The sequence below is a fragment of the Thunnus thynnus genome, chromosome 16 (assembly GCF_963924715.1).
Source record: "Thunnus thynnus chromosome 16, fThuThy2.1, whole genome shotgun sequence".
NCBI lineage: Eukaryota > Metazoa > Chordata > Actinopteri > Scombriformes > Scombridae > Thunnus > Thunnus thynnus.
Window position 1 is genome coordinate 15,140,817 of NC_089532.1, and position 50,873 is coordinate 15,191,689.

General features: G+C 38.7%; 5 protein-coding genes across 6 annotated transcripts; 2 read left to right on the forward strand and 3 right to left on the reverse strand.

Annotated features, from left to right (window-relative positions):
• The first annotated feature begins 15,292 nt into the window (after positions 1-15,292).
• LOC137200234 (cannabinoid receptor type 1B-like) lies at positions 15,293-19,564 on the forward strand. Its single transcript, XM_067614885.1, has 2 exons — positions 15,293-15,991; positions 16,729-19,564. Exon 2 carries the CDS (start codon positions 16,805-16,807, stop codon positions 18,227-18,229), a length of 1,425 nt encoding a protein of 474 aa, XP_067470986.1. The 5' UTR covers positions 15,293-15,991; positions 16,729-16,804; the 3' UTR covers positions 18,230-19,564.
• A 452-nt stretch (positions 19,565-20,016) lies between these two features.
• On the forward strand, positions 20,017-22,865 carry LOC137199896 (akirin-2-like). The gene is made up of 6 exons (XM_067614500.1): positions 20,017-20,209; positions 20,549-20,728; positions 20,900-21,043; positions 21,126-21,275; positions 21,984-22,055; positions 22,215-22,865. Exons 2-6 carry the CDS (start codon positions 20,551-20,553, stop codon positions 22,223-22,225), a joined length of 555 nt encoding a protein of 184 aa, XP_067470601.1. The 5' UTR covers positions 20,017-20,209; positions 20,549-20,550; the 3' UTR covers positions 22,226-22,865.
• Positions 22,866-23,329: 464 nt separating this feature from the next.
• Positions 23,330-30,036, reverse strand: orc3 (origin recognition complex, subunit 3). The gene is made up of 20 exons (XM_067614597.1): positions 29,838-30,036; positions 29,677-29,731; positions 29,473-29,570; positions 28,671-28,809; positions 28,428-28,532; positions 28,156-28,319; positions 27,928-28,061; positions 27,008-27,167; positions 26,618-26,731; positions 26,353-26,486; positions 26,073-26,136; positions 25,831-25,947; positions 25,632-25,711; positions 25,129-25,262; positions 24,906-25,000; positions 24,713-24,810; positions 24,476-24,617; positions 24,215-24,331; positions 23,868-23,947; positions 23,330-23,577 (listed from the first exon to the last, which is right to left on the reverse strand). Exons 1-20 carry the CDS (start codon positions 29,859-29,861, stop codon positions 23,472-23,474), a joined length of 2,160 nt encoding a protein of 719 aa, XP_067470698.1. The 5' UTR covers positions 29,862-30,036; the 3' UTR covers positions 23,330-23,471.
• Positions 30,037-32,586: 2,550 nt separating this feature from the next.
• On the reverse strand, positions 32,587-44,498 carry znf292a (zinc finger protein 292a). Its single transcript, XM_067613541.1, has 8 exons — positions 44,301-44,498; positions 42,094-42,248; positions 41,092-41,170; positions 40,661-40,796; positions 40,287-40,489; positions 39,783-39,919; positions 39,295-39,436; positions 32,587-39,181 (listed from the first exon to the last, which is right to left on the reverse strand). Exons 1-8 carry the CDS (start codon positions 44,448-44,450, stop codon positions 33,020-33,022), a joined length of 7,164 nt encoding a protein of 2,387 aa, XP_067469642.1. The 5' UTR covers positions 44,451-44,498; the 3' UTR covers positions 32,587-33,019.
• A 609-nt stretch (positions 44,499-45,107) lies between these two features.
• On the reverse strand, positions 45,108-46,918 carry cga (glycoprotein hormones, alpha polypeptide). 2 transcript variants are annotated; one of them, XM_067613553.1, is made up of 4 exons: positions 46,831-46,918; positions 46,620-46,731; positions 46,143-46,327; positions 45,108-45,596 (listed from the first exon to the last, which is right to left on the reverse strand). In XM_067613553.1, the coding sequence occupies exons 1-4, from the start codon at positions 46,855-46,857 to the stop codon at positions 45,522-45,524; spliced, it is 399 nt and encodes a 132-aa protein (XP_067469654.1). In that variant the 5' UTR covers positions 46,858-46,918; the 3' UTR covers positions 45,108-45,521. The 2 variants fall into 2 exon arrangements, with proteins under 2 accessions (XP_067469654.1, XP_067469653.1); XM_067613552.1 differs by lacking the exon at positions 46,831-46,918 and having other exon boundaries at positions 46,620-46,774.
• Between the last annotated feature and the right edge of the window lie 3,955 nt (positions 46,919-50,873).

Here is a 50,873-nt window from a genome sequence, read left to right on the forward strand (position 1 = left end):
GATACAGGCAGATAAAGAAGAGCTTGCACACTGAGCAGCTTTTTAACAGGTGTAGACAAAACTAAAAGTATAATTTATCATCCTTTTTTTTATTGTAAAATATATCAGTGTTACACTTGCTCACAATATGAGCAACAAAAAAAAATCCAGCCTTTATATAGACTAATATCAGTAACAGAAATAATGAGATTGCCTGTGTTTGTTTACAGAGTAACAAGTCTAGCAGCCTACAGCTATGCCAGCGGCTCTGTGAGGCTGTATAGGCTCTTAGTGCTGGTGTTTTAAACTAAATGCTAAAGTCAGCTTGCTAAGACCAAATATTTGGACACTATGAACCAAATGGGTAATGTTAATGTTAAGTCTTCTGTCTTTGGTTGTGTATGAGTGTTTTTATGTGTGCACGTGTCTTCAATGATTGTTGAAAGTACTGGCTGACCACCTAGACCATTTATGTTATTATTTCGAAAAGTTTACAGATAATATAAGATTTTTCTTTCCCCTGTTCCTTTTGAATCATGTGTATTTTGCTGTTGTTACAAATTGTAGCTTATACTTTGTGTAAAAAAAATTGTGGTGGATGTGTACTGTACACTGAAGAATGAGAATAAGAATGCTAACATGTTGATGTTACTGAGGGAGACATGAATATTTGCAAGACATTTCATGACAATCCATCCAATAGCTGTCAAGACTCAAAACCAAAATACACGATCTGAACCTCATGGTGGCGCAGGAGAAAAAGGATGTTGATAGGTTTCACTAGATGAGTACACATCTTGACTTGTTGGTGGCACTAGAGGAAAATTTAAGGGACCACGACATACATTAGGATTCCTCATCTGCACACCATGAATGCCTCTTTTAAATTTCATGACAATCCATGAAATAGTTTTTGAGATATTTCAGCCTGGACCAATCGGCAACTGAACTACCACAGCTTGAGGTTAAAACCAATTCGGAAGTGTTTTAAAGTGCAATGCCACCAACTGCCGCTAGATGTTGGCTCCAAAAATCCCTGACTCCATTAGACTCCCCTTCAAAGAGTTCTTCTCCCTATAAAAACTAAGTCAATTATTTTTTTTCAACAAATCACTATGGTCCTCTAATAATTGTGCTGCTGGTCATTTTGGAAATTTTTGCTCCATTAATAAGATTTGAAGACTTGTAGCTTTGATGTCTGCCATGTGGGTGTTGATTGACAGCTGTGATTGACAGTTGGCTCAGTGGCTGCTCTCACCCCGGGACTCACATTGAGTCGGACTATTGGTGCAATATTTCAATAGGTTTAATGTCACTTTATTACAATACCTGCCCTGTTAGCACAATTTAGCTACACTAATGGTAGCCCCTAATGTGCACTGCTCAATGTTCCCAGTAAGTTAGTGTTCACTTCGGTCTGAGGTAGCGGGGCGTGTTTCCAGAGTGTGAAAGGAAACACCCTGCACTCCTCATTTGGAAGGTCCTGGCTCCAAACGTCAAAGATGTCGCTGACTATAAACAGTAACTCTGGGCTTCAAAATGGCTCCAATGCAAAGCAATGGGTGACTTCACAACTCGCTATGTCCCTCTTTATATACAGTCTATTCTGGACTGAAGTGGTGGACAGACTGACTGGCTGACTACAGTGCTTGCGAAACTAAAAGTGCAAAAAAAACAAAACAATAATAACAACAACAACAAAAAGGACACTTGGGAAATAATAAAAAAGGTTAACCAGACCATGTAAATAAGAAAATATGAAATTCAGTGTCTTCGGTGCGTTCATTTTTCTACCTAAACCTAAATTCACATACGATACGTATACATTTAAAAAACAATGCACTCCCTCTCTATGCCCGAGTGCTCTCTGTGTCTCTCCATCTCTTCACATTCTTGAGACATCTAACATGTCAGGGAGAAAGCTTGAGTGTTAATTGGAAGCTCTCCCACGGGAACTCGTAGGCGTTGTCCTTGTCCTCTGTGTTTATCGGCTAATGTGATTGCCACGGCTCTCTTGGATTCATAGCTACTCCTGAATAATGATCATACTTAATATTCCTTTCAGACTCTTGTGACCTGTTGTGCATGAATAATGTTTAAGCATTCAAAAATTGCACCCCAGCTGACACAACTGGATTTATTGTACTACAAGAGACACAGTGGTGTGTGTGTGTTGTGATGGTTGTTTTGTCCCCTGGCTACATGAAACCAGTTTTGATGCATGCCCTCTTGCAGCGTTTTAGTCTTTTCAAGAAATCATCTCACATATGAAATAGTGTAGGTTCAAAGGAATAGTTTGACATTATTACTAAATATTATTTGCATGCTGAGATGAGAAGATTGATACCACTTTTAAGTATGTATGGTAAATATGAAGCTATCCAGCAGCCAGGGCTGGATTAACCAGCTGAGGGGCCTCTGGGCAAAAATGAGCTGCTGGGCCCCTATTAACCTCTCTTTCTTTGCCCTCTCTGTGCAGTATGAATTATACAGGTTTTGTGCCAATTTAATTAAACACAAATTAATTAAGGAGTATGCACCTTGTAAACAAAAAATCATCTGAAATAACTGAGGTCTTTGACACCGTGGCCTTCTTCAAAACAGGCCAGACAACCACAATCAACAAAGAATTATTAAAAGCAATTACAAGACTCATTAAAAACATCAGATAATAAAGCTATAAAGGTTATACAGGTAATGCTAACTGATCCGTGAACCTGGAGGTTTTGGGGCCATGTGCTAGAGTTCTGCACAGGCCTAAAACAAAGACCCAAACCTGGCCTGTACCCGTACCTTTCAGACCCAACCTGATAGAATCCGCCTGGTCCCACAGAATTTGAGACTCGAACCCAAACCCAAACCGTGGCAAAATTTTTGTTAATATTAATATTCTTGTGAGGAATTCACAAATCATTTGGTATTTTAAGAGGGTCCCCTTTTGTAAGTTTTTGCTTTATTTCAGCCATCACTGACCGCTAGCTTGCTAGGCTAATGTTAATGCATTCACTGCACTCTGTTTATCTTCCCGCTGGGCACGGCATGTCAACTTGCAGCACATGACACGCATCGTCTCAGATGATTGGCAGAGAGTCAGTGAGAAGAGAGAGATAATTTTCTTATTAAATTACATTTGAAAATACTAAAAACCAAGCCTGAAGCTTTATGCAAAAAACTGAATTCTACCCTGGGGCAGTCGCCCACTTTGCCCAGTTTTAACCCAGCCTTGCTAGCAGCTGGTTAGCTTAGCTCAGCACAAACTGGAAACAGGGAAACAGCAAACAGGTCACAAGATCCAGATCCAGATTAAACAACCAAGATACTGTATAGAGTGTTAATTAATGAGCTTTAGAACTAACAGTTTCCCTTTGTTTCCAGTCTTTGTGCTAAGCTAAGCTAGCCAACGACGGGATGTAGCTTTATATTTACCGTATAGACATGAGAGTTATATTGATCTTCTCATTTACTGAAACTGAAGAAGAAAGCGGATAAGCGTTTTACCCAAAATGTCAAACTATTCCTGTAAATGAGTCAGTGATGGCTGATCCTGATAATGATATCATGCAGGGCTGATATCTGAGACTTAACTCACTGTAAGAAGATCCTCTCTGACATTAACAATACATGTCATGGGCATCTTGATCTGGATCTTCTGCTGCCTCAGTGGTGTGACTGGGGGATTGTTAAAAAGAAATTAAATTAATTTCGCTCCACAAATCTTCGGTTAAGCTTTGCTCATGTCTGTCTACTATGCTGCCTGCAGGCCCAGAGGTCACATTTTCAAGGCTGAGAAGTGAAAGTCTTTCCATGCATGAATTACACACTTACTTAAGACAGATAATGTTCGCACATGAAATTGCTTTTGTCTAATTAGATTTTGTAGAAGATACTGTCACAGGCTAATCCTTCTCATAAAATTTTCCATTTTTTTTATCTTATTTTTTGATGGCATTAAACACACTCTGGCCTGTTTGAGTGAGATGGTGTTTCAGCAGAGAAATGAATCTAATTATTATTGCACAGCCTGTTGTTTACTCAGACAATATGATTCAACACTGTTTATCAGATAGAACAATGTTAGCATGCACTCTACACCACTGGTATTGATATTCAATAAGTAACTGTAAATAAATGCCCTCACATACATACAACTGAATATCTAGATGATATATAGTATATATAATAATAATAATGGTTTTAAATGTTAAATAATGCTGTTTCAAAGTGCTATAGATTACATGTGGCACTTTAATTAAGATACACGTTACTGTAGCTGTAATTTACACAAAGACTCACTCAACAGCCATTTGATTACTATCATACCACTCACACTTTAATAATCAGACAGTCATCATACAGGATGTGAAGACACCACAGGATGCCGTTCGCAGCCTGATTAAAATGGGAAGCAGCAGTGTCATATGCAGAGCCTATTGCAAAAGTGTTTCCTGTTTTCGGGTAATCAGTGATTACTCCCAAAAAAATAGCTTAATAACAGCTTGATTAAAAAAAGAAAAGACAAAAGCTTTGTATCTATTTTTCACCAACAGATGTGTGGTTGTGATGTTGAGCTTGGCTCGTTTATCTTCCCGTGACAAGATCATAGAAATGTGTGCAGAACATTCTTTTGTTATGTCCTCTCTGCTAGTCTATTTTCTTCATCTCTGTTTTGTTCTGTAAGTACTTTTCCTTTATTGAACATGAAAGTGTGCAAGGTCAGAAAAGAACTGCAGAGAGGAAGGATCCAGCATGCATCCTACCCATCTTTTATTGTTGTGATGCATATGTTTTGTGTTAATGTGTGTAGGCAGTAACTGGAAAGCTTTTGTATTCTTTATTTTCTTAAATGGACATTAAATACAAATCTTGCATGTCACTGGTCTACTATTACTGTGGCATCGATTGGTCTATCCATCCGTTTGTCCAGTACTGTGGTTCACAGCACTGTACCTGTACAGCTGCTAGTCAGGTTCTCAGGAAAAATATTAATTTTAAGTATCATAAGTATATATAAGTCTCATATGTCATGAAACTTATTATAAGTATTATTAATCAGAGGATGATCCCTCTCCCTTTCAGGTTAAATATCACCCCTGACCAAAGTTTTGGTCATTACCAGTTGCTCTATTTTCTTTTTTTTTCATAATTTTATTGGCTTTCTACAAGGGCCACCATGAGATTTCAAAATCATTTTTTCAAATCATAATTTTTCATTTATAGACAGTAAATATAAATGTAAATCTAATGCCATAGCAGCAGAACCTAAAGATGGCAAGATCAGTTAGTCAGTTGATCATTATTTATTGATTCCAGGAGATGATTCCTAATAATGTTGACCCAGTGTCTTCTCTTCTACCAACTCTAACAAGTCAAAGTTTTCACTTGTACACAAGTATCATAATTTCAACATCGAGTGGGCAGATTGCCACAAAATATACTGATCACGTTCGTCACACCAGGACTTCCTATTAGCTTTCTTCTAGCAGCACTTTCAGTCAAAATATCAACTTTGCATACAGTATGTCACAATATAAATGGCAGATGACCATTTATTAAGCATATTCATGCTCCCAAGAGGATGAGCCCTTCAGATTTTAACAATCCTAGTGTCTTTTCTTCTAGCACCACCAACTTTAGGATAAACATCACATTCAAAGTATCTCTGGTAAGGCTTGTAGAAAAGCAAAATCATGTTCGTCCCACCGTGCAGAAAGAACAGCCTTGTGAGGCGTGTTATTCAGAAAATTGCCTGCATTTTAACATTTTTAGGATGCTTTAGGATGTTTTTAAACCACGTTGCTTATTTTCTCTTTTTTGCTTTAAGCTTCAAGGGAGAGAAAACAGTCATACTATCAAACTCCAGCTTTCATTCAATCCTTACATCTAACCTCCTGCTTCTACATTTCCAACTCCCCCCGTATTTATCTCTTCTCAACACCACCCCTGATCTGTTGGGGTCTTTGTGTGCGTGCAGCAGCGACAATGCCTTTTATTTTCAGACTGGAAGAAAGGTGCCATCCTTTTTCGTCATTCTGTTGGCATAGGTTTGTATTTTGCTGCCAAAAAAAACATACATAAAGCAAACAAACAAACAATCAAATAGAAGCATTGTTTTATGTTAGCAGAGGTAGAATGCAAAGTCACATTTCCCACTTACACCAGAAAGTAAATTAATACATAAATAATAACATCAGGTTTTTCTTAAGTTGTAAGAGGTATATGGCCTTTGATCCTATTCAAAATTGGACGATAAGGGAACTTTCAGATTAAACTATTTTGCTTTTGATATTTCAAGAAAATTGAAGACATACTATACATTATTGTAAAGAAGAGTGTTAATGTTCACTTTCTAGAGCAAAAGCAGTTTGGTCAGTAACGACACCTGAAAGATGAGATGAAAAATAAATCACTGCTAATACATTTAACAGCATGCATTACGACTTCACATGAATTCCATTTTCTGATGATTAAAGCCTAAAACCTGTTGGCTATAATAACGTAATATTAGATGGTCCACCCCAAACTCCCAGAGCTCATACATCAAAGAAATAATTGACACACCTTCTCTGACGCCACAGACACTAACTCTCTTAAACATTAACACACACACACACACACTTGGCAAACCAATCTGAGATTGTCATCATGATGCTCAGAAAGCCTCGCATTCAGTGAATCTGAATTTGAGAATAATCTGAAAACAAATATGTAATATGCTGATTTCTTTGTGGGAACAGGTGCTGTTGCGTGACACACCATTAATCAATCAAAACTCAACAATGAACTCCTGACTCTGGTGGTCATGACCTTTGGCCTCATCCATGAACATGTATTTGAGAATGACTGATGAGGGTTGAACCTTTGTGAACCCCAAACTGGGTTAAACTGATGAGCCAAAACTGATATAACATGTGTCCTAACATTGCTGAAAGAGCCATAAGCAAACCTGTGAACCTGCAGATCGTACATGACTACACTGCATTTAAAGATTTATTCGTCACTACACCTTGTACGGTGAAATACTTTTACCATCTCCATTCAGCATTGTGCAAATAATAATAAAATACAAGAACTTTTCTGAAGAGGGAACAATATAAAGAGCAAATGTAGAAAAAATTGAAAAACTAGGAGCAAAAGTGAAGTTAAACAATGTAAGTGGATAAAAAAGTGGATATGGAACAAGGTTATGAAAGATGGAGCTGTATGGTATGGTTTTGCAGAACAAAATGGGAATATTGACACTGTAAAGGATAAAAAAATATATAGAGGTAAGATTAAACGTAAGATAATGTAGCAACATGTAGATGTTTGCATATCTGACCACCAGTTTGATGAAGAAAAAGAAAAAAAAATCATATTCATTCTGAATCAGTAGTTAATATTGGCAGTTTCATATTTCTATGAGATGCATGTGTCTGAAAGGTCCTTTTTCTATGTAATTGGATTCCAGATATTTTATTGACATATAAATTGATGTATGAACTGACTGTAAATTCAGTCAGTCATTAACTGAATGTCAGTGAAGTGTTCACTATTCACTAATGAACTCAAAAATGACTTTATCATTTGTTAATGGTGAGCAACAGACAGAAATTTATGACACATGAATTAATTCATGCACCATGCATCAGATATGCATTACCTAAACATAGGCCTACATTATAGGCCTACCCTTGTTATAAAGTGTCCCCATGTAAGGTTTAGGCCTTCATGGTAGTGATGCAATAGTGCAACAGAAGTGAAATATTAAATATTGTTCTTCATTACAAAAAATGTTATCTACAAAATATGTATTTGTGTTGTAATTTTTGACAAAAAGCAATTGTAAATGTCATCTGAAATGGAGAAAAATACAAATATTAACCATTTTTCAAAGACGTTCACACTGGAACAGGATGATTATCTATCTGAGCAAATGTTTCAAGCAGTGAGTCAGCACGCAATCAAATACAAACATAATAATTAAGTCACTCACTTTTATTCAGCCCTAAAAAATACTGTGTAAAGGATTTAAACTCTGGAGTGGCAGAGATATAAACACATGCAAACAAATAATGCAAGAAAAATGGAGGGGAACCAGCTTATGAAAATAAACACAGACCAAAAGCTGTTCCATTATAGATGATTCACATGGTGTCATAATGATGTGAAATGATTTCATCTGTGAATCTGAGGCGTTTGCATGAAGCTTAAGGAAGGTAGGAGAAGGTGTGTGTACAACAGACCAACTGGCACACACAATCAATAAGCAAAGAAAAAGCAATCTGACATGAAGGATCACAACAATCTTGACATGGGAGAACAAGCATAAAGCCCAACCAAACTCAAGACATTCATCCACAGTTTTTCAAATGCGCTATGATCAAACTGATTACTTCTTTTGTGCTGTCTCAGAGTCTCTGCAGAGTTAAACACGCAAACACACACACACACACACACACACACAAACACACAAAACCATGCCAGTGTAAAACAGGTGACCTTGTGCAGTTGTGATGCAGCAGAGTCTCCATGGTGATGTGCCTGAAATGCTAACAAAGACACAGTGCAGCCTTTATATTTCTCCCTAGCTTGTAACTCAGAAATGAAATTGATAATTGTTCTTGTCTAGACACAAAACGAATAGCTTTCTGCACGGCACCTAGTGTTATTACCTGAGAGTTGGATAAGAAATAAATATATACAGCAATGCAAGCAGAGCAGTGGAAAACAAATCTGTCAAAGGAAGGAAAATGGAAGTTTTAAAGTAGCTTGAAAAATATGAATTCCATTGGAATTGCATCTGTGAGGCGTCTCATACAAGTGACAAGATGGAACCACAGATTAATATTAAAAAGGTTCAAATGTAAAACATGATTTCTCAGACATGTACTAAAGTTATTTCTTCACTTTTTGATTGTGTACTGATGTACTGTAACATAGCGCTGTCTCTCTCAGTAATATTCACAGATTATTGAAGTTTAGTCCACATACTGTATGTGTCAGTCTAAAGTCAATTAGGCCACAAGCTGTGAAGTGATGAGAAGTGGGGGGTTGTAGGTGTAAGGAATCGTCTCCGTTCGCCAAGTTCAACATGATAGCTGGCGGCAGGCTGCCAGCAGAGTTGTTTATGCTCTGTAAGCCATCGATCTATTTTCCAGCCCAGGCGGCTGTGATTACTTTTGGAGGGGGAGATATGAGCCCCACCTGAAAAGGATTATAATCAAATCTGTCTTTGTGTGCTATTATTTGCTTTACTGATGTACACAGATATATTTTGGTTAGTATCAACTCATGTCCAAGTTTTGACCCTGCAAGTCGTCCAGGATGTGTGGAAAATGAAAAATGCCTTCAGACATCACAATGAGCAATCATAAAACCAGCACTCTGTGTGGGTCAGCCAGACCCTCAAGGGTCCCACTGCAATAAATCAAGACATAATAAAGTATTCACATGAATATGGATTTTGAATTGAGAGAAAACCCTCCTCCTTTGTTTACTTGTGAAAATTGATTTACAAAAATTGCGTGATGCTTTATTTTTAGTGATAATTTCCTGGAAAGAACTACTTGTATGCAACTTGCAATAAATTTTAGGTGAAATAGAGAATGTTCAACTGGTATACTTTCAATTAAATGCTGAGCTAGCATAGCATAGAGTCTTTTACTCAGTACATAGCAGGTCAGCTTAACATTCAAAAATGTCAGATTTGTAATCAGCATTCATATAAAGTTTTGTGCTTAAGTGGAAAAGTTCTTCCTCTATTAGCAAAAAAAGGACTGTAAAATTAAGTATTACCCCAAATATTGTAATGTACACATTGGACTACGATTTATGTTTTACAGACGTTTATTCTAGTTTAAAGACCACAAGCTCACATAATTTACACACCACAAAACAAATCACCAGTAAGAATCCCTGCAGTTGTGTTTTTTCTGTGATAGTGAACCAGATACTCGATTTAACTCCGAGGATACGACTCACTGTTTGACACCACCAGCTTGATTTTGGAACGTTACCTTTGGCCTCACAGCGGTTAAAATGTCATCCGCCACTAATGTTCATTTTTGACCCTAACCTTTTTCTAAAGTGGGTCTTGGCATATAGTATATATGATATTATCTTCATGACCTGATACTTTATTCAACCTCCTGTGGCTTGCTGTAAGTGTGTATTGCCATCCTGGAGGAACGAGCTTGCATGAAATATTCATAGATCATTGGATTTAAGGATCTTTTCACAATTGATTGCACACAAAAAAATCGAAAATGCATATATTTATGGGGGGATTTCAAGGGAAAATAACATTTTTGTGGAGATAAAAGAAACTTTTATTAGCATCAGATGGTTTTTTTTTTTCTCTTCCATGAGTCAATCTTGGTTTTGTTCTCACCCCACGCTGATGACTTCACACACAACCCACATGACCAACATACAATACTAATGCTTCATGTGCAATTGATGACAAAACACTTGCCAACCTCCATCAAGAAAGACCAACTAAGTCAGGCTGCCACAAGCTGCTCATTACTGCTCACCACAATAGACTGATGGGCTGGACAGTCTGTTCTGCACTTGAATTATTATTTTGTTCCCCAATATGCAAACAAATACACTCGCACCAGGTGTATTTTGCACCGTCTTTATGTTTATCTTTAACAAGACAATGTAGCATTTAAATTCCTCATTGCACTGAAAGCAGCCAAAGAAATTTAAATAAATAAATGATTATAAAAGTTTCACCTCTCCACTAACCAAGAAACACATGAAACCAAAGTAATTTTAAACTCTTTGTTCTTTAATGTCAGCTAATTTGTGGCGGAGTCTCTTCATCTTGTGATAAAGCTGAAACATCCCTGTGATGAAAGAACTCTCGCAGGATGTGAGAGCACTCTGAAATTGTTTGCTGGATGCATTTGCCAGTAATGGGTGAATAAACATGATGGAGTGAGCGGAATGAAAATTGATACTGCGGTGGGTAGGAAATGTATTCATGGATGTGTGAGGTAGGAATCAAGCTCATGCTGTGATGCACATTACAAGCAACAGTGGTGGAAAGTCTCTACATACATTTACTCAAGTACTGTAATCATTTTTTGTATTTGATCATTATTATTTAAGTTCATTGTTGAAGAGCTGCTACTTTTTCTCCAACAATCCAAATCCAAATATTGAAATTGTGTCATTATTTAATACATCATGTTTATTTAACAGCTGTTTTTAGCTATTTTGCAGTTTTTAAAATAAGATACCTTGTTCGAATAGCCTTTGCAACTCACAGAAATATGTATCTTTATTTTGTACAGTAAATCTTTATCTGTAATCAATTTGATTGTTTCATGATTGTTGGATAATTATATCTTAGACTTTTACAAAGTGACCACTCTCTAAACTTCCTCATTCAGTATTTTGTGAGTACTTTACTGTGTTTCTTCATTTTAATGAGGCAACACACTGACTAATTAAAGGATATGGCTGTTGATTTTCTATATTTTTCTTATTGTCAATAAATCTCATGTGCAGAGCCAAACCAACAATGTACTCATCCTACTATTAAGTATTGTGTGTGTATCCAAAGCCTGATATAACTTATTCCTCTTTCCTAAAAACTCTTTAAAACACGTAAGTGAGCCACACCGCTTCACTGGGTGACATGTTCCTTTTTAGGTCACATTAATTTGTTAAGAAACAGCTCCAAAGACTAATAACAGCAATCACGTTTTCAGTCTCAGGAGAGTAGTTCTTTGTATGGCAGATACCTCATGTGCTACATGTCACAACCTCTTGACTTTGTACTACATTATAAATTTCTCAAAGAACTTTAGTACAATATCAAGAGGTTTTGATATGTAGCACAACAAGCTAGTGAAACACTGGGAAGAGCATGCACAGTGGCATTTGCAGTACAAAGAACTACTCTCCTGAGACTGAGAACATGATTGCTGTTTTTAGTCTTTGGAGTTGTTTCTAAACAAACTATCGTGACCATAATCTTTGTGGTGAAGGAACTAAAGCCTCAAAAAGTTCCTTTATAAAATTGTAAATTCTGTAATTTTCAAAGGGTTTTTAGACATATTCCACCACAAATGTTTCAGCATGACAAACACTGAGTGTTTGCATAAAAGTAAGACTTTAAAAATAAACGTGTATTTAATAGAAAATCAGTACTGGAAAAACGAGGAGGTGGATATTTAAAAATAAATTCAATTTCACATCTCCTCTTCATCATGACAGAAACGGGCCATGTGATTACAGGTAAAGTGACTGTTGGTGTTATGGCAGTCAAGTGCATTTGGGTTTCTCGTCAGTCTCTGAAGCTCTGCGGCTGGGTGTGGGGCAAATGAATTATTCTTTGGCTGTGAATCAGCCAGTGACATAGCAAGACGAGTTTGGATTAAGCTCTTGCTTCTCTGGCTGTGCAGGGAGTGAAGTTTCATGAACATCTCCTGAGTGTATCCTCAGTCAGGAAGGTGACACATGCATACAGATCTCATCTAATGCCGCAGGGCTACTACTGTAGGTATTCTTCATCACTGATTCGCTCTTCATCCTCAAAACCATGAGGGATAACGCAGTGAAACAGTTCAACAGAGCTGTGATTTGAAGCTCTGCATTGCTGCCTGAGTAATTCATCTGTGCCTGTAGCGTTCATTTGCATGGTGCTTGCACAAAGTGAGCATTCACTGAACCACCTGCTAAGTCTTTGTGATTACCACTGTGTTCTGACGAGACAGAAAAAAGAAATCTTTATATGACTAAATGGTGCATGAAGGAGATTCTACCCACTGACCATTATGCTGTTAGTATGTCTGTTTTGTAGCAAGAAAATCCACCGTTTCTGCAACGGAAATTCATGCAACTGAACATATTGCTTTAAATGTTTAGCACAAATAAAAGTGCAAGAATTCCTATTTATTTCTTTTTTATCATATTTTTTACTGTTTTTAGTTGACACATCTGATCTTTTTTTTATACACAGAGAAAATTCAGTCACAGAAGGTATCAAGACACAACTTTTCATCCTTTCTGCTGTGCTGTTGCTCCCTGCGAGGAAGATCTTGTCCCTGCAGAAAATCTGATAAACGAGACAAACATGGCAGGGAACTTCCGCAGCGGATTTCACTTTTACTTGCCCCTGTTTATTTCCCTGATGTAGTTTCCTATGTGTGGAGCTGTGTGATCAATTAAAAATCTTTGAAAAATGGAACAACAAACACCTTTGATTTGCCTAATGAAGCCAGATTGATACACGTAGTTGCTTGATGAAGTGAATAATGAGAAGGCAGATGGGTGATAGGTAATGATGCATATGACTCTTCTGTGGATGATATGGAGAATCTGTTGGTGAATAAAATAATAATGAATACATTTCATAAACATTTGGGCTTTTTGTTCTTGAACAAAATGAACTCATTCTGTGGTGCCACCTCGGCTACAATATTAAGTGTCTCCAGCTGGGGATTAACAGAATATAGAAGTGGCAAATTAGGAAACAGTTAAGAGCTGTCAGTGTTCAGTCACAGCCTCCTCCCCTTCTCTATTTATGCATCTTTTCCTCCTCACTCGCCCTCTCTCCACCCCTCCCCACACTCTCCCATCTTCCAGCCGCTCCACACAAACACATCAGAGACAGACCGCCTGCTTTAGAGTCTTGTCTGCTAACACGCTGTGTGTGTAACCATTATATTTCAAGCCCAAAAATGCCTCTGGCTTTCTGATTTTTCACCAAATAAGTAAACTTGTCCCTCAGAATGATCTTGTGGATGCGCAACAGCGTGAAAAAATATGATAGAAATATAATTTAATTCACATGGCTTTGCATGTAAGTGCTTGGATGTGTATGTGAAGCCGATTTTGGAGGACTTGAGCCTGTGTGGACTGAAAGTAATGATTTCATAATGTAGGCAACCACTCAAATAACAATTGACTGTAAATGGGGGAGGATCAATATTAAATGAGATGCATTATGGTGCTTTTCAAGAGGAATCCTGCTAAAATCAATCACTCTAATCACTTGCCATATTCACCATCGAAGAAGATGGATGTGAAACAATAGCAGCTTCCTCCCATAACTGCGCCGCCCACGTGGTGGAAGTAGATTTAGAAAAATGGAACTTCTACAAGTCGCTGTTGCACACAGGCCTTTTGTCATCACAGACAGCTTTGTCTTTAAAATATCTCCCTCCCTCCCTCATGACACTGAAATAATGACGATAATTATTATGATGGATGTTGATTGCAATATTCTGCCACCCCCCCATCCCCCCAGCCCACCAACCCCCATCCCACCCACCCCCTGATTTGAAAGACCATAAATGCCACTTTTAGCCCCAAAACCACGTTAAAACTTTATCCTGATGGAAAAGAAGACACCAGTAAGCAATGAAACAGAAGTCATTTAGCATATATCAGAATTAATTGCAGATGAATTCCACAATCGCCAGTCATTAATAAGATGTTTCACTCACACTGTCTGTGTAAACTATCCTCATGAAAAGGACATATTGGATATACTGTTCTGCCACAAGTGATCAATGGCTGCTTGAATCTGCTTCGAGCACAGCATAACAAGTGTTCAGTAATTACTTGGATGACTCCTCAGCCTCTTCTGTTCTGCCAAAACTGGAGGCTGTGGCATCATGTGCAGTGCCTTTCATTGTTTTCCCATGATGTTGCATCGCCAAATGTCATGTATTTTCCACAACAAGATACATGTAATTTGGGAGATAGCTCTGCTGGGAGTGCATAGTGGAAATAATTACGCAGCTGCGCAGGACAGGAAAAGGACTCTTAATAGTGTGCGTATGTGACCCCAGTTGCAGTTCATAAATAGATAACTAGTGCAGACTATTCAGAATGGACTTGGTAGCACATAAAATTATACCATCTCCCTTTATGGTGTCTTTTTTCTTTAATTGTCAGCATGAGATTACTGTGACAAATATTCCAAGTGGGTTTCATTGTTTCTCATCTCCTGCATATTTGTATGATATTGATAATCTGAATTTATTGTAAGATTATCAATGTAATTGTTTTCATTTCACCCTTATGTTCTATTTGGGATCATGGAGACGCTATACAGAACAGCTCATCACCTTGATATTTAATGAGTTTTCCTAATTTTATAAAAATTTCTTATGGACATGATTTTGAATCACTGCAGAAAATGATATTTTAATATAGGCCTATTGTTTGGGGTCTCAGAGTCTCAAAACATGACTAAATACAATATATTTTCATATGCTCTCAATCTGTGATTGGTATTGACAGTAATTTTTACACAACAAATAATTTACATTTTTCTTATTGGAGTTTTATAACACAGACCTCTCTGCGGTCTAACTGACCCAAAACATTAATAATGTCACTGTGTAGGATAACATACAGTTCATTTATTTATCTCTTAATGACTTTTTTGGCAAACAAAATGTATATATAGTATATGTGTTCATGCATAACCCATATAACATACAAAACATGCAATATCTCCTTATTTAGTGCAAAAACAATGCTTACTGTCATTTCTGTGTTTTGTGTCAAAGGGATGTGTTACCACTTCAATAATTTATATATTGGGTTTAATGAGGTCGGGAAAAAAGAGCAAACAAAGAGGAAGTACAGCTAATCTCAAATAAACATACGGGTTAAGGCTGGTTTTCACATCTTGCCTGCAGCAGCTGTTTTGTTCCTCAATAAATAGGTGTGGATGCTGCGCGCAACACCTCAGACCACGTGACCGAGCGCACAAAGCAGAGCCATATAACCGCCCGCTCCCACAAACACACACACTCCACCCGCTGCCTGTCTTTACTGTATTTGATATTGACAGTATCTGGGAAGCCAACACGGGATAATTCCCCCGACAAAACACCAAAACAACTATTGTGATTTCACTCTAGCCTCCAGTTTTTTTCCCCCCCTTTTTTTGAGAGTTGCTGTAACTGTTGATTGATGAGGAGAGTGACGACAGACTGGTTTACTCCCAGTTTAGTATTTTGCGTCATGGAGCGGGGTTGTTTGTGCTGAGAAAATCAAGGTACGTTTTTGCTTTTATTTTATTTTTCCAATATATTTTATTTTATCTTCGTAATATTTGTATTTCTATTTTAATTTTTGTGTTTTATGAATTTATTTATTCGTAGCTGATTTGCGTATAATGGTCCAAACAGCGCCTAAAGCTTTGATTCAAACAGGCTTGCCTACAGAGACATCATGAAAGATTATAGTCTCTCAAACTTAAACGTCAAGTCATGTTTTCTCTACAAAAAAAATATCGTATTCCAAAACCTTCATGTAAACTTAACTGTTAATAATTAATGTCATCATTACTGGCATTAAAATGGAAATGGTTCATTGGACAGATATGTGCACTCTTTGTCTTTTTTTCCTCCCTTGATACCTCATTAATCCAATGATTATTGAAAAAAAAAACAGCTTAATGCTTAATGACCTCCTTTAATTAATAAGAAAGCCTGGCTGTCCTACATACTTAATGCAATGATTTCCCCTGAGGCAGGACAGGTTTGTCATCAACTGTTCAGTTTCCCACTATTGTCTGGGATGCATCTGCTATGGAGTCAGCTGGCTGATGCACAAATTCCCCAAATATCTCCCGGCAAAACATTCACATTGATAAATATAGATGTTGAGATATTAATCTTTTCTCTGGTTACTTCATGCATTCAGATATTCATTTAACTATTTATATTTGTTCATTTTTGAGTAACGTATCGCATTTTTTGTGGAAAAAAAAATGTTTTTTTTTTCTTTTAGATGTCCTTGTGCATGGATCTTATGCTGTTACACCACACACCTCTCCTCTGAGTGTCTCTGCAGCCACTACCCAGCCATGAGGTTGCACAGTATAGCAGGCACCACAATGAGCACGCTAACAACAGGTGTCCAGTATCTCGGCTCCAACGACGCCAGTTATGATGACCCCTCCGTTGACTCAAGCCTTATCAAGAACGGGTTCCACTTTGAAAAACCTTACTCTGGCTCCATTAGTAACTCATTCCCTGGACTCATTCCTGGAAATAAGGAGGTCATTTACAGTGGCCTTGCTCCCATTTTCCCCACTAACATATCAGACTTTCTGCTGGGTAATGGGACTTCTGTGGAGAACCGAGGGGCGGCACAGTGCGGGGAGGACCTTGTGGACAACATGGAGTGTTTTATGATTCTGACTCCTGGTCAGCAGCTCGCAGTTGCTATCTTGGCACTCACTCTGGGGACATTCACAGTGCTGGAGAACCTCATGGTGTTGTGTGTGATCCTGCACTCACAGACACTCCGATCTCGGCCTTCCTACCACTTCATAGGCAGCCTGGCTGTGGCTGATCTGATAGGCAGCATCATTTTTGTCTACAGCTTCCTGGACTTCCACGTGCTCCACAGGAAGGACAGCCCCAATATTTTCCTCTTCAAGCTGGCTGGGGTCATCGCCTCCTTCACTGCCTCTGTGGGCAGTCTGTTCCTCACTGCGATTGACCGCTACATCTCCATCCACAGGCCTATGGCATACAGACGCATTGTCACAAAGACCAAAGCGGTCATCGCCTTCAGTATGATGTGGACCATCTCCATTGTTATCTCATTGCTGCCACTGCTGGGCTGGAACTGCAAGCGTCTCAACTCTGTCTGCTCGGACATTTTCCCTCTAATCGACCAGAAGTACCTGATGTTCTGGATCGGGATGACGAGTATTTTGGTCCTGTTCATTATCTATGCCTACATATTCATTCTCTGGAAGTCCCACCACCACGCTGTCCGCATGCTGAGCCGCACTTCCCAGAGGAGTGTGATTGTCTACACAGCAGAGGGCACCAAAGTTCAGACAGTGAGGCCTGAGCAGGCCCGGATGGACCTGCGTCTGGCCAAGACCCTAGTTCTGATCCTGGTGGCCCTCATCATCTGCTGGGGCCCGCTTTTAGCCATCATGGTTTACGACCTCTTTGGGAAGGTGAATGACTTCATCAAGACTGTGTTTGCCTTTTGCAGCATGCTTTGCCTGCTCAACTCCACCGTGAACCCTGTGATCTACGCCATGAGGAGCAAGGACCTGCGCAGGGCCTTCCTCAACATCTGCCACATGTGCCGGGGAGCGACGCAGTCGCTGGACAGCAGCGGTGAGAGTGACTGGAATAGCAGGAGTGTGAGAGGCACACCAGGCGCGGCGGGGAAAGATGGAGCCGGCTGTGGAAAGACGAGAGTAAAAGTTGCCCAGGTTACAGTTTCTGGAGTGACTGAGACTTCTACACCAGACCCCGTCTAAAAGACAGGCTGCCCTGCTCTGGTACAACTGTGAAGTAAATATTTTGTAGAATAGTCCTGACCCTCGTAGTGCACTGCTCTGTGACTGTGAAATGTGCCAAAAGATAACTTAGATACAGACAACACAAACAATTTTAGTTGTTTTAAAGCTGAAATCTGTAATATTGATATATTATTATACCCCTCTGTATGGTGAAGTGTGATGAAACTCTAAAAACTGTGAATTTTATGGGTTTACTCTTGTTGCACATGTCTGATTCACAGTGCCAATTTTGGCAAATTTCTTAACAAATATAATAATATACACTATGTCATCTTTGCTGTTGTTTGAATAAGCAGAAAGTTACAGATTTCAGCTTTAATGTGGAAAAAAGGTGGCATTCTCTGTTTTTTCTCACATTACATCATAGCAATATTGTGGCAGTAATGCAAGTGAAACTGTGTCTACTTTCATGCAAAATGTCCGTCCTGAGTGACAGCGCACTGCTTGTAAGTAGCATCTCATCAGTGATTTGAAATCACCTATTGATGATTTTGTAAGACCATGATATTGTGAAGTTTGGCATTTCAATGTTATTGAACTTGAATTTATTTATTGTATATTTTTAACATGTATTTTGCAAAACAAAATGGTGAGTCATATGTTGAATTTTGAATGTCTTTTCAATCACATCAAGACTTCTGTAGTTTGTAGTAACCTGGGAATGTTACATGTGCTTATAAAACAGTTACAGCGTTTTGTGAGAAGCTACACTGCCAGATTCCTGTGAAGCTTCCATTCTGCCATGTTGTCCCATAACAGTGTGTGTAAGCAGTGACATGAGTTCAATAAATTTATGAAATTTGTCTATTTTTATCATAAACTTGTCAACATACCTGGTGATCTTTTTTTCAATAAAACTATGAAATGTCAGCAATCCAGTGCATCTGCAGTTATGGCTTATTTACTGAACTTGATATACACATATACATATATACACATTTATCATGGGACCCTTAGCGGGTCAATAAACCACTGATCTAGATCGAAGGAAAGTTTTACTGCGTTTTTTGTGTAATACTGCCCTCCTGTGGAGACAAAAAACACTGTCTCTATTTCACGTGGCTTGATCACCAATAATTCAGAATCAGAGACAGGTTTCTTCACCAAGTAGCAAGTACAAGGAATTCAATGTGGTCCAAATGTAAAAAAAAAAAAAAAAATTAAAATAAAAAAACATGAACATTAAACAACAAACATAAACACAAACATAACAGTGTAAAAAAGTGACAGTAATTTACATTTCTGTGTAGTGGGGTGGACTATGTGCATGCATATTGATATGATAAAAACTGCGTGTGCAAAAAAAGCAGAATATAAACAGAAGTATAAATACCAATGTAGATATAAATATAATTTGAGTGTAAATAAATTATGTGGATATATACTGTATGTACTGTACAATATCTATATACATCTACACAGTGCAGGACAGATAAAGGCACAGTATACACAACATGAATTAGAATGAAAAATAATAACAATAAAAATAATAATTAAAATAACAATAATAATAATACATTTAATTTGCACCGCACTTTTCATTCATAGTAAAACTCAGTGCTACAGTATTAACATAAACAATACAACATAAATGGAGTTGTAGCTCATCAAATACTATAATTAGGTTTTAGTGTAACCAAATTTAATTAAAAACGCGAATTTAGAGCGCTTTAGTGACGTTGTGGACCTTTCATCTACAGCCTTTCACTACATAACCCAACATGCACTGCAGTGCGTTTCACACGTGACGTCAGGAGCCGGAGAAGCCGACAGCTTCATATCAAAAACAAGCAGCTAAGTTGCGTTAGCTAGCTCCCCTATCTAACGGCAGACAGTTGGCCCACAGCTGGCTGATCGGCACCTCAACTTTTGGGAAGCAACTTTTACAACAACTGAAGTTGTTAAACGCAGTTTGACAGGCCAACGTCTCCCCCAAAGGTAAGACAGCTTTATTCAAATGTACACAAGAGCGTATTGTCCTACCAGTGGTAGCCAAAGCTAACGTTAGCTTTGTTTTCTTTTTGATTATTGGCTAGCCAGCACAGCTAACGTTAGCTTTGCTAGCAAATATTTAAAGCCTCAGCTGCGCAATATGCTTAGCATGTTTTCCTTAGCGAAGGAAACTGGTTTTAGCAGAGCAATTCACGCTAGAATGAGCGAGCTGTGTTAAAGAATAGCCACAGTTAGCGGTTATGAAAAATAACTGATGTTATCGCCTCATTATTGTCTTGTTTCGGCATTTTACACCCCCCACCCCCTCTCTTTAACAAACTGAAGTCATGGCGTGTGGAGCCACCCTGAAGAGGACCATGGATTTCGATCCGCTGATGAGTCCTACTTCCCCCAAAAGACGGAGATGCATCCCCGTGTCCCCATCGTCCTCATCCTCATCCCCCAGGAAGTACCTCAGCATGGAGCCCTCGCCATTTGGGGAATCGTCGTCGAGACTCAGTGCAGGTAATGTTACTAATGTTGGCCTGCTTGGTGACCAGCCAGCGACTTGAGAGGCATTAGCAACATGTTGAGCCACGCTTAAACGATGCTTTCAGATTAGAAAGTTTCTCCCTAAACGTGACAGCTGTTATTTCTTGAATGACTGACTTTATTTTCTGTCTTTTGTCCCTCCAGAACAAATCCTCAACAGCATCAAGCAGGAGTACAAACGCATTCAAAAGAGGAAGCATCTAGATGGAGGCTACCAACAGTCAGAGTGCTGCTATTCTCCAGAGTCCCCATCCCAGTCGTCTACTATGAATGTTTCCAACATGCCAGGTTGGTGAAGGAAAATAAGCACATTTATCAGAAATACCACATATATAAAGATCCTGACAACATTTCTGTTTGATTTACACAGGGGCGTCTTCTGGAGGCGTTTCTCCAACTAGGAAAGAACAGCCATTATTCACCCTCAGACAAGTTGGAATGATCTGTGAACGCCTGCTGAAAGAAAGGGAAGAGAAGGTGCGGGAGGAATATGAGGAGACCATGACTTCAAAATTGGCAGGTTGGTTGCAGGAGATGCCATGACTCACAAAACATATCTGATGCGTCAAGGAAGTCAACCAGGTCCAATCACATAGTCGGTTAATAAATTAAGCATGTTTTAGTGTCTCACACATTAGTTCAGGGTGTAAATAATGATTATGATGAAGAAAATTAGTAACAGGAGCACTTCTGCTATGACCTATACAAACTGGTGCTGTTGAAGGTTTTATATTTGAAGTCAGAAATGATTGCTATACTAAATTCATGATTTACTGTATAGAAAATATGAGGTTATGAAAGGCCAGATTAAAGTATTACCATTTAATAAAACTTATTAAATGGTAATACTAGCTGTCCAAAACCAAAAGCTATTAAACAAAATTTTCTCTAATGTGCACATTTGTGTTGCTGTGACAAGCAAATAACTTTTCATCTATCAGAATTGCCTTGTTTAAAAACCTAGTTGATTAATTGAGCAGCTACTTCAGCACTAATAGGCATTAATGCAATTCTGTTATGTGGTAGTGAATGAAGTCAGCAGGAGAAATGGTTGTTCCAAGATTGGCTTTGTGTTTTGCTTCACAAAGCCAGATTTGAATATGGAAACATTAATAGACAATAGTGGTTTGAAGAGGACACCCTGGGAAAATGAAAAGAGTAATTTAAATAATGCATACAGTCTGAAAGGCTTTAGCAGTGCTAATTTTTTATATCCTCTACATTTCAGAACAATATGACACCTTTGTGAAGTTCACACACGATCAGCTAATGCGACGATTCGGGGAGCAACCTGCAAGCTGTGAGTTTTTCTTCGGTTTTATCTTTAAATTCTCTCCACATTCCTGCCTCGCTGGCATACTGTATGCGAGAAAGTCCTGGATCTCGCTTTGAGCTCCGCCTTTGAAGTTTAAAGTTACAAGTCTGGTTTGTGAATTTATTTCATCTTCTTCTCCTCCAGATGTTTCCTGAGTGTGGCACCGAATCTTTGCAAGACGGCCTTCTCTTGCTGCAAGCTATCATGTGTTATCTCAAGAACGAGAAATAAAAATGCTCATCATTGTAAGAGATTCAGTTTAGCTAGTTTAAATGAAACTTTTCTTACTGTGCCATATTTCTGTCTTTGGGCAAAGGTTTATATGAAGCTGTTGTCAGTTGTTACCACTCTGTTGTAAGCAACTAGGTGCTTCCTAATGTAAATGAATGGACCCTATCTCTACCAGTGGCCTATGTTCCTCCTGCTGTACGTGTATCTACAGTTATCTCACTTTTGTAACGATTCCCAGCATTCCAGGCTTTGTCGCTCGTTTCTGTTTGTTACATGTAAATATAATACAGCAGCGTAGACTTTTACATGAGGTTTGCTGGTCAATCTGAAAGGAAGTGGAAGACACGAGTTGAACAGAGAGAATATGTTTGCAGTTTGTCCTCTTCTGTTCACTGCTTTTTCAATTGAGCATTAAGTGGGCTAATTTGATTTTTTTTTTTTTTTTTTTTTTTCTCCTCTCCCTACCAGTGTTTTATTTATTTTGATTTTGTTTTGTTTTGCTGGTATCACTTTGAAACCAATGTACTTATTGGAAAAACAATAAAAAATCTTTTAAGAGTTCAACTTTTTTTAATGCATGATAGATGTTTCTATATTACTGGTATGTTTGAGGGAATTTCTTTTTAAAATGTTGCCAATTACACCAAGACAGTCTAATCTTTTTAAAAGATTGGACTGTCTTGGTGTAATTGGCATTGTATGATATTACATTGTATGATTGTTGTTTACATTTAAAATTGCCACCTATTCAGGAGGCTTTTCCTAAAAATGGAACATGATTACCTTAAATCCAACTTAAACTATAATCAAAGAGACTAAAAGATGTATCGGCTCATCTTTAAATGAACTGTATAGTAGGTATCTGTGTTTGAGTTGTGCTTTCAGTATAGTAACATGCTAGCTTAGTGATGCGTTTATAACACACCAACACATTTGTTTGGAACAGTCATTGTACTATATTATAAACAAAGGTACGATATTCTTCTATATACACAAGTATGACTAAAAACAAATATGCACAACACTGATTATCAGATACTAACCACATAACTTTTATTAGAGTGAAAAGAAAATACAAAACATAAATCTAAGTCACAAAGTTGACAGGTGTTGAAATGAAAGGCGACAGTATCCACAGATGTACAAAGTTATTTATTTTTGACAGTTCGGTCAGCAGCCTCCCCAAGTGAGTCGAGCCACGTGGTCCGTCTTCTGCTTGGTGGACTTGATGAAGCCCAGAAATTCCAGCTCTGACACAGCCCGGATGAAACGTGCACTGGAGAACGGCTAAGGAACACTGTTTCTTTAACTCTGATTAAAACAAAAACTATTTGCTTGTTGCCAGAGAAAACACATGGAATATAGTTTCTGCTCTCAAAGGTAATCACAGTCACTGTCTTAATGTTACAGTTACTTCCAGACGTCCTTTCAATCAGATTAAGATCTTCTGACTTTATTGTAATTCTGATCTACAGTTATCTGGAAATGACCTGCACAGATAAACCTCAAATATGTACTAACATGAGATAAGAACCACGCTCATAGATAAAAGTTATGGAAGGATACTGTTTGACCTCATCCACTTTCCCATATTGGTCAGAATCTGGACTGTTGCCCTCAGCTGCAGAAACCACGATGGAATAGGCCTGTAAAATAAATTATCATTCATGTCAGTATCCAGTCCATTCTGGGCCAATATTTAATCCACAGATCAATAACGTGACACATTGATCCAAGAAATCAATAGACTCTAAACAAACGCACTTCAAATCAATAAAGTTTTTAAGCCAAAGTTGAAAGATGTTATTGTTACGAGTTTAAAAAAAAAAGGAACGCTATGTAAACATCATCCTGTTGACCTGATTAAAATACAGGAAATGAGCCTTGTATCAAATGACTCATTGTAAACTCACTTCAAGCCAGTCGTAGAGGTTGATCAGCCTGCCACACTCCAGATGGAGTTTGTATGTGATGCAAATATCAGGAGCAGCACTGGAGACGGTCCCATCTTCAGTCTTTAAGCTGTCGTTCTGAAAGAAAAGTGATTCACACGTTGTTATTCGTTTCAATGAACATATCTCACACACATTTCTTAAGATAACAGCATTTATAAAACTCAGTTTACTCTCCGTTCCTCCTCTTGCTACACGCTTGATAAGTTGACGCAGATGTACCTGAAGGAAATAGTAGGGATTGCTGAGTGCGGCCTGAATGGAGGTGCGAGGTGTAGCGTTGAGGTGGCGTCTCACAGAGGCAGAGGAACTGTAATAGCACACTTCGTTCAGCGTCTGAGACTCGGGGGGAGAGAGGTGACTCCTGGGTGGGATGGAAAAGTACATTTTTATGTTATTACTTTGTATTAAATTGCTGTATCACACTTTAAATGACAAGCAGAAGGAAATCTGTCTCACGTCACTAAGCTGTCGATGAACTCGATGGCTTCGTTTCGTAGAATCTCAAACGGACTCAGTTTCTTGGCTCTCCGAGACTCGTTCATCTCCAGCAGGGTCTAGAATCAGGAGGATAATCAGACAGTTTATGTGTTTGAGTATTACAACACATCGGTGAAGTGGAGAATCTCTTAGATGTACTGGAGAGAGCTACCTTCTGCAGCTGAAACAGATCGGTTTTCTTTTGAAGGTCTTTCACTGGAGAGGTGATAATGTCTTCAGCACTGGGGGCGACTTCAGTGGCGGATGCTGTTAGACAAAAGACAAGAATTACTAGCAGAGATGGTAGAGGACACTATTCCCAGGGTCAGCATAAAAAGGAGGAAAAAGTAAGAATTTATGTATAAACAAAGAATGCTCAACTTTTCACTACTTACTGTCCAACTGCTTCAATTTGGTGAGCAGGTCTTCCAGCTGGACATGAGCGCTCTTCATCCTCTTTGACTTGACAGGCTGCAGGATCTCTGCACACCTCTGGAGCAAAGTGATCAGCTCGTCTTTAGCCAGCATCCTGCAGAAGAGGTTTACAACTGAGAGGTAGAATAGAAGCTCAAGTGTCTAACATCAAACTGAGTTGTTGTTGGACTAATTTCTGATTTGTCCAGGAGGATCCCTGCATGGTAAAAACCCAGTGTCAATTTTTTATTGTATATTAATGTATATTTTGGCCACCAGGATGTGCAATGATCCCCAAATAGCCCTCAATGTGTCACCATCTGGTGGCAAAATGTGTGAATAATGTTAGCTGAGGCACATACACAGTTGAGACGTTTAAACAGTTGGCTTTGATTTAAGTGGCAACAATTTTACTAATTTAGTACATTTTAATACTGATTATGTCATCCATGTGTTGGCATAGAGGTTAATCATCCAGGCTTACTTCAGAAGCTTCAAGGCCGACAGATAATCCTCATTCTCCCATACGTTATTCTCCAGACATATTAAATGGAGCTCCCTGATCTGCAACACACAGATAAGTCAGATTTACATCAAAGCAATAAAAGAAAGTGTGACTAACAACCACAAGAGCTCATTTCCCACATTTTTTATTGTTCAGACAAAAACCAGCTAGTTCTTGCCTGTTTTCCCAGGGGGTACCGAGGTAATGATGAGGTCAGAGTGTGGAGACACCTCAGGACCGGATAATAGTTCTTGTGGTATTTGCGAAGGTCTTTTATCAGCCTCTGACACACCTCCTGAAAACAGACAAAACAGAGAATGAAATCTTTTGCTCAAAAAGCTCAAATATTAGATTCTGTCTAGATATGTGCCCTTTTAGTGGCCGGTGCCTCAGGTGTAGAGATAAAACAAAAGAATGTACCTTTAAATGAGTGTCATTCTTCAACAGGTTCACCTGTTCTTGAGATTCTTGCTTCTCTACATACCTGGGGGAAAGAAAGACACAGGTTAAAAAGACTTGGTTTTACATTTGAAAAAAAAGAAAAGCTGCTAAAATCTAAAACTAAAAGTTACCTGTGTGTTTACTAGCAGCCAAATCGAGCAACATTTACATGGTTTGTTATAAATATATAGTTATAAGTTATAAATATGAAGTAAGACAATGCACACAGGTAAAAACTAAATATTATGTATGTGTGCACCTCCTGAATGATGGCAGCTGCCTGATCCTCTCTAAGTCACTGTGGCTGAGCTGCATCACGTTAAGCAGAGCCTCCTTCTTCTTACAGCACAGGACACTAAGAGGCTGGGAGTGAAAGTGCTCCAGCAGGGCCAGCTGCACAGAGACAGAGCAGAAATGCTATCAAACACATATCTGAACACAATCTTCAGACAAGGAGACGGGACAAACACGGGGTGGACTGATAAGACACACGACATATAAAGCTTGTAGAAGCCACTCTGTACCTGCACACCCTTGATGAAGTTTCTCACTGAGAAATCGTGGTAGAGGAAGATGCTGATCAGCACCTGCATCACCTTACCATTGAGCTTAAAGGGGAACTGAGGTGTCAGGATCAACTGGAGACACAAGTAACACAAAAAAATACAATAAGATTAATGGGATTCTATTTAAAACACAATCCAATAGCTTAGCAATAAATCTGATAACAAAAAGCTTGATGCTTGTTTGTATCCTTTAATTTTAAGTGCATACCAGGGGACAAAATTATCAATTATAACTTATAGAAGATTGGCTATAAAGTAAACAAGACAATCTGATATCTGACAAATTAAACAAGATTACAATGATAAATGTGATCTTGCAAGTTCATGTGTGTGTCAGAGTGAAAGTACCTTGTCTATGACTGTGGCCAAGTGCTGGGTGCAGGACAGAGACTGGAAGAGCTCTATGCACAGCAGGGAGGACACAGAGTGGGGCAGCATGTGTTGGATGGTGCTGGGTGATGTGGCGATACCGAAGATGAACATCAACGGAACACGTTCAATGTAGCGGCTGTGAAATAAGAAACATGTTCATACAGTTAAGAGAATAGCATCCAAATAAACCTGGACATGCACTACTAACAAAAAGTTTTATATCGCTTGGTTTAAAGACTTAAAAGCTATTGTACACAAATATTCCCAGTTTACCACCTGTAAAGAAATCTTTGTTATCATTTGGCCGAACAACCAACGTAAATAAAATCTGTTAGTGCTGGCATAACCTTCCTGTGAAAAAGATTTAACAGCGTCAGAGCTTTCAGGCTTTCTATTTTTTGTATATTGATTGAAAACAACAACAAAAACTACATAATCAATGTCAGAATTATCAGAAATGTAGCTGGAGATGCATCTAACGATTATTTTCAATATCAATTAGTCTGTTTATTTTCTCAATTAACTGATTATTCGTTTGTTCTATAAAACAACAGAAAACAGCGAAAAGCGTCCACAAAAATTTCATAGAGCATACAGTAGCATCATTAAATGTCTTGTTCTGTCCAATAAACTGCCCAAAACACAAAAATATTCCATTTGCCATCTTGTTAGACCAAGAAAAGTAGCAAATTATCACATTTAAGGGCCTGGAACCATCAAATCTTTGGCGTTTTTGTTTAAAAAATTACCTAAAAGATGAATGAATTTTCTTTCGATCGACCAATCGTTGCAGCTCTAAATGTAGCTATTTAGACCAGATATTTCTAACATGAACATTAGTAGGTCATTAGGAATATGGCAACAGCTTAACTGTTAAATGCAGAGTTCCCTGTTACCTGCAGATGAGTATGAAGTCTTGAAGAACTCTTGGGTTGAAAGCCTCCAAATCTTTGAAAATAATTACGACGGGAGGCTGCTGTTGCTCGTCGCTGTCTGGAGAACTACGTTTTTTTCCAGGAGTGTTGGCTTTCTGTAACACGAGAGGAAAAGACGACGTTTAAGCACCTTGAGCTAATCAAACGTTTTTATACTCCTCATGTACAACCTGTGCTTTATGGTCCCACCTTTGTTTTTGTATTGTACCAATCACAGAGTGTGCTCAGGGAGCAATGCACGCTCTTGTGGAGTGGAGTGCTCGTCTGCTCAGCTTCCTCCTCATCCTCATCATCAACAGCCACAACGGTATCCATCAACCTCTCCAAGACCCTCTTCATCAAATGCTTCAAAGCTGAAATGATAAAGCAGACCTACTGTATACACTCTTGAAAGCTCAAACAGTAACACTGGTACAAACTAATTCCAGTACTCCAAGACAAAAATGTTTTTACTCTCCTACCTCCACACTCTTTGGCCTGTACGGAGGCTACATGAGGAGTGACAGACTGCTGCAGCAGGTCAGACAGGCTCTGGAAGGTCATGTCATGGTCTGGGACATTCACACCTATGGAGAATAACAAATGAAAAGCAGACAAAATGTATGTCTCTATTAAAATGAAGGTTAAAATAAAACCTGAAATGCACAGCACAGCACTGATTATATTAAAGAATTTTGAATGTTACTGTCTCATCACCAGCATACCAAGTATGAGAGCTGCTGTAGGGATCTCGCTGGCCCTCATTTGAGATGTCCAGTCACTGTGTTGGCGAGTGGAAGAGCACTTCCTGGTGAAGTCCAGCAGGCTGTCCAGGATTTTCCTGTTGAGTTCATCCTGTAAAACCTTAAAGTCAACAAATAATATTTGCTCAGCTTATGTTTCAGCCAAATTCAAATGTCCACATTGTTTCCTGAGTAATAAGTTCAAAGTAGAGTAACTGTTTGTTTAAATTTTAACATTAAAAGGATAGGTTTACGATTATTCAACTCTGTCTTAAAACAACAGTCAGATGTCCATATGAACACTGAAAGAGGTTTTCCTCGCTGTAATCATTCCTCCTGTTCATACTGGCTATTAAAAGATCTCCTTCAAAGGGCCGAAATCCACAGTGTGTCCACAGAATTATTTTGTGCAAAAATGCATTTAAAAGTTTATCTAAAGCTTATATGATGCTTCAGCAGTCTGAGTTAGTCATATCAAGTGGATATCTGCCACATTTACAGTCTTTTTAGCATCAAAGAATGGCTGAACTTTCATATTAGTTTCAGAAAAACTAAATACATTTTTGCACAAAAGGAGGACTGTGGATTTTGACACAGATCACTTACATTGAAAGTGCTTTATTATTCTATGAATTTTATGAAGTCTAAAACATTTCACATATGAAATTTAATGTTTTTCATGTATAAAAAAATCAGATGATGATGATAATCATTTTCTTAACTGATGTACTTCCATTGCTCAACATGACTGTACAAGCTTCATATAGTTGTGATGAAGTCTTACCTCTGTGTCTGATTTAATTTTGTCCCACAGATCATGACACAGTCTGAATCGTACTTCACTGTTCTCAGCACCTTCACAGCCTTGAGTGAAATAATCCTCTGTGGACAAATGCCAACAAAAATATCTATAAGCTGGGGCAATTAAATCACCTGACAGCTCATTTCTTTAAACTTAACTAACATAAATGAACATAACTTAACGCACCCAAACCGAGCGAGGTCTTCTTCTTCTTGGCGCTTGGCTTGAAAACAAAACAGCCCTGAAATATAAATTAAGTTACAAACAGTAAGTGTCAGTAAGTACGAAGGTAACGTTAAAGGAAGAAATCTTTCATATGCGGCCGTATGTCAACAAACTAAATTTACCTTTGAAACTGACGAAGTGCTCATCTTAACACTAGTTACATTTAACGGCAGTTTTACGCGTTGAATGACTATGTCAAATATTTCGCTTGAGTCTTGAAAACAAAAAAATATTTATTTAAACTCCTGCTTGCAGCTTGTCTTAGTGTCTATTACTTCGCGCCAGAATGACGTAGACGGAAACGGTTCTTCTTCTTCTCTCGGTTTACTGGTGGGTCGCAAACCAACCTTAAAGGTGCATACCGCCACCTACTGGATTTAAACTCAAATATCCGCTGACTAAATAAAATAATAATGACCTCTTCCCACCCATTTCCCACTCTGCTATAACTTCTCCGTTTTTCAGGTGTTTGAGAGAATCTAAAAGCTTCTCTCATCAGCTGCTGGACACCTTCTCCAGAAACTCCCACAACTTCCAGAAATCCCCTTCTCTTGCTGCATCTACAATTATGTTTTCTCAGATTTTCTTTCTACTCCAGCAGTACAGTTAATTATCCTACCACTACCCAAAAAGGCCTGGAAAGGGTTGTGTTCAAGGAAGTTTTCTTCAAGCTGAAAAAAAGTTTCTATTAAACTTATTCATAGATTTTATCCAGCTAAGATATATATATATATATATTTTTTTTTAAAAAATATATTAATATCAGTTGCACATTTTGTGTGGCCTTTTTGTGAGACTCTTTTGGAATAACATGTGTATCTTTATCAACAGTCATGCTGATGAACATCTTATATTATTTTGGAAACATGTACTGTTTGGAAAACTAGAAGATGACTGTAAATTGAATTATCAGCTATATAATACAAATCTTTTCATTCTATTTGGCAAATTTCATATTCATAAAAGCAAATTTACAGGAAAAAGCAGAACTTCTTGGTTTTTTACAAAGGAAGTCAAAGAGTACATTGATTCAGTTAGTTTTTCCTCTAATCCAAAGCCTGTCAAAACTATGAATACCTGTTTTTTGTTTAAAGTCTTTATATGAACTGTAACTCCCCCTAACTCAGAATTTTTTTTTTTCTTCTGCAAACGGCAAGATGAATATTTTTATATTTTGTGAATGATGATTTTGTTGAAGAATAAAATTGTAATTGTTTTATATGTCAAGAAAGAAAGAAAAAAACAGCAGTATTACACATCCATGATGTATGAGTTGAGGCCATTTTCAGTCAGTTTTAGCTAACAGCTACTGTTCATCCATGTTTGTAAAGTTCAGTTATCAGGCCTAATAAAATCTACTGATGCCATAATGTCATAACCAAAATTAAAATGCCAAATGTGTTCTTTTTGGGTTCATTTAGTTTAACTCTATTTGTCTCTGCAGTGATTGTAGTGGATTTTTTTAAAACACTGCTGTTCTTGAACACACCCTGGTTTCCCCTGCTGTGGCCTCCGTGCGGGTCTACATTGGTTTCCTGTCTGGATGTTGTCAAGACTTGCCGTTACCTATGAGTCAGTGTGTGAAGATTAGATATATGTTATATTTAGACATATTCTGTCAACATGTTATCAAATATTATAATGTCATAAAGGACTCTGTCAGGGTACTTAATGTGCATTATGCATGTTGTATACTTGGGGTTAGCAATTAGGGTCAATCATGGGCCAGTTTTTCAGGACTTTTCATTGCAGGGCCATTAACTAGTGCAGTAGAAAGGAAGGCATATATGTTTTATTTATTTCTTCTAATGCATTTATGAATAAAATAGATTTATAAAACTGTTAAGGGGGGGAAATGGCATCAACACACCATTTCTGTTTGACTGCCAAGCATTTGTGTTTGTGAAGAACAAAACTGCTATGGTTGCATAGGCTAAAGTTTTTGAATTCACACATTAAACTTAACTTCTGGTAAATTTATTAGAATTAATTTCAGCACCATTTGCTGTTCAAATGGCATGGAGCAACTATAGTTTTAATGCCTCTCCTCGTGTGGGAGCAGTAATAGATGTAACAAGGTTATATTACATTAATTGGGATTTACAGGAGCCTTGCGTTAAGATATCCTCAGTAGATTTGTGAAAAGTATGTATAAGTTTTGATGTAAACTATGGAAATCAAAGCTTTCATCAGGGGACCAAATATTTTTCCTGCACAGCCTTATTTGGCCCTTTGGCCACTATTTTCCTACCACTGTTGTATATCATGTCAGGGACATCTGTTATGTTTTCCAAATTTTATATTTGTGATGATTTCAATTTGGAGTCCCTTCATACAAGAATTATATTGTAGATTTTATTGCATTTTTTATTGGAGTGTTTAAGGAAAAATTAAATTGTGTCATTTATTTTCATCCGAGTCCTCCAAATTAGTACCTTGTGCAGTAAACAAGGACATTCATTTAGGTGACCTTGCTCTCTAAGCCCTTTTCACAATACTCATAACACTAGTGATCTATTCAAGTGTCCCACAGTGTGACAGCAAGGCAGCATTAATCAGGACCCTGAAACTGAAGCAGCTAAATGAAATTGGGCCATTTTTAATTTAATTATTTACATTATGCTTGTCCTGCTGCGAGTTTTGGCTTATTAATTTGTCTGAAATGTATCTATGTTCAGCTAGATGTATGACAAGCTGGTCTACTTTCCAGAGGAAAATTAAGATAACCTATCAATATTTAACCAACTGTATCCTGTTGCAGAGGACAGTGCATGAGAAAAAACTGTCTGTACAAGTTTACTGTACTGTTAAGTAAAGTAAAAGTCAGATACCAGAAAACAAACTTGACACAAAAAATATCAGTTGACAATATTTTACAAAAAGAACCAGTAACATTTTATTGAACACTTTGTGGAAGACATGTAAATATTACAGATAGGTCTACTAGTGTTGAAAAAGGATGAAATAAATACAAACAGAACTTGAAATCCCATAGGGATATATAAAAACAGTTTTTCTTTAAAAGTCTCCATTTAGCAAAAGAAAAAAAAAACATCTTCAGTACTAAGCATAAATACAAACATGTTTCTAAAATCTATGCCCTATAGATTACCTGGTTATTATAACTAACATACATACTTAAAATCATCCAAGACATTTTTCAATAAGTACAAAATAGGCCATTTCATCGTTAACTGTGACCATTACTGTTAACAGTTGGAAATCTGATGCATTAACAAACAAACCATTCTGCAGCATACTTCTCAAATCCTGAGTGAGATTGAGTTGAAAAGAAAGTATCGGGCTATGATCCGCTATAAAGCCACTTTTTTATTATGACTATGGGCCTCATATCTTGTAGCTGCTTTAGCAAAAGATCAGCACCGTCTGAAAATGTTTTATCCATGACAATCTTGACATTGCTCACTGATTTTAGATTAAGGGGATTTCTGAAGTCGACAAGATTTTCACAACCTCTAAAATCATCAGTTATTTTAGTTTTCACTGCAGATTTCTGTTTGTGAGTTTGTTGTCTTTTGGACGGCAGTTCGGCACTAGATTTGTCGTTTAGTTTCCGTTTGGAAGAGTGGGTTGACTCTGAGGTTTCCAAGAACTTAAGGAAAGAGTCCTCAAGTCCTAAAGGTTTGAAAGACCCTGGCATAACCCCGTCATCTCGTTGTTCTTGGGCTGTAGGGGTACCAGGATTTGAGTTCTCTCTTGAACTGTTAACAGTCGTACGATTCCTAAGGGTCTGCATCCTCTCTGGACAAGCTGGTGTAGGATGTGCAGGTTTTCTGGGACGGCCCCTTTTGGTTCCCCCTTCTGTCCCAGTGGAAGCTTGAGATTCTGCACTGTCGTCGTTGGACAGCTTGCTGTCCTCTTGGCCTATTCTATCCACCAGCTCATCTGTTTTCTGGTCACTGGACTTTTCACCATCTTCTGGCTCCGTCTCCTCAGAGGATGTACTTGACGCGCCCTCCGATTTGTTTGCATCTTTAAATCTGGCACGTGAGTACTTTTTGCAGAATATGAACTGACTTCTCTGGTCTTCAATGTAACGCTCTGTGAGGCCATGAGTGGTGTAATGCTTAAATATATTTCTTTCAGCCTGCTCCACTGCATCACAGCCTATTATCATGCATGGATACTGCAAGGCAAACTTCTTAGTGCACATGGCTGATGCTTCATCGTGGGATTTTAGTGTAGGTTTCCCAAAACTAGTCCAATGCTCAATGGACTTCCCATCTTTCTTTTTAGTGTTTTTCTTCTTCACTTTGAATTTGTTTTCAACATTTTCTTTCCCGTTGTTAAGCCCCGGGAAGAGCCCCACTGACTTAGTCCTTCTTCCGTCACTTGCTTTCGGATCATAAACATAATCATGCTTTTTAATCAGGTGACGGAGGAGGTTTGATTTCGTAGAGTAAACACGGTCACATTGCTCATACTCGCACCTGAAAGTGGTATCGACTGAGCCGCTCTCAGAGATGGCAATTTCCTTGTGGTAATTCTTAATGTGCTCTATGTACTTCTCCACAGAATTGAAGGGGAGAGCGCATTCTGGCCGGTCACAGTTGAAAGTCCCTATGGACATGCTCGCCATCATGGCGGTGGCTTTGTCACGGGTAAACTTGTGAAGTAAGAGGTAATGCTGCACTAACCTTGTGATTCCCATGAACACCCTTGAACAGTTTTTCACTTGACACCTGACTTCATTATCTTTACTTATGCTCTGATTGCTCTCTGGTCCATTTTTAACACTAGTCTTTTCAACATCTGGTTCAGCTTTGCTTGGGGGCAGGGATGCCTGATGCATGGCTCTGTAATGGAGAATCAAATTTTGCTGGATGGTAAATGCAGCAGTGCATCCTTCATGAACACAGCGATATGGTCTGTATGGACTGTAGGCGTTGTCTGTGTCACACATCTTGAGCCCTAGTCGTTTCTGAAGTTTTTCCTTCTTCAGGGATTCATCCTTTGTTGGCGTGTTTTTGGAGCTGCCGGGTTTTTCTGGGGAGGATGAAGCAGATGCAGTAGGAGGGCTAGACTTTGGACTTTTACTTAATAATGCATCTGCTCTTCCTCGCTGCTCCTTTGATGCCCCAACTGGACTGAGTTTCTTTTTTAAGTTGGATTTCTGTTTCACATCTGGACTCTTGTTTATGACAGCCACTTTATGTTGCTCTGGGGATTTCTCAGGAACTTTCTCAGGTGCCACCTCGCCGAATGGCCTATCATTCATATAGCTTTGAGGTGACGGTAGCTGTGTAACAGTTGATACCGCATGTGTGAAGCTCTCTTTTACTACATCTCCTGGTGAAGTAACATGAGGAACTTCTGGATTGTTCTCACTATCTGTTTGAGGTGCAATTGCAATGTCAAATGGTTCTTGCTTTATAGCAGGTAATACAGCTGCAGATTGTGTCGTGCGATTGGCATTGGCATCAGTGGTTGCACGGCTAATAAACACATCCTCTTTGTTTAGCCTAAATGCACGCCTATTTCGAGCACTGATCCTAAGCTTCTGCATTTCCGTCTTTGACAAACGGTGGACTTTTTCATAGTGAATTCTCAACCCAGTTGTTCTCGTAAACGTTTTTGGGCAAATCTGACAAGGATATGGAGACAGTTTGCATGGGGTTCTTTTTAGTTCTTCTATCATCTCATTTGAGTAATCATGCATTTTACTCAAGTGTCTGAATAATGCCTCCTTTGTCATGAATGAGTACTCACAATCATCCTGGTCGCATTTAAAAGGTTTAGGTACCTTTTCAGGGGGCTTGTCGTCAATTTTGCTCAGTATCTTACTTTTTTCAATGTCAGAAGTTGTATCACAATGACTGACTTTTTGTTCTAAGGACAGATTACTCCGCATCTTCTCTTGCGCAGCCTCAATCAAATCCAGCCTTTGGAAGGCATGGGAAATTTCCATCAAGTGATCCTCTTGATAAGGTACAGTGAGGGCTGGATAAGCCAACTCTGCTGCCTTCTCTTGCTGGTTTTCTGGGGCACCAGAGAAGGAGTTTGAGTAATCTATTATATTTGTATATTGGGGTTCCTGTTTCAACACCATAGGTGAAGTCAGAGTAGTCAAGCTACAAGACTCTTGTGAAAAATCACCATTTGACGTATTGTATGTTGCTCCATTAGTGTCAGGGACATGAGGGTCATTAAGAAAATCAAGAAATGATGTTGGCAAATCTGCCGTCAGGTCAATTTCATCTAATGGCCTACACTGTGAGCGTTTGGATAGGTGACCTCCCAGAGACTTTGTGCTTGTGAACTCTCTGAAGCATCTCCTACAGATAACCTTGCCATCCTTAATGATGGCTGGCCATTTGGTTCGCTTGCTTAACCTGCTGCGTTTTCCTTTTTGAGGGTCAGGGTCAACGCCCTTTTCATCTGAGGGGGTGGCCTCGCATTCAGCATTAGCACAGTCCTCGTCGTAAGGAAAATCAGTGTTGATTACACTCTGTGGACTAAGCATGCCATCCACAGCGTTTTCCATCTGTTCATAACCAGGAGTTTGGATGTTTTCTGTTTTAATTAATTCAGTTGTAGCTTTTAAAGCAACTTGGGCCTCTGGGCTCAGACATTTCAAAGGAATATCAACTGATGAGCTCTGAGTGGGACAAGAGTTTTCACTCTGAGCATATGGAGTGTGGTAACCTCCTTCAGGTAGGCTCTCAATTGTTGAGATACTGTTTCCATTATCCAACTGTCCTGTCGTACTTGCACTGCCTTTTCTCACATTTACACTGTCTCCACTGCCCTCTGGAGGCATTAGTCCATACTGATGCCCTCCATTATGCATTTGCCCTCCATTGTCAAGCATCAAAGAACTGGACACATATTGAGACATCAAACTCGAATCTGAAGGAGCGTTAGACATAGAAGGACCATGTATAGCTGCCATTGAATGATCTCTTTCAGATGGGAGAGACGCTGATGTTTGATAAGGGTCTGCCTGCCATTGAGGATAGCTGCGGGAGGGGTACTCATTCATGTTGAAGGCATCTGGATAGCAGTTGTTGATAGGAGGTGAAGACCAAGACTGGGACATGTCTGACTGCATTAGTCCACTGGAACTGTTTGGGCTTCCCCATGACGGGTACAGTGTGGGGTTCACCATTGGAGTGATAGGCACAGGCTCCATTGAGCTAGGATAACATTGGGCATGTGAGGCTGAACATCCCACTGGGTAATCCATTTGCTGCATCCCGGGTTTGTTGCATAGTTGTCCCGACTGATCTGACGGCCTGTTCACCGGGTTCTGGGACAGATTGGGTGAAGCTGGTCCAACTGGGGCCTTTTTTGCTGTAATTTTGGCCACTTTGTTATATTTCTTTGCCAATTTCCAGTCCTCAAATATTTCAGGGTGTTGCTTCTTCACATGCCTGGATAGACTTTTGTTTGTACTGTATGCCCGTGTACAGACATTATATGGGCAGCAGTGCAGGTTCTCTTCATTGCCAGTTACAGCAGGCGTGCTGGAGGGATATCCTTGTAGTGAACAAGGAATTTCTGTCTTGATTTGAGATGGAGAAATGATTTGTGGTATCGCTTTCTGAAATTCATTGGCTTGCACATTATTATGCCCCTCTCCCTGTGGACTTACTACAGGATTTGTAGCATTAGGTACAGGATATACGGGAGGAATCTCACCTTGCCCTGCCACATCATGGTGCGTATCTGGAGCCTCTGGTGCTGGTTCCATATCAGCTGGTACTGGAGTGGGGTTTGTCAGTGGAGTGTAACATTTCTCTGGTTCTTTCATTTCAAGATCTCCCACAGAATTCAGCATACTTTCAATTGAGTGTTTCACTCTTAGAGGACCAGGTTCTTTAGAACACTCAGGTGATCTGCAAGGTGATGTGCTTGCCTTCGATGCTTCGTTCATATATACATCTGTATTAATCCTCTCAAAGCAATCAACAGCAGAACACATATCGTCTTTGCTCGGGGCACTCGCAAGTGTTGGTTCAACGTTTGGAGTGACGGGAGGGTTTTGATTTGTGATGGGCAAATTGTTAACTGCATCATTTGTAGCGTGATTCTCTTGATGAGACAAGAATTGGGACTGTGAGTAGAATATTTTACCACAGTTATCCGTTTGGCAGGTGTAGGTAAGGTAATGCTGAGCCTCGTGATCATACAAAAGGTAGGCCTCACTGAAAACTTTGCCGCAGTTAGGGAACATGCATTGTGCCTTAAACTCTGCGTGTGTTTTTCTATGCATGAGAAGTTCAGAATTGGAATTAAAGTTGGCCTTGCAATCCAATTGTATACAGATGTATGGTTTTGTGCCACAGTGCATCTGCAAATGATCATTAAGATGTCTGACATTAACAAACTGCCGTCTGCAATACTGGCACACTACTTTCTGTTTTTGTATCTCTAAAAACCTCATGGCCTCTTCGTCGTTTTTGTGTGATCGGACATGAGCCATGAGGTTACGGAAAAACTTGAAAGCCTTGGAACAGTTTTTTACAGGGCAGAAACAGTCTTGACTTATTTGTGTGTCAGATGTAGTTTGTTCTATCTTAACAGGAGCTGTGTTTACTGATTGGTTGCCAATTTGAGATTCAATTTTAACAGGACTAATGTTTGTCTTGGCAGCAACTTTTGCATTTTTTGATGGGCTTTTAGGGGACTGAGGTGGTTTGGTTACCTTCCTAGCAGCTTTCATTGCAGCCAGTCTCTCTTTGCAAGATTGCTTTACATGTGATGCTACATGTGGCTCTAAAACCTCCCTACTTTCAAAACTGTCAGCACAAATTGGACAAAGATACACTCCGTCTTTGAAATGCTTCTGAGCATGCCGAACAATTCTGTGACCCAAGAACTCCTTGTCACACAAAACACAATATTGCATGTAGGCTCGCCAATTTCTGAACCGAGCAGACACAAATCCCTGCTCCCTAAGTTTTTTAGCCTCTCTGTTTTTTTCTCTCTCATCTGTGATTTCATTGAGTTCATTTGTAGTGGTTAACAGAAAATCCTCCAGGTCTCTGTATTCAGGGATCTTGCCAAGTGCACTTTCCACCTCTTGTTCATCTGTGTCATTGAGTGTGTCAATAGATGACACAATAGCTGCCTCCTCACCCATCAGTGCCAAGCAATTGCGTTTCAGTGTTTTCCAGTCCCAGAACTCTGGATCAAAAGGCCACTGTGTCTTCAAGGCCAGCAGTAACTCGCAGCGTAAAGAATTGGGCACTGGTAGACTCCCATCCTCCTCGGGCTTTTGGTCAGGTTCGTTGTAAAGTGACTCTACAGCATAATACGAGTCAACCGTGGGCTGGAGGAGGAACTCAGTCAGCTGGCATGCACGCTTAACTTCTAGATCAGTTGGCAAGAGGCAGGAAATAGTCTTGCAGATGGTAGACTTGCTATCCTTATGGTCGCTGGAGGTCATTTTCAGAGCTTGAATGCACATTTCCACGCACACTGGAAGCCCCACCTCTCCAACCTGAAGAAATAAAAAAGGTAACATAAATTCAAAGGATTCTGAGGTCATTTTGGTGTGGATTATAATGTTTAATGGTTCTACTATCAGCTTGAAATTTGTAGACTTTTTATTACCTCATTTTGGATGACTTTGATGAGAAATAGAATGTGACAGACACTTCTGCAGAGAAGAGCCATCTCTTTGCTGTGGCTGAGAAACGAATCAGCTGACGACTCTAAACGCATGAGTAGCTTACTCCAGAACAATGTGAGTTCCCTGGAAAAGATCACGAACAGAGCTGTTAAAGACTTTGACATTAAAAAGGTAAATATAGTTAATTCAGATCACAGATAACCACAAAACTAAACCATTCTTTCACAGTTGGACTATTTACCTTCAAATATTAAGAGACATGGTTGTTAAAACAAACAGTCGGGATCTGCAATAATGCTCAACAGAGCATGGATCTTTGTGCTTGTGACACTGTGTGTACATGTTTATTACAGTGATTGCTTCAAGTTCAATTTCATAATAAATAACTTGTCCCCTGACAACTTGATTGGCAAGAGTACTTTTGTAAGTGTTTTAAGAGTATTTTGCTGAAACAAACATCAACACTTACCAGGCACAGTAAACATCTCCTTGGAGAAGCTGTCGCTTGAGAAAGGCAGAACATAAGCAGAGCGCTCCTTTCTCATCTCCCTCTGACTCCAAGTTGCAAATCATTTCAAGAGCATCTTTACAGTCTATTGATGATATCTATTGGAGAGAAAGATAGAAATAATCAAATCATCAATCAGTTTAAATGGAATCGAATTAATATCTGTCACTTAGGACCTGTGATTATTGAGCAACTACTGGGTTTTGTTTGTTGGGTTCACTTTCAGTAGGAATATGGAAAAACAATTAATTTTGAGTTCCATTTGTATTACTGAAGCATTTGACTTGAACGTACATTGTAATGACAATATAATGTTACACTAAAAGATGGCCTCAGTTCAAGATTACTGATAGGAGATTTGCAGAGAAAAAGATCTGTTGCTTCAGAAGCACAGCGCTCATTCAAGTGTTGAATTTAATGACTTTGTATGTACAAAGAACAATGATGTTTTGTGTCATTTCTTACTTCATCCATTAGCTGCTCTTGACTTTTGGTCATGCAGATGCAGAGCAAGTAGGTTTGTTTGAAGTTCCCTTTTCCTTCATATCCCGGATATTCTGAGCACATCTTTGCAAGGACAGCAGCTTTATCAACACTGTCCACTTTGATAAGGTGCTTTATTCGCATATTTAGAAGTGTGGGACCTTCCAACTCAAGATACTCATGAACTAAATAAGAAAAAAAGCAGAAGACAGACACAAGAGTTGAGAGACTACAGATGAGAGACAATGAACGATTACTATTAACACTGAACAACAGTAATTTCATGAAACTTCAGCTTTAAAAGTTAGTGTTACGTGTCTCCAAAACAATATACTTGTAAACAAGTGAGAACTTACCTTGCTCAGTTTGAGGGATTGTATTGGACAGGATGCTGCTTAGTGTGGTGTTGGACCAGACGCCATCCTGCTGTGCCAGAACTGAAAGCAGGCGAAGCTGTGTGCTCCCACTTTCCTGCAAAAGGCTGTGTGCCAACTGCAAAAGAAGACAAATAAATGTGTAATAATTAAATTAGTAAAACTTAATTGAAAATGCTAAGCCCACACAGTCAAGAGTATGAAATAACTGTTATAGTAATTAGAGTTTACATTTTTCAATGTAATTTTTGTTCAGAGAACCATTTCAAACAAACATTTTCGTCCATATTTTCATTTCTTCTCAAAGCTGAGCTAAACCAAATGCAATCTAATTACTTAAGACCTTCTCGTTGTGTGTCACTGGAAAAATAAGCAACAAAAAAAAGTCTACTAACAGCCGTGGGGATACTGACCTTCATGGAGGACTGAAACTCCTCCCATAAGGCACCAGGGACATGCTGGGGCAGTAAGAGTACCAGCTCTGCACAGCTCCTGTGAATCCAACACAGTCATTTGTTAAAACCACATTTAGGTCACACACTCCACAAATTAAGGGTAACCATACAAGAATAACTTCACAAAGTGTGGTGCTGTAAAGTCAGTTTTGCTTTTTTGGAAACATAATGGAGATGATGAACAGGAAAAATGGGAGGTGTAAATCAGCAGTAGTGACTTCAGTTACATGGATCAAAAAAGGGTTCACTCACAACTGTCTTTTTTTTTTAATCTGGTAGCAATAGAAAATAATAATAATAATGTTCAGAATGGCCAGATCAATCATTGTAATCCATAACTGTTCCTTGACATTAATAATTGTTGTATGCCTCTGATTCATTTCATTTTGTGTACGTGCTGCATCTCCATGTGCCAAGTATACTCTGCAGCTCAGCCCAAATATGTCGAAGCTCCACAAGAGGTAGCCTACATTTTTATTCCGTATTATAGCCTCAAGGACTTTGCCTTCATAACTACTTGAAGTGCACATTGTGTGAATAGCTGAGAAGTTCTTGGAGATTGTTCGAGGAGTATTTCCAAACTTTTCGTAACGACATCTCCTTGTGGATTTTGGGTGGGTTTTGTTTTATTCTTTTTGTCAAATATTGTGCATCTTGCATGTAATAACTAAATAGACCACTGTCTGTCTTGGCAATCACTGATGAGGAATACACTCAAAACTACAACAGTGAAAGTGAAAGGTCAACAAACAAACCTATGACTCATTCTTTGCCACTTTTACTTTAACATTAAAAACAGACCTCATGTTTTTTCCCAACATACAACTTTTATGTTATTACTGTATAACACACATTAGAGATCATGGTATTACACAGACGCCGTTTGATGGAATACGAAAAATAATACACGAGTAAAGAAAACTAATTTCAAGAGACAACCATATCAGAGTTTCTACTCACAGTGCTAACTTTTCAAGTAGGAGTTGCACGTTTTCACATTCGGAGGAGAGACAGGAGGCGGCGTTAGCAAAGCTGAGGATGGCCACAGTGTAGACCTCCAGCAAAGGCAGTGGATCCTCATCAGTTTTCCAACGGCCGGCATGTTCCACAAGGACCTGGATAAAAACATTAAACATAACATTAAAATACTAAAGTTAGAAAAAGGCCATCGACTTATTTTAAGGCAGAAAAAGTTAAGCCAAAGCCAGCCGCTGAATTGGCAAATTCCCTTTTTGTTAAGTTTGGAAAAACAAAAACTATGTACATACACCACAAATATTTTTACTTTTACAATAGGAATCATCGATTAATCGTCATTAATCAAGCAAAAATGCAGAACATTCTTTTTCCACATATTAGGATTTGCATATTACGATCTGTTTTATATAGTTGTAAAGTTGAATTTTCTTTGTGTTTCTCAGTAACTTTCTATATAAAAACAACCAATTTGGAGACATCACTTTTGATGCAATTATGATGGGCATTTTTCACTATTTTCTGATGTCTTATAGACTAAAATAATCTATTATTCTAAAAATCAACTGACAATATAATGAAAATAATGGTTAGTAGCAGCCATATTTTGTTTATTCCTTTTTATTTTATTCCTTTTTTTATTCCTTAACTATTTTCATCTTTGTAAAATACTTATTTGTACTTTCTATAGCTCAGTACACCAAAGGAGTTGTATAACTGTAATTACATATAAATGAACTATTTTTAGTGATGCCCCTTTATCAATAACATAGACCAAGTACATTTTGGCTTAACCAGTAAAAGACAACAAGTAAGCTTCATAATTATGACTGCTGACAGTATCAAAATCAAAACAATGTACATTATAAGTACTTTTGTCTGTACTAGGACTGGATACAAACGTGTAATAGCACATTGGGACCAATGTACATTTTGAAGACTTTTCAGCTGGCGGTTGTCTTTAATTTCAAAAAGTCACTACTAATCTTTGGATGATGGAAAAACTATATATAATGCAATCACAAACTATAAAGAACAAAGAAAGCACATTTTGATAAATATTTATAATGTTATTATATACTAATTACATGAATAAGTTATAGAGCATCTAAGACAACAAAGCACCAATGTTATATGTGGTTCTGCAAAGAAAACCTTTTTTTATCCTCCCTCCTTTTTCAAACAAATCTCTGCCACAACTGAGCTGCACACAGTCCGAGGCTCGTCCCTGTTTTTTTTTGTTTTTTTTCTTTTTCCAAATAACTTTTAAGTTGCATGAATTCCCCTCTGCCGGGTAATGTGGGACAGAAACAAACTATATGATCTCACACGAACTGGCTGTAATATAAGTCATCTTTGCAGTATCGCCGAGATTATCAGGTAAATGGAGACCTCGCATGATATTTACGTGGTCTGGGCAAATTAATGAAGAGGATGTGTAATGGAGTCATTGGCCACTGCCTCACTTTCCCTTTTTGAATCACAGTCTCTGCCAGCTGCAGGCAGATCCGCGTCTATAATACTGACATCTGTTTACCATCCTTTACTGGCGATGGTTATATGACTATAATGAACATCTCCGCTGATGTGCTTAGCTGGATTAATTAGTGCAAACGGCCTGGGCTAGCACCTTGGAAAAAAAACCATTGACCTGCCCGTACAATGAAGCAGCTTCACAAAAGTAACCCATTTTTACACCAAGCAAAAACCTAAACAGGCGCGGAGATGCAGTGTTGAGACGTTTGAGTATTTTCTGCAGCTGGTACAGTCGTATATTTCGGTGCATATTATCGCCCAGTAAAATCTCGCTAACGTAGCTATCCATTTTTTGCACAGCACGACCACTGCACAGGACAGGGGGACCCTGCATACCAGCTAGCAACATTCATCTGCTATTAGCTATCTGGCCTGGAAAATACGAGTAATGCATGCACAGTGCGCACACAGCAGCGTGACTTCCCGCCGCGTGGATAGTCAGACTTTGCAAATAAGTACACGCCACGGACAAACATCATTGCGAGAATGGCTGAAAACCACGGAGGACTTTTTTTTCCCCATCTTGAAATGCCAGGCTAGCTAGTCAGCTAGCCCCCTTAGCTACATTGTTGTAGCAAACGTAGACGCGCATCCTCGGCCAGGAAGCCAGAGGGGCTGCAGGCTGCCCGGGATGAGCAGCAGGAGAACAGGCTAACCTGGCAAAACTCCTGGCAGAAATGCAGAGAGGCGTCCAGCGGAGACTGCGAGCTCTCTTTCAGAACTGTGGTCAAACCCTGGAACCGCTCTCGGAGCTCCTCGATAGCTTTCCGTGTGTCATATTCCTTCTCTGTCTCCCCCTCCGCCATCTTCACAACAATCACGACCGCGTACGCACAGATGTTACGCTGCTAGACTCGCACGCGCACGCATTTGGGGGGGAGGGGGGGAAGTGGGGGTAAAATATTAAATGTGTGCCCAACACACCCCTCATGTACACACCCCTCGTGTCAACAAAGCATCTATGACACAAAATCACACTGTGCACACAAGCTGGACGTGATATGTTTGGTCATCAGCTACAGTCTCAGGATGATTGGATTCCTCGATGAATAAATGCAAAGACACTGCAGGTAAGCTATGACCTCCAGGCAGTGATCATCATCAGAAAAAAACACCACCAACATGCACCAAATATGTTGTATTCTCACTAAAGTTTTAATTCATCTTTCATACCCCCTCCCCCTATGGGAAGATTTCACCTCCCTCCAGGGTGGTGGGAGTGCAGTCAGCCCTGATTCAGTGTGACTTGCTCAGGGACACTTCAGAAGGACAGATGTTCGTTCACTGACAGGGGATCAGCTGAAAGACTCTTTTTCTGATAAACCACCTGATCTAACATGTAATGTACAGCATGTTACTCTATAAGTGACATAAAAGTGTTATTATTACATTTCTAAATTATGAAGAGGATAAAAAACTTTCAAAAGAGTGATGCTGAAATATCACCTACATCTGTTACTGTATTGAACTATGATGTGCACTATAGTATGTAGACTCAATGAAGTTTTATTTAGCCTCAGAGGATGGCAAACTTATTTTACACAAAGTGATTTACAAGTAATGTAATGTATGGAGTGCTCCACACACACACACACACACACACACACACACACACACACCACACCACACCACATCACACATTTATGAAAAAGACAAAATCTGGGTGCACATTTTAATTGCTTTTCAATTTACAATTAATCATATGCATCTACCAATGCCAAAATATAGTCTAATTACACATCACAGACACAGAATTGCTCCAAAAATACTATCTTGCGACATGTTAATTTCAAAACAGAAAAGAGCTTGAGCACATTAAAAGAAACACCATTCGTTGCCAAGATGAGCGCTGCAGAATGACACCCCTCGCCCATCTGTCATATCTTGTGAAAATAGCAGGTGCTGCAGTGGCAATCCGTATGGTTTCTCACCCTTATGCCGGCCACTTCCGTCTGAAAGAGGAACACATGAGGAGGAAACCACGAGAGCATACATTAAAGTCAAGTCAGTTAACAGCAGCATATTAATGGTTCGTATATGTATGATACAAACACAGTGTGAGGGGTTGAAATGTCTGCACAAATGTCTGAATATTTTTGAAACAAAAGAATCCAGGATTGAAACAAAATACAAAGAACAGTACATTAAAACCACTGAGTTGACATTACCAAATCCATAGAAATCTCCCAAAACTAAACTGAACATGAATGAAATTGAAATGTTATTATATATTTTCGACTATTTCCAAACTGGAGCAGACATTGGGAAAGATTTAGTCAACTTATAGTTTCCTATCAATACAGGATTTTTTAGGACATTTTAGCCTTCATTGACAGCAATACTAGAAACAATCAGGAAACAATGGAAAAAGAGGGTGATCGTGTGCAACAAATGTCCCCAGCCAGACTCAAACCAGCATCTTGACCATTATTTGATTTCAACTTTACTATAACCTAGCAACCAAGTATGACTGACATTTAACTTGTGTGTACCTTTACCTCATAGCTGTGCTTTGCCACACAGCACGTTGCCTCTGAGGTGATGTTCTTTGGGATTGTCATTGTCTTCATGGCCTTGAGTGGTGTAGGGAAGGCTCTGGAGAAGCAGCAGCCCATGCACTGATAGATCGGACGATCCCTTGAGAAAACGTTGTTCTTTTTCAGTGTGCATTCCTCACAGCCCACTTAAGAAGGATAATAGAAGTTATACAATCAGAATCAGGCATTACTAATTGTGACAGTTTGTGAAAGCGTGCCAGCAACATTTGAGATCTGAAATTAAAAGCAAAGTGTACCATCTTTGTAAAGATTGCAATAAATACTGGCAGATTGTGCTAATTTACTAAAATAAATCCTTGGTTTCAGCTTGTTTCATTAGGCTCTGACCATTTACATTTCATGTGTAATATAAATATGATTTTTCTGAAAGAGGCTGATGCAATACACACAAATATTTCTATTATAAACAAATCTTACTGTTTGATAAGTCAACATTGGGGTAAGAATCAGCTAGGTAAAGAAGAAAAGACAACAGAAGAAGAGACAGTCCAGCTGATTTCACTGAGCCCATCGTGGTTGCAGCAGTCACCTGATAACATAGAGACAAAAGAAAATAAACGGTCATTGAACAAGCTATTAAATCAAAGCGCTGTCAATAAGTAAGTCATACCTGGAGAAGCAGTCTTACCATGTTGAGAGAAAGTTTCCCCTTCATTGTGCCTCAGCGCAGGACGGCTCTCTGCGTCAGTCCATCTCATTTTATACCTGCGTCCCTCAGTCCACGGCTACACCTTCCTGGATTAAGTGAAACCTACCAACCTTATCAATGATCTCACTGACTCACTGACCAATTTGCTAACTTTCTCATAATCCCTTTAAAGCACAAAATGATAAGAATAAACCATGGACAGTCAATTTCCGCTGTCCTTCCATCCTGACTATGAATGCTGGGATTAATCCCTGGGTTTTTGTTACTTGGTAACTGGTGGTTGTTATTATTTGTCATGTCACAGCAAAGAGGGGGTCATTAGTTTAGGATTTTCTTGGTCATTTTTGGTTTACTGCAGTCGGGGTATTAATACAGGCAGTATGTTTCTCAGTAAGTGCTCTGTTTGAGTTTCTGAATAATGAAGAGCATACAATTTGGGGAAAAAAAGTGATGCTGAAATATCATTTCTTAAAGCAAATTTAATGTTTCTCATATTCTTTAACATTTAAACAAAGAGTTCAAGACTTCAGATGTTTTACGTTGACTGGATATGATGATTTCTCCTCCATTTTCAAACATGCATCAGTCAACCACACTTTTCATTGATTTTGTGACATATTCCAGTTGTGAGGGCCATTGTCACATTAATTGAATGAATTAAATAAAGGATTCAAGAGTATCCATAACATAATCTACCTGCATACACACAGTATGTATTAATTACTATATTAATGCAATAACTTCATATTAGGCATACTGGTTGCTAACATATGGTATATTAGTTTTTAAAATGAGGAATTCCCTAAAATAACAATAATGATAAAAATCTAAATAAGCTTGAATTCTATTTTCAGTTGATATATTGAGGAACTCCTTGTTTCAGTGCCATGGCTCCTTAAAAACCGGAGGAAGGATGGATGGAAGTTGTTATGAATAAATGGAAAGATATCTGATAGTCGTTAAGGAGTATCCATCAGTCCACCTCCAACATCTGAAATGTCAAGGATTAATATGAATTTTTGGGGGATTTTTTGTCTGTCTATTTACTTTAGTACCCATGTGCTGTGTCCTTGGTTGTGCTGGTAATAAATCCTTGGCCTAAAACTCGTAATTCAGTAAGTGTAGAGGATGAGATTACCTCACTGACTGAGATTTTACTGCTGCTTTTTCTTTTTTGGCTTGTATTATAGCATTTGTACCCTTCTTTGCAAAATTGTAACCTTGCAAGAACCTTATAATACTTGCTCCTGATTGTCATTTCTGTTGATATGCATTCTAAAGTCATACTGTATGTATTTAATCTCAAAACTGTGCCCCCAAAATATAGTGAAAACACTAGAAACATTATTTGAGTACATCCATGTGTACTGTAAGCATAAAAACATAATCTCTGACTTAAACTGATATAAATAGTAACATCACTTCTCTCAATGTCTGACGGGTTTTTTTTTTTTATCCTATCATGGTTATTTTCTGGGTTTCCTATTTGGAATCAGACTTTGCTGCTATTTGAAGCAGTGCTTGAAATCATCATGGAGTGAATTGGAGAGTCAGTTGGTGTATTTGAGCTGGAAGAGTTTTTTTCAGTTTTATTAATTTGAAAAAATAATGTGAAACAAGCTATAAATGTACATACACTGTAAACAGGAACGAAACAAAAACCACAAAAAAACAGCGTAAAATCCATCGAGATTAGAACAAAAATGCCACATTTCTTTGGATGACAGATGAGATGAGATGTTTAAGAGGCACACCTGAAATGAGGGGTATTTTTTTTATTGAAAAAAGTCAACCATGTGAATATAGAAGCACAGAGGATTAGTTCTAGAATGTGTAACTTTCTGCTCACTTGACATCTTCATTCTCTTGTTTGCCTGCTTTCTCAGTCTCCTGATTTATAAAACAAGGAGTGGTGCTGAGTTTATGTTCTGCACGTAGCAAGGCCAGATGCTCAGACTCATGATTAGTGTAAGTAAACCTGCATTATCTTGACGCTGCCTGTTTTCCATTGTACTGTCGACTCTCTCCTCATTGCTCAGGCCGGACGAGGATAAGGACCACAGGGATGAAGAAAGCCCCAGACGGGGAGTAAATGGTGTAGCCTTCATGGTCACGTCGTACCTGATGAAACGCTGGTCAGATATAATCTCAGGGGCTCCAGGCTGTCACTGTTGCTGTAGAGGACAAAGTGGGGGGGAGACACAGGTCATGGCTCAGCCAAGCTTTACACAACTCAAAGCCAAGAATCTCAGGATGGCATCACCAAGTTGGCCCCCAACAAGTCGTTCACACCAGTGCGCAAATGAAGTAGTCAGCTGAGGTCTGTAGTCATTGTAACCATTGGGAGCAATTTGGGGTTTAGTGTCTTGCTCAAGGACACTTTGACATGTGTTAAGGAGGAGTCGTAGACCTTGTTAGCCACAGCCGCCACTGAATTGAAGCAAAAAAATGAATAATGATGGAAAACACACACAGCAAAACAGGCTAAAACATTCATTGAATGGACGATTTTCAACCAGCTCAGAACCACCACAATATGGAAGACGTGTTTAGTGCAGATTTTCCTTGTTGTTGGTAAATGAACAATGGGATTTCATTTTACCATAGACAATGTATATTTTGTCTAATATACTAACCAGAACAAACCATGTATGCTTGTCTAGCAAATTTAAAAATGTTGCACTCCGGACCAGTGTAGCAATTCAGTAGTTCCCTGGTGTAATGTAATGTCAGTTATATCCTACTCGAGTCAAAATATGTATTTAATTGTATCATGTCTCCATGTTAAGGTCCTTTTATAATATCTAATTATATGTTGGGACTTTTTAAAGAGCAAATGAACACAATGTTCAGCTCAGTTAAGGTTTTTTTCCCTCAAAAGTAAAGTACCATTTTGATGGGATAGAACTGTAAAAGTATTTCAAATCTTGCAGACATACACTCTTAACCTCTTGTATTGTAGACACCAACACAAGAATGGCACATTTAAAACATTAAAGAGGAATAAGACAGACTAAAAGTGGACATAATGCTAAGTCGTTAAGGAGCCAGATCGTTTAGCCATCTGTGATCTGTGACATTGAAACAAGTATGGTTAGATCATAGCCCTTATCTCATTCATGGGTATGTGATGGAGCCATGAAAAATTGGCTGTACTGGTCATCAGGGGCTATAGATACAGATAAAATAAGCTATTGTATACACATAACAAAAAGTAACCCACAACTATATCAGCTTCATATGAAATACTACATTTAATCTTGCTCAGACCTTGTTCACTTCTGAAGTTCAGAGTGATTGCATCATCAAATATCAAAAGTGACTTTTTGTACCCTGCATTTTACTTGAGATTCTTGGCAACGATTATCTCTGGAAACACAGTTACTGGAACAGGCTCTGCTGGAACAATGAACAGTGTGGCAGGAAAATGCAACCATTGTTGCCATCCCATTCATGCCCATCAGGAGGCACTCGATTATCAATTTACAAACAAAACCAATTAAAAAATGTCCCTCAAATATAATGCTGACATGATATTGGATCTTTGTTTGACTTTTTTAATGGAAGAATAAGGTTTCTTTTATAGTGCTACCGATACAGAATCACAGATTCTGCAGACAGTTTTGGCACATACCTTAAAACTTTCACAGTCTTGGCACCAACTGCTTATTTCAGGACTGAATGTAATAGTATTTATTTTTCAAATCACCTGCCTTGCAACAGAATATCTCTGTGGGCTTAGGGTTTATTCTCTTGGGAGCCTTTAGATGCACGAGCAGTATACTTCATATCGTCCCATAAATTCAAAATGGACATTATTGGTAACTCCACCTGTAGAGTGTGTGGACAATTAGTCATTTAGCTAATTAGCAACATACTATTACTTAGCTAAAATTTGAGAGATTTGATTTTAAACTGTCTTTCTTTTGAAGATATTAATATTTTACCAATCATGTTTCTTTCTTAATCCTTTGTTCACTTCAATGTAGTCCTTTTTTGACATCTTTTTGTTTAAGTAACTT

Bases quoted from the DNA above. Each gene is read 5' to 3' on its own strand.
- orc3 (XM_067614597.1), bottom strand. From the start codon at position 29,861: ATGAGCACTTCGTCAGTTTCAAAG. The intron at 29,571-29,676 runs GTGCGTTAAGTT...ATTTGTCCACAG, and splicing joins GAAGACCTCGCTCGGTTTGG to AGGATTATTTCACTCAAGGC. The intron at 23,578-23,867 runs GTATCCTTCCAT...GCCGTTCTCCAG, and splicing joins AAAGTGGATGAGGTCAAACA to TGCACGTTTCATCCGGGCTG.
- LOC137199896 (XM_067614500.1), top strand. From the start codon at position 20,551: ATGGCGTGTGGAGCCACCCTGAAGAGGACCATGGATTTCGATCCGCTG. The intron at 21,044-21,125 runs GTTGGTGAAGGA...TGATTTACACAG, and splicing joins GAATGTTTCCAACATGCCAG to GGGCGTCTTCTGGAGGCGTT. The intron at 21,276-21,983 runs GTTGGTTGCAGG...TCTACATTTCAG, and splicing joins CATGACTTCAAAATTGGCAG to AACAATATGACACCTTTGTG.
- cga (XM_067613552.1), bottom strand. From the start codon at position 46,767: ATGACCGTTTATTTTCTTTTGTCTCTATGTTATCAGGTGACTGCTGCA. The intron at 46,328-46,619 runs GTAAGATTTGTT...ATCCTTCTTAAG, and splicing joins CAATGTTGACTTATCAAACA to TGGGCTGTGAGGAATGCACA. The intron at 45,597-46,142 runs GTAAAGGTACAC...TTCCTCTTTCAG, and splicing joins TGGCAAAGCACAGCTATGAG to ACGGAAGTGGCCGGCATAAG.
- LOC137200234 (XM_067614885.1), top strand. From the start codon at position 16,805: ATGAGGTTGCACAGTATAGCAGGCACCACAATGAGCACGCTAACAACA.
- znf292a (XM_067613541.1), bottom strand. From the start codon at position 44,450: ATGGCGGAGGGGGAGACAGAGAAGGAATATGACACACGGAAAGCTATC. The intron at 42,249-44,300 runs GTTAGCCTGTTC...GTTTTTATCCAG, and splicing joins TCTGCCAGGAGTTTTGCCAG to GTCCTTGTGGAACATGCCGG. The intron at 39,920-40,286 runs GTAAGAAATGAC...TCTCTCCAATAG, and splicing joins AAGAGCAGCTAATGGATGAA to ATATCATCAATAGACTGTAA.